At 37.1% G+C, this 58,416-nt stretch overlaps 3 protein-coding genes across 3 annotated transcripts; 2 read left to right on the forward strand and 1 right to left on the reverse strand.

The window, feature by feature from the left end:
• The first annotated feature begins 555 nt into the window (after positions 1-555).
• Positions 556-21,494, forward strand: LOC115410542 (integrin alpha-M-like). The gene is made up of 30 exons (XM_030122221.1): positions 556-690; positions 5,296-5,398; positions 5,514-5,608; positions 5,766-5,836; positions 6,684-6,798; positions 6,964-7,091; positions 7,272-7,423; positions 7,696-7,846; positions 8,410-8,560; positions 9,584-9,657; positions 10,326-10,440; positions 10,517-10,653; positions 10,753-10,899; positions 10,991-11,200; positions 13,474-13,607; positions 13,795-13,937; positions 14,050-14,204; positions 14,357-14,488; positions 14,948-15,021; positions 15,323-15,464; positions 15,550-15,648; positions 15,726-15,805; positions 15,894-15,980; positions 16,086-16,155; positions 16,248-16,346; positions 17,411-17,491; positions 17,579-17,689; positions 20,862-20,975; positions 21,078-21,188; positions 21,363-21,494. The coding sequence occupies exons 1-30, from the start codon at positions 654-656 to the stop codon at positions 21,462-21,464; spliced, it is 3,420 nt and encodes a 1,139-aa protein (XP_029978081.1). The 5' UTR covers positions 556-653; the 3' UTR covers positions 21,465-21,494.
• A 2,125-nt stretch (positions 21,495-23,619) lies between these two features.
• On the reverse strand, positions 23,620-28,137 carry LOC115410544 (serine protease 27-like). The gene is made up of 7 exons (XM_030122223.1): positions 27,896-28,137; positions 27,643-27,788; positions 27,290-27,557; positions 27,065-27,209; positions 26,729-26,979; positions 24,352-24,446; positions 23,620-24,220 (listed from the first exon to the last, which is right to left on the reverse strand). The coding sequence occupies exons 2-7, from the start codon at positions 27,685-27,687 to the stop codon at positions 23,960-23,962; spliced, it is 1,065 nt and encodes a 354-aa protein (XP_029978083.1). The 5' UTR covers positions 27,688-27,788; positions 27,896-28,137; the 3' UTR covers positions 23,620-23,959.
• An 863-nt stretch (positions 28,138-29,000) lies between these two features.
• Positions 29,001-51,547, forward strand: LOC115410539 (integrin alpha-M-like). Its single transcript, XM_030122216.1, has 30 exons — positions 29,001-29,112; positions 31,607-31,709; positions 31,823-31,917; positions 32,075-32,145; positions 33,192-33,306; positions 33,472-33,599; positions 33,780-33,931; positions 34,204-34,354; positions 36,318-36,468; positions 37,492-37,565; positions 38,229-38,343; positions 38,420-38,556; positions 38,656-38,802; positions 38,894-39,103; positions 41,379-41,512; positions 41,700-41,842; positions 41,955-42,109; positions 42,262-42,393; positions 45,171-45,244; positions 45,546-45,687; positions 45,773-45,871; positions 45,949-46,028; positions 46,116-46,202; positions 46,308-46,377; positions 46,470-46,568; positions 47,535-47,615; positions 47,703-47,813; positions 50,722-50,835; positions 50,938-51,066; positions 51,241-51,547. Exons 1-30 carry the CDS (start codon positions 29,076-29,078, stop codon positions 51,361-51,363), a joined length of 3,459 nt encoding a protein of 1,152 aa, XP_029978076.1. The 5' UTR covers positions 29,001-29,075; the 3' UTR covers positions 51,364-51,547.
• The last annotated feature ends 6,869 nt before the right edge of the window (positions 51,548-58,416 follow it).

Here is a 58,416-nt window from a genome sequence, read left to right on the forward strand (position 1 = left end):
TCTTTATTTTACGTACGACACCTGACAACACGATGGGGGTTTGGCAACATTTTCTTTTTTGACTTTATTTAGAATTTACACTTTGTACAAAATCAGGAAGTAATTGAGAAACAGTTGCAACAGTTATTGAGTTGGAGTATTTTGAAATGATCTACAACAAACTGTAAGGAATTAGTACAATATAGAACAATTTAAGTGTTAATAATGACACTGCAAATATAATATATTTAATTTCATTGCTTCTGCATTTACGCATATTATCATCCATTACCTGATTACACAAAAGCTCCCATAATAATAAAAATGTAAATAGCATTTTGTATTATTGTGTATTATAACCTATAATTTTACTTTTACTTGATTAAAAACTAGGCCATGAAGGTTTAGATCAAACCATATAAAGGTCTTGTCTTTGTGAAATCAAGTGACATAACAGAGAAAGAGCTAAGAGTTTGCCAATAGTGTAGCACCTCCTACACATAAGTTCCTCTTACTGCCTTCTTTGAGCAGTAAACTGGATGATGAATTCTGGTTTTGACGCCCCTTTGTGACAGCCTCACTCTCACAAACAGACAGTAACCTCCCATTCTTTCAGTAGAAATTTGTGAGTCAAGACACATATACTTTTATTTACAGCCCATGGGTCAAACATAATGGATGCAATACTTACTGCCACAATATTCTTATCAGGTAGGACATATTTACTGACTTTGACTTGTTTGTATGACGTTTGTTTTACATACATGCTTTTTTTTAAAATTAAAGCCATAATGCCTTATAGCTTATCAGGGTTCATACTGATAGAAGGAAAAACCTGAGGGTGATGTTCATGATGTTTACATGCTAAAAGTGATGATAAAATCTTGTGTTGTAGTTTTATTTCTCACAACTTCAGTCACTACCAGTTACTGACCTATAACAAACTGGAAGTAGAGTGATGTGTTTTTTTAAATCATGTTAAAAAGCTAATGTAATAATTAAATAATTGCATTTGAAGCTTATGCTGTTAAATTGTAACCATGAAAAAAACAAGCATCACAAAAAAAGGCATAATACTCAAAGTTTTTAATAAAATAAACAGTTGATATTTGGATGATTTTTGAAAAATAATATCCAAATGGGTGATATAAATACTTTATAATTGGACTGAATTACATTTCCATTAAATGTAATGTAAGATCAAAGTATTTTAAACAATCATTGGTGTAGACAAAATTAACTAATGGATGTATTTCTTCCTCTAAACAGTATTTCCAACATCCTTATAAGAAGTAGAGAACTTCCTCTAAAATACATATATGGCAACTTACATATTAACTGTGGTAACGTACATCAAGAAAAACACACATATTACATATAAGAATGTTTTTATTTTCTTCCTAAATTCTAAATTATGTCTTAAATGACCATCTATCCATGCATCAACATGTACCCGCCGTCTGGGCGCTGGAGTCTGTGTGAGCGCTCACTGAGGGATGTGATACAGTCTGGAAAATCACATGGCTGTAATACACATCAGAAACAGGGAAGCACATTGTTATTCAATAAAACACCAAAGATGCTGTGGCAGAAGTCCTTTTAATGTCACTGTGATTATCAATATGACTGTATTTCCTCAACCTTAGGGAGTAAACATACTGTACCCAAGCTACTCAGTTATCCACCTTTAGCAGCAGTGGGCTCATGTAAACTGTTTGATGTGAGATGTGTGCACTCTGACATGCTGCCCCACTTCCTGCTGTCACCTTAGTTATATTTTTAGTAGTGGTAGTTTGGTTCAGTTCATTATATTTATTGGCTTATTGTACAATCGTGAAGAATACTTCAAATGGGTAAAGTTTAATAGACAGAACCTATGATGAAGCATTTTCTGAAACCAGAGAGTGCAGTGGTAACAAGAAAAAGCAGAACCTGAGGCTACTTCTTCTATCTAGTGTTTCATTTTGAAGGGCATCTGGAAAACCTACACTGTAATTGACGTGTGTCTAAGATGTTAGATTAACCTCATCCTGGTTGTGAGTTCTATGAAAGGAAGAGCATATGAAAAACATGATGGTATCTTTTAAGCTGTGCATTTGTTCGACTCACTTTATAGAGCTTAGCCTGCTGAGGTCAAAAAAGATGGCTTGACTTATGCAATTTTCAAAGCTCTTTTTGCCATGTTTAAGTATGAAATGCTTACACCCATATAACCTAACATGTATAAAGATAATAATACCATACCAAAGATTTCTAATGGGAGAAAAACACATGTTCTTTACATTCAAGTCAGCTTCAGTGGAATAATGGATATGATTTTGAAGTGATTGTGATTTGTGATTTATTCTGAACATGCAATGAAATGTAACATATATATGAACAAGCAAAACATAAATGATAAAACAAACATCAACAATCAAGACAATCTTAGACAGAAGAACAGCACAAGTGTAGAGAGTTTAGAGTACAAGCATGTTACGCTTGAGGACTAAAATATCAATAGAGGAATTCAAGTTTCATTTTGTGTGTGAGACTGAATAAAAGAGAAGAGAGAGTGGTGAAAAAATAAAACATAGTCTGATGTTAAAAAAAACTACCAAAAACCCCCACAAGCAATAAATTGTGCAGATTCCAGGCTAGGCCTTCCACATGTCAAGTAATTATATATAATTAAAGCTGCAAGCAGCTTTGGGCGGGACCTCGCACCAGGCATTCCACCTCCCACTTGTTCCACCTCCCGTGACTGTCCACACCTCAGCTCCACCCACACCTGTCTGTCCCAACACCAGCCCCCACCCTTTTCTGTCTGTCCTCCTTACATCCCTTCAGAACACCAGCGATCCTTTGATGAAACCATTACCTTTTAATGAGGCTTTCACTTTGAAAAATCCGATCTCAATTTTTTTTTGCATATGACCATTGTGGAGAGTCTTGTGAACGTATGGATATATAACATGTGCGGAAAAAGTCCGAGGTGAAAAATAAGTTTCAGACTTTGCAAACTTCCAGACTTATATATATATAAAAAAAACTAAGACAGTTATCACAAAGTTATATTCAACTTTTTTTGAGAAGGGTTTACTCTATCTTTTGGTGCTATTCCAAAGACAATACGACAAATGGTTTTAGAGGAGATGTTTTGAAACATTTTATTTTGAAAGGCAGATTGTGAACTTCCTGTTGGAGTTAGACCATGGGTGTCAGCATATCATTTGTAGTGGATCATCAAACAAAATTTTGGTGGTAGTTCCATGTCTCTATGACATTCCTATTGGCCACTAGGCCCGTTTTTTTTTTTTTTTTTTTTTTTTTTTTACATAGGTGGCGCTAGAGAGCACATTTTGGCACCAATAGGTTTAATTTTTACATTTTATCACATTTTTCGCGAGATCTCACATGCATGCTAGATTTGGTGAGCTTTTGAGCATGTTTAGGGGGTCAAATTCCAGTTTAAAGTGACGTCGGAATACTAATGACAACATAATAAAAAATGAACGAAATACAATAGGACCTTGCCTTCAAGGCCTCCCATTTTGGCTTGGTCCTTAATAATAATGGATTAGATTTCTATAGTGCTTTTCAACACACCCAAAGCGCTTTACATTATTGATTCACTCTCACATTCTCCCTCTGGTGGTGGTAAACTACATTTGTAGCCACAGCTGACGGAAGCGTGCCTGCCAATTCGCACCGAACGGCCTCCCACAGACATTCACATGCAATGCTTTTGGTTGATGGATTTATCCTTTTTATTTATTTTATGAAATTATTCTTAAGTTGTTTTTTTGCACCCATTTTATGTACAGCATTTTTGCGATTTTTATCTGTGAAAAGCGCTTTATAAATAAACTTTACTTATGCATTCATACACCAGTGTGAGTGACACTGGAGGCAAGGTGGGGTGAAATGTCTTGCCCAAGGACACAATGGCACAAGACCAGGAAAGAGCAGGATTCGAACCACCAACCTTTTTGGATGACCCACTCTACCTCCTGAGCCATGGCCGCTATAGCTGATTTTATTTAGAATGCAACTTTCTGTATTTCTATACTAAATTGGGTGACCACAGTAAGGGAAGCAGAAGTTTCACACTTCTCAAAAATTTTTGACAGGGCGTTTTCATTTAAATACAGTGTATACCCTTCAATACTGCAAAAATGTGGTATATGGGGGAAAAAAAGAGATGAAAATGCTGTGCACTTTCCATCCTAGTCTACTGGTCTAATTCAGTTCAATATATAGAATAAACACTAAAGTTGTTTGTGATATGTTATTCTTCTGAACTGGAAAGAGGTGTCCTCTGGTTACTGTTCACTGGTTCATCAGGTTCAACATTTAACCTATAGTCAATCTAAAAAGGCCTCAGGGAACCACTAGAGGGAGCCATAGCTGTCCTCCTTGCATTGATGAGGCTTCTTGTCAGAAGTGATTCATACAAGGCTGTTAAATAGTGAACACATCCATGGCAGATACTCTTTAGATCGGTGCAAATGATCTACTACACAGCTACAACATCATGTGCATTTTACAAATACAAAAAAAAAAATTAGATTGGTCGTGAATGTATATAATAATTCCTTACCTGCTTTGTATATAGCTGTAAAGGTTTCATGTAACTGTACCCTATATGTTTATATTGTTTTAACATATTTGCAGAAAAGTTATTTAAATAGTGCATAAACAAGCACATAAATACACATAGTTCAATTGTTGAGAATGGCTGAGAGAAAGATGTTAATAATGTCCTGATGTCTATGTGATGAATATGTAGGTACATCATTGGGGGTGGGGATTGAGGGGGAATGTGGGTGAGGATGTTGCTGGTTGCTTGGGTCTCCTATCTATAAGAACTCTTGCTTCCTTGGGGGTTCCCTTTCATGTACACTACAAACAAAAAGTTAAGGATATGTCTTTTTTTGTCATTTTTGCCATTTATAAATAAAACTATCTGGTCATTAAAAAAATGTGTTTCAATTCAATTCACACATAAAAAAGTAAAAAGTGCTGTGCAAGAATCCCAACTGTAAAAAAAATAGCCCCTAAATTAAAAATATCCTTAACTTTTTGTTTGTAGTGTACATCTGTTGTAAACTGCTCATGTATAATATATTTTTCTTTCTCTGTGTATGATTAAAAAAATATCTGATTCTGAATCTGAATCTGAACAGAAAACAGCCAGAAAAGAGGAAATCATTCCATTTTGCACAAATGGATTATTTTCCAATAATGTGAAGGATACAATTAAATATATTTCACATTTCTTCACATAGAAGAAATGAATGGAATGAATGTGTTTGTCCCCTCTTTATTTCTTAGTTTTAAAAGCTGGACATGGTTTCAATGTTGAAACCGCGGCTTGGAGGACCCTGAGTAACTCTGCTGCAGGTTTTGGTGCAAAGGTGATACAAAGACGAAATGAGTAAGTGATAATAGCACTGAGCACCTCACAAGAAAAGAAGTTATGGTATTTTTTTTTTTGAGTAAGCTGTGTTGAAGAGGCATTTTGACATGTACATTTGGTTGTACTTCTTCAGCTTGCTGGTCAGTGCCCCCCTGGAGCAGTACTCACAATCAAGAGGAAAGATCTATAAATGCTCCACCAACTCCTGTAATGAAATTCGAATCTCAGGTAGGTTTCTATTTCAAACGTAAGACCACATACAGAAGCACGTCACAGATTGATAGTCCTAGATTATAATTTAAGAGTACTAGGATGATCATTTAATTGGAATGTGTTTCATTAGTTTTGGCTGTGATCTGACATGATGTAAATGTTTTTGATGCAGGGCCAAGTTTTGCGGTCAACATGTCCCTTGGTATGTCTATGGCAATGGATCCCAACACACAAAACACTATGGTGAGTTAGTTAAATGGGAAACATCAGACTATTTTTCTCCCTATTGGTAAAACTATTTTGTCGTTGTTCATACAAGTGATTTTGGGAGCAGGGAAATTATTTATTTATGTATTTGTTTATTTTGTCTCAAACTTTGAAGTAAAAAAAAAACAAAAAAAATAAAAATAAAAAAACAATAAAAGCAAGAAGTCAATTACATATGCACCCATCAATGGTCATTAATCACAGAAAAAGTAACAAAATACAATAAATTTAACATAAATCTACATCTGAATCAACTCATAAACACAGTTTGAGAAGGGACAGAAAGAAGCTATGGCTTATCTAGTCCTGCCCCTTCTTTACTTTCAGTGTCAGATTCATAACTAAATATATTTCCTTCATCAGCTATCTATCACATTAAAATAGATAACAATGAATAACTAGTCATAGCACTTTTGTATTGGTTGTATCACCACTGCTCAACCATTCTGCCAGAAATTAAAAATAAACAAATAGAGACTAAACTATGCAGGATATAAAACATAAACCCCAAACTTCATATAAACCCATCAAAAATATCTCCCATTACACGTACCAAAATATGAAAGTGGTCTGATTACTCAGTGTATTTGTATGAGTCGATTAACATTTGTTTGTATTCTCTTTTAAATAGCAGTGTATTCTTACATGACTTTAACGTTTCATTAACCTTATTCCATAACTTGATACCATATACAGAAATGCACATACTGTTCAGAGTTGTGTGGACCGCTGGCTAAATGAAGTTATGTTTACCCCTTTGATAATAGCCTCCATCTCTTATTTCCTATAATAAATAATCAGACGTGACTTTTATTCCTGTCAGGTGTGTGGTCCAACCATTCCAAAAGACTGCAAAAGCATCACTTTGTACAAAGGCACATGCATGCAAATAGACAGTAACAACAATGTTGGAAGTCCTGTGCCTTCAGCCATTGGTGGTAAGTAATACATGTAAAAATATAAAAATTACAGGCAAAACTTTTCACTTTATGTACTTTGCAGCGATAGAAATTGGATTAGTTGTTTTATTTCATCTTGTTGATCTGGAGGGATGAACCTGAGTGGAAATATTCAACTATGTGTCTGCCTTTTCTCTGTGACAGACTGTCCATCTCAAGCAGACATTGCTTTTCTGTTGGATGGCTCAGGCAGTATAAGGCCTCATCAGTTTACTAGTATGAAGCAGTTTCTTCTAAATCTGGTCGGCACGTTCGTGGGAAAAGATACAAGGGTAGGAATGTGATAACAAAGCAAAGACATCCATGAGTTTTCAGTCTTACCGACTGTTATTGTTCTGTTTATAACTTTACTCTTAAGGTAAAATAGTTCAATTACCAAAGTTCTCTGTTATTTTTGACAACCTCACATCTAACAATGTGTCATTATTTTTTTCTTTTTCCTGTTTGTACAGTTTGCAATTGCCCAGTTTTCTTATAAACCATGGTTTAAAGTCCATTATTACTTTAACGATTTTCGTGTCACTGGATCATGGCAATCACAAATTAATTCTATAACTCAACTGAAAGGTGCAACCTTCACAGCTGATGGCATCAGACGTGTTGTGTAAGTACCTATAAAATGTGCCGTCATTGTGATCATGGAATAAGCAGTGTGGTGTATTTGTGTGACTGTTATTGATAGTCAATCAAATAACAAAGTCAAATAACATTAGAGACAATATTTGAAAGAAGCTGAGTATGATAGTACAGAATGAAGTCACAGTGAGAAATAGAGATGGATTTTTTTGTTGTACTTTATTAGTCATACAACTGCATTTTTAATTTTAAACCTTTCACAACTTGTGTCTATGTTACCTTTGTGTTTCACTTCAACAGCGATGAAGTCTTTGTAGCAAATCGTGGTTCCCGGCCTAAAGTGAAGAAAGTGTTAATTGTGATTACTGACGGAGAATCAAATGACTCAGGGGACTTGAGAAGCGCTGCTAATTCAGCTGAGGCCAAACAAATTATTCGATTTGCTATTGGGGTAAGCTGTTTAGGTAATACAGTCATCAATCTCCAATACACGTACATATTCAAATAAACATTATTTGTGTTTTTAAAGACATAACTACTGCCCTTTTGCTTTGTATTCTGTGCACAGAACAGTATCTGCATGTAGACTTTATTTTCTACAGGTTTAATGAATGATGTGACAGAGCATCATTATTGTAAAAGGACATTGAATTTATTTGGATAAACACCTTGAGATGTCCTAACTCATTTTAAAGAGGGTTCTGACATACACCACACAAGAAAAAAACAATTGCTGCACTTAAACCAACCCTATACAACTTTATATCTGCTACTACACAATCACATGACTTGACAGTTTGAGTTAAAACTAGAGAATGCCTCTTGTTCGCTTTATTTATAATAAAACACACAACACACAAAGTATTGTGTTAAAAAGTTTTGATGAACCACTGACACAAACCATTTAAATGCTGTTCATCACTGTTAAATTTAACTGCATTTCCAACGGGAGCATAATGAGTGTAGTTGAACATAATGCTGAAAGTCTTGTATACATTTTGTATAAATCCATAGGTGGGGGATGCATTTAATAACCCTTCTGCGGAAAATGAACTGAATACGATTGCATCATCGCCAACAAATGACCATGTCTTCAGAGTGGATAGCTTTGATGCCCTTGACCAAATAAGGAAGACTTTGCAGGACAGAATCTTCTCTATCGAAGGTATGCAAAGCTTTAACTGTTAAGCTGACATAATATTCTATATATAAGTAAAATCTGAATATTCAATACATAGCTGAAATGAATACTTTATTTGTTGTTTCTTTACATGTCAGCATACACTGATCAATTATAACATTATGAAGACTGACAGGTGAAGTAGTATTAACTTTGATTATCTCCTGACAGTGGGACCTGTCAGTGGGTTGGATACATTAGGCATCAAGTGAACACTTAGACCTACAGCTTGATGTGTCGGAAACAGAAAAATGGGCAAGAGTAGAGATCTGAGAAATGTTGACAAAGGAGAAACTGTTTTGGTCAAATAACTGGGTTAGACCATCTCCAGATCTTGTTGTTCATTCCCAGTGTAAAATGATTAGTACCTTCCACAAATATCTAAAGAACAGCAACCAGATCTCAACCAATCGAGCATCTTTGGGAACAGAACATTATTTCCATCTGTCTAATATTGTATAGGTTCCCCTTTTTCCACAAAAACAGCTCTGACCTGAGGCCTAGACTCCACCAGACCTCTGAAGGTGTACTGTGGTATCTGGACCAAGATGTTAACAACAGATCCCTGAAGTCCTGGATCAGATTTATTTGTCCAACACCTCCCATAGATGATCAATGGTCCTGAAATAGGGATGTCCTTCCTTAGCCCATTTTCGGTCAGTACTAACCACTACAGACCAGGAACACCCAACAAGACCTGCAGTTGTGGAGATGCTCTGACCCAGTCCCCACTGTTACAATCTAGACCTGGTCAGAGTCACTCAGTTCATTGTTACTCACTTTGCTGCTTCCAACACATCAGCTTCTAGAGCTAAATGCTCACTTATGTCTAAAATATTTAACCCAGTGGAAATCCCCACTGTAATGATATAATTAATATTATTACCAATTCTCCTGTCCATAGTCATGATGTTATGGCTGATCAGGTTATTAATGTGATTAAAATTAACTTACACAGACATGTATTTTGCTGGATTCTGAAACATACATGTTTCTTTTCTGTCTCAGGATCTCAATCAGGTGGAGAGTCACTGAAAATGGAAATGGCTCAAGAGGGCTTCAATGTTGCTTACGTACCTGGGGTAAAAAAGCAGACCCACTTATACCTCTGTGTCCCCTTTTGTGGATAAAACACACACAGATAATTGTTATGTAAAAATCTTAACCAATAAAGACCCAATGCTGCTTTAGTGCTAGTTCTCAAATACATTTCTCTATATATATTTCACCTTTTACAAATGATTTATCACCATTTATTATAACATCATCCTCTGTATTTTGCATTTTTTCAGTGAAAATCATATATTTTCCTATATTTAATTTACTGATAATATAGATGTTCATTAAAGCGCTGATTAAAGTTGAGGGTTATTATATCAGAAACAGAGAAAAACTGAAGAACAAGTGATTTTCTCAGCAAATATATCATTAACTGATCATAAAACAAGTGTCTCCATTCACTGTCATTGATCCAACTCCATGGGTTTTACTGATGAATCAGTGTTGTAGAAGATGAGGGTGTTTCCACGTTCACCACAGAACCTCTGAGCATCCAAATGGGTCATATCTGATGACCATGAAAAGATGACAAACTGTGTTTCACACCAATTATTTACATGTATTGATAAGATTAGTGTTAGCAGTTATTAAACATTTTATATGATTTTGGTGATTTTATGTGTTAATATGAATGCATGGAGCTGCTTTTCGGTGCCAAATATATGTTCTTTTTTTTCTGTCTATATTTCAGGGATTTCAGATGACCACTATCGGTGCTAACGAATGGAAGGGAGGCTTTCAACAATACTCAAACACAAACCCTTACACTTATGGCCCTACGTCTATGGAGTCTGACAGTTACCTGGGTACAGATATAATTATTAAAGCAAACTGGTCTAATCTTTAGAAACCTTGACTTATGTGTTGATCCTTTAATTCTAGGTTACTCCATAGCAGTTGCCAAAACAAGACGTGGCACATTTACAGTCGTTGGGGCACCGAGATACCAACACAGAGGGGTTGTGATGGCAGTGTACGGACAAAACAATTACAGAAAGATTGATCCATTTCCATATCAGGTGTGCATTTACAATTATGATGGCTTGAATGATATTACTAAAGAGGACGTGAAGCGTATTGAATATAAACTGCTGTCATTTATTTTATTCTGGAAACAGTTTCAAAGTGGGGAATATTTCGGGGCAGAGGTGTGTGCAATGGATGTGAATGTTGACTCCTACTCTGACGTAATCCTGATATCTGCACCGATGCATGTGGAAAACGATAGAGAAGGAAGAGTTTACGTTTGCGACATATTCAATTTGGTAAATAACTGTACTATCTACTGCCGTTTAATTAAACTGTATGTTTTTATGATAATTTCAACATGGACTCTCTTCCTCCTATTTTCACCAGAATGTTGAGTGTCGTTTTGATTCTCCATTAGTCCTGAGAGGGGCACCTGACAAAGGGAGGTTTGGATCCTCTCTTGCTGTACTGCCTGATGTGAACAAAGATGGTTTCAATGATTTGGCAGTGGGTGCACCTCTGGAGAATGGGAGGCAGGGTAGCATCTATATTTTCCACGGTGAGGGGGGAGGAAAAATCAACCCTACATATTCACAGGTGAGCAAGACATGAACAAGTAACAATATTTGAAGGTTTATTGTATAATTAATTATCCTATAGTTTTAGATTATTGCCTTTAGTGTTTATACTTATTGTTTTAATAATTTTAATGCATGGACTATGTGTCAGTATCATTTTATTCTATTTATTGTCTTTTACTCCTATTCTGTTTTATGATTATGTATAGCACTTTGGGACAGTAGTGTCTGTTTTTAAGAGTGCTATATAAATAAACTTTGACCTTGGTAATATGGCTCCGGATGTCATTGAAGTAATTAATGGTGACCATGGGATATAATCCACCGTTGCCAATAATGTTGGAATTTTTTTTTTTTTTTTGTATATTTTCTCATGAAATGATTATGACACTGTGATTTATCCCTATAATGCCAAACGTATCATATTTGAGACATGAGTTTTTGAAGTCCTCGACATGATCAGTGATATTTTTTTGCATGCAATACATGGATAATCCACCAGGGGGAGGAATTCGTTCACCAGAGGCCTTTCCAGTGACACTACTGGATTGTCATTAATGAGGAAGGAGGCAGAACTTTGCCAATTTTGAAATCGAATTACCAATTTGTTAGACATGTTTGTGTTATATTATGTTTTTGTTTGTTCAAAAATAATAATATTTGAGTCTGGTAAAGGTTCATACTGCCTTACACATACAATTATTGTAAGTAATTTCTTTATCAGACAGGGGTAGTAGTTTGTTTACCTGCTTTACTAGTTTCAGCTACGTCCTGTGGCCTTCGTCAGACACACAAGAAGTAGCTGAAACTAGTAAAGCAGGTAAACAAACACCTACCCCTGTCTGATAAAGGAATTACCTACAATAATTATATTTGAGCATTGAGACCTGATGCATCACATATGATACAAAACTGAAACTCATACATGGAAAGTAATATTTAAAAAAAAATTTTGATTGTTCAGAACGACCAATAAAGGCTCCAGTTTCAAAGAACTGGAGTTTTCTGTCAATGATATAATGGTTCAGGCTTTACCGGGTTATTTTTGATAGATAAAGTGTAGTTGGGACTCAGTATGTAATCACACACCAAGTCAAAGGTGATTACTGATGTGTATAAATAAGGATAATAAAAGAGGAATGTGTCTGAAAACAAAATTATTTAAACTTTATGGACAACAATGTATTTATAATTTACACTGACCTGTTAAAACAAGTCATGCACAATATTTTGTTGGACCTTTAGCTTTGGTGATGGGACACATTTGGTGTGTTTATTCTATGTACAGCTCATGCAACATTTGAACATAACAATAACAGTTGTATGAATTTATTGGGTGAGATCTTGTATTGATGATGGGAGAGCTGGTCTACTGAATAATGTCTTCTCCAGCACATCCCAATGATTCTCACTGGGGTTCAGGTCTGGACTCTGGGATGTCCAATCCATCATTGAAAATGACAGCTCATGCTCCCTGAACCACTCGTTCACAATTTGATGTGTTATAATGTTGATTTTTTATTTATTTATTTTTTTTTTTTTTTTTACAATTCATGATGATTCAAGATTTTTTGTGGAAGATGATAGATGGTCTACATAGGCTCTAATTTGAGATTAGTTTTTAACTCAGAGAATTATTAGTTTCAGCAATATCCTCACTGTTTTCTTTGCTTGATACCTTCTATAATTTGACCCTTCTAAATCAAAGTCTTCATCTATATCTGGGATATGCCAACTGAGATGCGTGTTAAAGAAATGAGAAGCTTCTCATTGCATCAGTTGAGGTTAAAGAACTTGCAGCTGAACCATACTGATCACTATAGTTATTATCCAAGGGAAAGATCTAAACTGATTTTTAAGTCAAATCTAGTGATGGCTTTTTTTATTTATTTTTATTAGCCTACAATCGCATGAATACAGAATAATTTTTTTGTCGCCTCAGAGTTAGACATTTGTATCTACAGGAACAGGTCACATCAGTCCACCATGTTTCTGTGTGGACTCGGAATGGACTTCCTCCTCTTGTTTTTTTCTGTTTTAGTAGCATCTAGCATTAAGATGTATGTTTGGGTATGGACCAGTTTGTTTTATTCAGAGAATGGACAAAACAAACTGACTCTAACAAGGGACTTGCTCCTTTTTTTGCCTTTATGGTTGAGGGTTATATTGGGGTATTCCGTCGGTTGCAGTCTCCAGCTCTAACAATATGAACTTTAACAATATACCACATGGTTCATATGTATATCCTTTTGTATCTCCAGTTAAACTGATTAAAGTATTTGCTTTAAATAGAGAATCATGGCTTCAGACGTCAGCTCAGGACTGAACTATTTTGGCATGTCCATCAGTCCAACATCTTTTGACCTTAGTAACGACAACTTACCTGACTTGGCAGTGGGTTCAAAGGGCGCTGTTGTCTTACTCAGGTGAGTCCAAAATGTGCTTTGTTATTACTTTATGTAACTCTGAACCTTGTATTTGTTTGTTTCTTAAATAAGATTCACCACTAAAAACTTGAAGACAGTCACTGAGTCTTAGGAACTAATAAATTAAAGTGCTTAGTTTTATCTTAAATCACAAAACTAAAGCTGATCCATGTTTTTTTCTTTGCAGATCACAACCTATAGTAATGATAAGCACCACTGTGTCATTCAACCCAAAAGAAATTTCCACTCAAAACCTGAACTGTTCAAAACCGATGGATGGCACTGCCAGGGTCTGCTTTACTATGACCACAAAGTCTGGAATACGGACAGGTCAGTGTTTACCCCAACCTTAAACCACAAAGATGCTGTTCATCCAGTTTGATGTATTTGTCTGTGTTGCTTCTACACTCTTAAACTAAAAGTCAAAAACATCTCTTTGTAGCTCAAGCAAATATTAATTTTACTTTTACACTGGACGCCACCCGCAAGAGCCCAAACAACCGAGCGTACATCAGCGAGAAACAACAAGTGGAAGCTGTATCAGTTCAGCTAAACTTAAACCGGCAACAGTGCTCTGACATTAAGTTCTTTATTGAGGTGAGTCATTAAATTAGATACAGTCTTTGGTTTCAATGGTATCACTATATGTAGCATCAAAATATCCATACATCTAAAAAAATAAAATCAAAGGCCCTACACCTTCACTATGTTGATGGGTAATATTTGACAATGGTGCCTTTTTCTTACAGGGTTGTCCAGAAGATTCCCTCAATCCTCTTTCTAATGAGCTTCGATACATGTTTAAAGGTTTGCCTTCCAGTTCCAACGAAAATCTCAGGCCGAGTCTCCTCCAGCAGACTCCGCTAGTAGCCATTCATCAGGTAAGTGATTAAGTCACTTCAATCAATGGTAGCAAAAAAAAAAAAAACACACACATATATATATATATATATATATATATATATATATATATATATATATATATATATATATATATACATATATATATATATATATATATATATATATATATATATATATATATATATGTATATATATACCGTGCAGTCTATGAGAAATCGCCACTGATTTATTGTCATTTTCACATTGAACTGGTATCATAAATATGTTCATGAATGAAATAATGTGAATAGGTTATTTGTGACAGAAAAATGGAGCTACATCAGTATTGCCTTTTGAATTTTTTTTTTAACATAAAAGTGCAGCTACTGATAAGAGTAAAACTGTTAGATCTCATACACAGTCTATTCCTGTAAACTCATACTGTTTTGAAGGTTGATTCTGAATAAATGTGATCAAGCTCCTTCTTTGGTTCACAGTTGGGGTTTGAGATCAACTGTGGCACTGACAACAAGTGTGTAGACAACCTGAAAGTGGATTTCAACTTTACCAGGTGAGGCTGACTTACACAAATGAAGCCAAACTTAGGTGTGTGAACTCATTATGTATTTAGTGTTGTTTGATGCATGAAACCGTATGTCTTCATTCTGCAAGTACTGTTCCAACACCAAATCTATTACTGTATTCTTCCAATCCTCTGTGGTCCAGCAAAGAACTATTTCTGGGGGGGCTATATGTGTCAGTATTTTACTCTGAAACAGAAACAGAAGGTGAGGTGTTTTCTCTAGTTGCTGTATTAAAGTTAAATGCATCCAACACTTCCTTTTCTTCTGCTCTCATTGCGTCTTTTTCAGGTCCACAGAGGTCAGAGTGGGCATCGATGAACTGCTCAACCTCACCGTGTCCGTGGAGAACACAGAAGAAAACTCTTACAACAGCCGGGTCATCCTCACATACCCAGCAGAGCTCTCCTATAGAAAGTTCACTGCAGTCCAGGTAAAGCGTCAGCATCAGATCAGCATCGGTTCATCTTCTTATACAGCTGGTTTACAGTTGATGCTTCCTTCTCTTTTTCATACAGGGAAGAATTGAATGCAACTCTTTTGACAGTGAAGACGGCTTAACACGAGGAAGGACAGATTGTACAATTGACAAGCCTATTTTCAAAACCAATGCCAAGGTTATTATTATCATTATAAAGCAATAATCTCTCTGTCACGCCAAAGAAGAATCGGTCTCATTCCTGTGTCTTTTTAGGCTCTTTTTATTGTTTCCTATGGGATTGACACCCAGAGCCAACTCGATAGGAGGATTTTTTTCACTACAAATGCCACAAGGTATTGTAAATCTGCTAGTCTGATGTGTGTTTATATGTGTACAACAGTCTTTAAACATTTAGATATTTCTTTTTCTTTTTTTTTTCAGTGGGAATAAGGAACACTCAACAGCAAGTGAGCCATACAAAAGGAGATGGATTGGTGTGAAATACAGCATTTTTATGACAATTGAAAGGTTTGTGGTCTCCTATGAAAAATATAACTGCTGAGAATGTTCTAATAAAACAAATGTCATAACATTGCATTGCCTTGTGTTCATTAAAATCTTTTCTTCTTTTAGTACACTCAGCTACAGTAATTTCACCTATGGAAAGAATGATTTGGAGAAACCGGTCCAACAAAAAATCAAGGTAAAATATCCTCAATATTTTTCATTCAACTTGATTTAGACTTGACTTTAATGCTCAGTGAAGATCTTAACATTTAACTTTCTCCTTTTCAGGTCTCAAATGACATCAGAGCACTTAATTTCACTGTGGTGATCAGGGTTCCGGTAAAGCTTGGTGATAAGGATATCTGGACTGACTCAAACAACTTGAAGGTGATAGACTATGCACAAGTTCTTATGTATTTACTGATACCATAAATCAGGGGTGTCAAACTCATTTTAGTTCAGGGGCCATATTCAGCTAAATTTGATCTGAACTGGGTCGGACCAGTAAAATAATAACATAATAACCTATAAATAATGACAACTCCAAATTTTTGTCTTTGTTTTAGTGTAAAAAAAAAACCATTAAATTATGACAATACTTACTTTTATAAACTATGCAAAAAAAAAAAAAAAAAAACCCTGAAAAAACTGAAATTTAAATTTAAAAACATATGAAAATTTAGTGCAATTTTAACAATATTATTCCTCCACTTCTCATTTCTACATGTGCATTATGGATCAGATCTACAAAGACACAAAACACTGAGGAACAGGCAGAAAAACTGTTAAAACTGTGCTTAATTTTCTTTAGACATTTCAGGTTCTTTATATTTGTTCAGGTTCTTCACATTTTTGTGTTACAGGAGAGTTTGTAAATGTAAATATTTTCATAATTTAATGTTATTTTTTGCACTAAAACAAAGGGGGAAAAAATTAAGTTGTTAATTCTAGATTTTTTTTTTGGCTTAATTCAAGATTTTTTAACTTAATTGAAGATTTTTTTTGGCCTAATTCAAGAATTTTTTTTTTACTTAATTTAAGATTTTTAATTTTTTTTTGGCTTAATTGAAGATTTTTTTTTTACTTAATTGAAGATTTTTTTTTGGCTTAATTCAAGATTTTTTGCCAAATTTGAGATTTTTTTTTGGCTTAATTGAAGATTTTTTTTTACTTAATTGAAGATTTTTTTTTTTTTTTTTTTTTTTTTTTTTTTTTACTTATTTTGAGATTTTTTCCTTAATTCAAACAATTTATTTATTTTTGCTTAATTCAATTCAAGACTGTGGAATTTTTGCACTTGGCAAAAACATCCCAGGGGCCGAACTGGACCCTTTGGCCCCTGGGTCGCATGTTTGACACCCCTGCCATAAATGTTTCATACTTTGTGGTTTTATGCAACAGTTACTCTCATGGGCGTTTATTATATGAGGATGACATGTTCTTTTAACCAGATTGAAGACTGCGTAAGATACAGAGAAGAAGAACCTACTGTTACTGATTTTATTCCACAAATACAGAAAAATAAGTTAGTGGTAAGTATGGCACTATGCATAAAATGTGTATGTAAATGTAAACGTCTATTTCAAGCATCAAATGTGGCTTCTTCTAATCCCCTACAGGACTGTTCTGTGGCTCGGTGCTCAGTCTTCAGATGTACTCAGTTCATGGGACGACTGGTCAGTAAACAGTACGCAATCTCAGCCAACCTCAGCTCAGGCTGGATAGAGCAGGTAATTGAGTGTGATTCATATACAACATTGGGTACATTTTTACCTCCGCCAAGGAGGTTATCGTTCGTATCGGTGTTGGTTTGTCTCTCTGTTTGTCTGTCTGTCTGTGTGCAAGATAACTCAAAAAGTTATGGATGAATTTAGATGAAAATTTCAGGAAATGTTGATACTGGCACAAGGAACAAATGATTAAATTTTGATGGTGATTGGGGAGGGGGATCTGCCTTGGCGGAGGTCTGCGCTCTCCGAGTGCTTCTAGTTTTATTTATGTAGGGTGGAGTTATTTGTCTATAGATTATAATCAGTACCGCCACATCCAGCACAACCAGCACAGAACTGTAGTGATGAACTGCTGAGGACAAGAGCAGCCATGAAAAGAGTTATTTAGACACTTAACTACGGTGGCCAGCAAGGGCCAAACACATTGCAACGGCGCAATGCGTCTCAGTTAGAGAAAACAGCTGCAAGTACAGAAACGATGCAAATTCACAAAGTCAAACACAAGTCTAAATGAGGTACAAAAAGAGGAACGTGGCACAAATGAAAAAAAAAAAAGCGCTGCAAGAAACAAAAACAATTGCATAATCATCAAATGTTCTGCAAATGAAGACACGATGCAAACCAAGAAAACATCTGTATGGAAGTAAATCTGTCTCATCAGATTTTGAATTATAAAAGCCACTGAATTTCTAGCACTGAATGTTTTTGCACTGAAATTAAGTATCTGAATTTTTTCGGCATCACATGACCAACCTAAGGTAACTTGATTGGTTGGCTGTCAGTTCGACTTGAGACAGAATCATTGCTTATACTTGGTGTCCCAGATGTGTGATTGGAATTTTTTGTATCTAAATTTCTTGCTTCTGAATTTCTTGCGTCTGAATTTTTTGCTTCTGAATTTTTTTATTCTAAATATATGAACATAGTAAAATTGAGAGACAAAAAATTCAGATACTTAATTTCAGTGCAAAAAAAAAATTCAGATACTTAATTTCAGTATATAAAAAAAATTCAGATACTTAATTTCAGTACAAAAAAAAATTCAGATATTTAATTTCAGTGCGAAAAAAAATTCAGATACTTAATTTCAGTGCGAAAAAAATTCAGATACTTAATTTCAATGCAAAAAAATAAATAAATAAAAATCTGATACTTAATTTCAGTACAAATAAATAAATAAATAAATAAAAATCTGATACTTAATTTCAGTGCAAATAAAAATTCAGATACTTGATTTCAGTGCTAAAAAGATTCCGTGCTAGAAATTCAATGGCTTTTATAATTCAAAATCTGATGAGACAGATTTGCTTCCATACATCTGCAAATGAAAAACATTGCATAACCAGTCACTGCAACAGAAGTGCTCCAAACCTGCAGGGGGCAGCGTTTATAGACAACAGACTAGTGTCAAATACAATCAAATAAAAGTAACATGACCGCGCTATGCTGTAACTTCAGTTAGTTCCCACTGTAGTTTGAAAGACTGTCAGTCAGCTGTTCTCTGTCTCTCTCCATCCTGTGTCTCTGCATTGAGCTGTTCTGCTGACAGCGCCCCCTACATGTTTGGAGCACTTCTGTTGTAGTGACTGGTTATGCAGCGTTTTTCGTTTGCAGATGTTTACTTGGTTTGAATCGTTTTGTGCTTTCATATCGTTTCTCTATTTGCAGAGCATTTGATGATTGTGCATGTGTTTTTGTGTCTTGCGGCACATTTTTTCATTTGCACCACGTTCCTCTTGTTGTACCTCGTTTAGACTTGTGTTTGACTTTGTGAATTTGCATCATTTCTGTACGTGCAGCTGTTTTCTCTAACTGAGACGCATTGCGCCGTTGCAATGTGTTTGGCCCTTGTTGGCCACCGTACTCAACCCTTTCAGACCAAAAACAGCCCACAGCAAATAAAAGTACCAACTGATTTGAAATATTTAATTACTGTTGAACAACTAACCCAGGGGTAGGCAACCTGTGGCTCCATATGGCTTTGTCAAAGTATGGACATGACACAACCATAAAGTCAGTCTGATTTTATGCAGTCATAAAAATGTAGACTACACTCCAATGAATAAAAACAAATAGAAGTAGCAGTAGCAGTAAAAGTAGACCACTTTTTATTTATGAGACTGAAGGTATTCATCTGTATACTTCATTGCAAAAAAAAGCCTTTGCATACCAGTCAATTTTTGCTGCACGACACAATAAGGACAAATGTCACCATCTTCTTCAGTGTAGTTCTGTAATTTTATGTAGTTCTGTAAATGAACCGAAACTTTGATTTAATCTCAACATATTCCATACAAACTAATCCTGAAGAGCTTCTTAAACAGTCACCACTTTGAGGTAAAACTTATGAAGATATTTTTTTGCCCCCAACAAATTTGTTTCTATCCTAAACTGGCTCTTTATAACAAACATCAACCCATGAACTAACCCTATCAATACATTGAAATAATTCAGGTAAAATTCAGTTTCACAGCTTTCACCTCACTGTCACAGTGATAAAAATAGAATAAGAATAAATAGGTGGTATAAAGAATAAACTATAATAAAATGTAAAGTGTATATATAAATCTATTTACAATATCAGCGGTAGTGCAATCAGTAACACTTATGAGGTGTCATATATTAGCAGTAGAAAATAAAAAAAAAACATGACCCACATTTTGCCACAGTTTTCATAAGAACATTGAATCTGTTTTGTTGGACAGTGGACTCTAAACTCATAATTGTGTAACAAAGGGAGGCTTCACCTTGTGCAACTATGTGACACAAATGTTTGTCAGATTATTACTGTATCATGTTTTGTCTGTAATTGTCTCTCTACTTGTGACTGCCATCACACAGCCCATTTCTATCTGACCGACAAAGCTGATCTGTAGAGTAATACACTCCTTTACCCCAGGGAGGTACTTGATAAATATGACAAATTGACATTGAGTTTTTAGGTCGGCCTTTTAGCCAACAGTTTTGGCTCTGGACCCTGTATACAGCACCTCATTGCTTTGGTTCTTACTAAAACATTGCTGTGCTGACCATGACTTATGTTCATACACCTACATCAGAAACAACAAACTAACCCTTTAAGTGGCTCATCTGGGAGTGTTTCAAATGCTGCTGTTTCTTAAAATACCTACCATTAAAAATAACTCATCCACTGTTCTTTTTCCACAAACAGATTGGACTTAAATCTGCTAAATTCCTCTTGACCAGCACAGCCAGTCTGGAGTACGACCAAAACCAGTACATCTTCTATTCACCTGGGTCTAATAACAACGCTCCTGTTCGCAAGGTTCAGTATCACACATTGAATTGAAAAAATATACAGTATGTGTGTCCCTACAAAACCATAATGTACATTTGACCCATTATTATGTGTCATTTGATGTCTCAGATTGAGGTGGAGGTGGAGGTGTATCCTGAACCAGACTTCACCAAAGAGATCGTAGGAGGATCCCTTGGGGGCTTGGCCTTTCTAGCTTTACTCACTGCTGGCCTGTATAAGGTGAGATATTCTTTATATTACAGTATAAGGGGAACATTAGGCACTCATGACATTTTAATTTTTGTTAATACTTGTGTTTTTTCCCCTGTTATTTGTGGTTTCACTTTAGTACAGGATGTCACAGTATATATTTTGCTTCTTCTCTCTGTAAAACATTGTGTTTTGCTCTCATAGGCTGGATTTTTCAAGAGTAAATACCAGGAGATGATCAATAACGATGCAGCGGGAGCAGCACCGGAGGCTGATTTAGATGCACCACCAGCACCAGAATCATAAACTTCGGATAAAATCAGCTGATGTCCCAAACACACCGTTTATTTCCTGATTGAATACATTCACAGATCTAAAGATTTAGAACAGGGGTGTCAAACTCTTCTTAGTCCAGGGGCCACATTCAGCCTAATATGACATAAAGTGGGCCAGACCAGTAAAATAATATAAATAATAGGATAAGAACTTTTGAGTGAAAAAAGCAAATTCCATCATGAAAATGTTTACATCTACGAATTGTACTTGAACATAACATGAACAAATATGAACAACATGAAATTTTGTTTGTAAAATAAGTGCAATGTTAACAATATTACGCCTTTGTTTACCATTTATACATGTGAATCACAACTTACAGATCACAGTGGATCTACAAGCACACAAAACATAAAATAACAGGGAGAATATTATTAAAATTCCACATACTTCTCTTAAGACATTTTCAGGTATTCACATTTTTTGCAAAAGGCTAGTCTGTAAATGTAAACATTTTTGTGTAATTTTACTTTTTTTTTTTTTACACTAAAACAAAGAGAAATTTACAGTTTTCATTATTTAAAGGTTATTATGATGGTATTTTACTGGTCTGATCCACTTTAGACTGAAATGACCTAAAATGATTTTAACATCCTTGATTGTTAATATCTTCAATGTAATTTTTGCATTTCACAAATTCATCCCAGGGGCTGGATTGAAACAGATTTGGCCCCCGGGATGCATGTTTGACGCCTGTGATTTAGAAGAAATAGTTCAAATGTACCAGTTTTTCTTGTTAAGATTTTTTTTTTTTTTTTTTTTTTTTGCTGCAATAGAAACTGTATAGATACCTGCTTGATATGTGAATTCATGAGGAATCCTTTATAAACCACCCTCATGTTTGTAGGGTGACCGAGTGTCCCATTTTATATGGGGTTGGATAGCATTTTTATCATTTGTCTCATGTCCTACATATTAAGATAATGTCCAACATTTGACTATTGACAGATTATTGTCATTGTCTATCCACATGTTGCAAATGCTAAAAAAACAAACAAGGAAATGCAAATGTATGCTGTAATGTTATGCGCCTAGATAATCTATAAGTACAAATTTTTAGTAGATGCAGGATTTTTCCTATTTTTTCTATTTGTTCCAATTGGGTTTTTTCACATAGGAGCATAAAACTATCCTTTTGCGCTTATTAAGAATTTGGAGAGCTCTATCAAAATAAATTATATTTGTTAAGTCCTTCATATGATTAGCCTCATAGCATAATTGCCAGTCATATTTTTTTCAGGTCATTGCCAATGATGAAAAATGACACAAGTGTTAAGGGAGCAAAGTTACAAAGATATCACAATTCAACTAAAAATATGATTTTAAAAAAGGGGCAATTATGCTATGAGGCTAATGGCATACTAAAAAATGACATTTAAAAAGTATTTATTATAGTGAGATATTATATTAAAATCAAAAGACCATCTTACAGCTTTAATAATGTGTCCCACATTGTCCTACACACACAAGTTCTTTGTCCCACATTCGGCTTATTGGCATCCTGTCTCTACATCCAAGACATGCTTTTACCAAATAGACACTAGCTTGCATCACAGTAAGAAGTCACAGATGACATGACACTCACTCATGTATGTAAAATTTAAGGTACTGTATAAAAAAATACATATGCATGCTAATGAACTAAAGTCAGGCTAAAGAGTGAGTTCAGACACAGCCCCGGAGATCCAGACTGTATAAAGTAATGTAGAGCTTTAAAGAGACTATGAAATGATTGTACATTCATATAATTTACTTTTTGCAAGTAATAGCTTACTGGTATGAGTTGTAAAAGCATATGTTTCTGCCAAAGGTTTATTCATTTGTGACATTTGTTGTACATAAGTAAAAATATCAGTAGTACTATAGAGAATATTATTGTCTGAGTTGCTGTTTTATCACACACTGGAATGTAAAACTACTGAAAGCCTGACATGTTCACGGCTTCCTTATTTGCTTGAAATAATTTTGAACTAGGTGCATCTTTTTGTGATACTGTAAGTTCCTTTGTTTTTGGAAAAATAAACTGTACCCACTGAAGCATTCTGGATATGTACAAAAACACACTGATCATATGCTCTCATCAATATTTATATATGATTACAATACATGTCATATGTCCTGGCAGTTCTCACAATAACCCCAAACAAAACACATGACAGTTTTTCACAGAAGAGACAAAGAAAAGATATGGAATGGAGAATAAATAATACACAACTGTGCTTCATTTACCTGGATTTGTGAAATTCAACACATTCTGAAAAAGACATTTATGTATAACAAAATTCCCATCATAATTACATAAACAATCTTTTGCTGTTGTAAAAATAGAACCATATAAATTTCAAGTATGATTTGAGTATTGTAAGTGCATTTACAGATAGAAATTACACCTTGGAAAGACAATTCTTAGTTGAGAATTAGCTGAGGTGCAACAATGAGGTCAAACACGGTTGTAAAAGAAAGACTTAAAAGCATGACATCAGAAGAACAGAGGTAATGGGAAAAACAAAAGAGAGGAACATGGAAAAGCCTGCTGCATTTCCTGAATTCTTCTCTCCAGGATCCGGCATGTCGCCTACTGTCGTCTTTATCAATGAGCGGAACCTTGCTACTTGGGCAAAGACTTGGTGATCTGCATCCTCAGATTTCCTTTCATCCATAGTGACGACAGCCACCTGAAACCAGAATGAATCTGACATGCACAGCAGAGGGCCTCCTTTATCCCCCTGAAAACAGAATCAAACACAGAGGACTGATCAGTGAGGTTCTGATTCACAGCTACACAGTCTGAACATGTGTAACTATTGACCATGATGATGAGGCAAATTAGAAACAACAGTGGAGGGAACCGTTTTACCTGTTGGACATCCATGGAATGGGTACAAATGTGGTCTGAGGCGGTGGTGTCTCTGCAAGTGGCTACTTGAGTTTCAAGGTTTCGAAGACCTGCTCCTAAAAAAAATGTGTTACAGCATTAACTGTGGTGAATAAATATTTTCTGGGAGCTCACAGGTTGTGCGGACCTTATCTAATTTCTTTCATCCCCTTTTTTTGGGGGGTGTCCAGCACATCTTTTAGCTACTGGATGTGCGTGTCATCACCTCTTTTTATAGTGTTAAAAGGAAATCATCAATGAATATGTTTAAAGTATGAAAGTAACTGTTTTTTGCTATTGTGTAACTGTACTTGATTTTTTGAGTATCATAATGGATTTGGAACCGTAGGCAAATATAAAAGCTATTTAAGAAAAACACCAAAAGCAGATGCAAATCATATTTTCAGTCAATTTTTCACCCACCTTGCCACTGCAAATAAAAACTTTAACTTTATCAATATCAGAGGATAACTGTGTTCTGTTTGTTCTTCATTTTCATTTAATTTTTTTTGTTCTGTTTTATTTTTGTTTCATTGGTAGACTTATACTCTTTTTTTGAGAGTTTTTGTGGTGTACTTAACATAATTGATTAATATAAATGATTGATGAAGCAAGGTGATACATTTTTCATACTATTTCCCCCTTTTTTTTTTAGGTTTTTGCACATTCCCTTTTGATATGTGTTATGTGTTTTTACCTAAATGAATGAATTCTTCATTTACATATGTACTGATTTTGTTGCCCATGTGTAGGAAAATTCAGCATTTTTAGTGGTTCATGTACACTGTCATTTGCATATTGTCTTAGAAATGTATTTGCTGGTACAATATTGAGTCACATGATAGCAGTGGTGAGTAAGGAAGTGATTATACAACCAAAACTTCTGCATCTTGGTCATTTTTCCTTATTTACTCTAAGACTAAGCTTGACATGCATGAAGGACAGTGTGACCGTTTTGAGAAGTAGCAGGTACATATGCACATAATTTGTTTAAATGTGCATGTATAAGTATACCCATAATCTTCCCTGGTCTGTGCATGCTTCACCTGTTTTAACAGTTTTTTTTTAACTGTTTTTATCTGTCTTACTTGCTTTCTATTTCTTAACTTCCCTTTTCATTGTATTTATTGTACCCTGCTTGTAGCACTTTGAGGTTTTTAGATAAAAATGTAAAGTGCATTACAAATAAAATGTATTATTATCATTACTTTTACTGTCATTATTTAAGGAGATGGTGTATTGAAGTTGTTGTTGTTTCAGGCCTGTATTCAATCAGCTGCAGTACTGTGTCCCTGAGTCCATTAAAGTTATCCAGTTGTCATTAAAGCACTTAGCATGTGATAATAAGGAGCAGATTAAATGGATGAAGTTGGTAAGTGAAATTACAAGTTTTATTCAAAGAAGAAAAAATTGAAGCATGACGCAAGCTAATGTTAGCAGCTTTTATGAGACGTTTCACATCTATACACTACATGTTTCATTCTCTCAGCCCTTTATCTATGCTGTGCTGTTCAGAGGAAGGTAAATAGAAATCAGTGTCAAAGTCTGCACACATGCAAGCTATGAATGGAGCCTTAAAATCACCCTCTGCTGCAGGTGTTTGATGTAAATAAATGAATTTAGCCCTGACAGAACATACACGCTCCACAGATAACTGACTGTATGGACACAGAAATGAGTTTTATGGGGCCAGGATGTCAGACTTCATGTTAAGCATTGGTTATGCTGGTTAAACATGGCTTTTCCTTTGTTTTGTTTCTGTGTAAAATTGAAGCCAACTGGGTCATTTCTGTATACATATTTGTTTCCATGTATTTCTTCATACATAATTATTTTGATAGTATTTCTTTTGACTGTATTTCATTGTAATTTGAGCTTTATTTTGTTGTACTTTATTTATTTTGTTGTATTTTCATTCATTTTTTTGTGACAGTTCTTGCCAAGACAAGTTGAATTACATAAAATAAGTGGCTATATCCACTGTGAGAACAAAAATTGCAGCAAAAACTCCAGTAATTGTGTCCCATGTGTTAACTCACTTCCTGGCCTACAATTACATCATTTGGATTTTGTTTTAAAGAGCAATTTGTGTTTAAAAATCATTAGAGTATTAAGAAATAACAGTTGTGCCATTATGTGAAAGATAATGAAGCGCTCTATCAGCCAGACCCAAGTTGTCTGTCTTTTAATACCACTTTGTCCGACTAAAGGCAGTACTGAGCCAACACAGCCTTGAATCTGCTGTCAGCTGTGTTGTGTTACAACTTTAGTGATACTTAACGTCATCATTATTTTGGAGCGTAAGGTCCTTGCCACTTGCAACAAACACAAAAGCTTGATGAGATCACAGCTCCCTTACCTTCGCCCCAACCTGCCACCCAGCACTGAGTTCCAGTCTGGAAGGTTCTGACGCTGCTCATGTCCAAACACACAGGTTGGATAGAATCTGTATAGCTGACCGGTTTAGCCAACTGCAGAAGTGCAATGTTGGAACCTGCCATTTGGCTCAGAGTAATCTTCAAAACGCCCAAAGACATTTCAAACTTTTCTGATTGGTTCACACGTTGATGCCCAAGAAACACAGTCCAATCACCAACGTTTGGATTTGAGCTGATGGAAACATAAAGGACATTCAGTTAGCATATTCTCCCTGCGTAATGTTATAATGAAATAAAAAAATACTTTGTATACTTACCTAGAGAAGCACTGGGCAGCAGTGATAACAAAATTGTCAGCAATAAGGGTTCCTGCACAGGTATATACCCCGTTCTTATGTATGCTCACAATCCAGGGCCACGTTCCCCCATGACTGTTCACAGGAACACTGCCACACTCTGAGCCTGAATGAAGCATGAATAAATTATTAAACCATGGACAGTTCAAATAGTAGAATAAAAGAAACTGTTTACAAGACACTCACGTGCAGGATTTGATACACTTTGGACTGGAGGAGGAGGAGGCAGACCAGGACAGGTGTAGCTGCTGTCAGTGTCCAACCCACTGGAGCTGAACTGGACAAAGCCTGGCTGATCGGAGGTGATGTGGGAGCTGATCCAGGACTCGTACTGGGACACTCTGGAGTAGACTCCTGGCAGATTGGGCCGAGCGCAGCCAAAACCAAAACTAACAATACCAGACTGGACCCAAACGGAGCCCTGCTTACTAACCATTGGACCTCCTGAGTCACCCTGAGGACATGGACAGGACACGTCTGAGTGTTGTCGAAATCGTTGCTTTTACCAAATTGATGACATAATAGTAGAAGCAGCCTACCTGACAGGAGTCTTTTCCTCCTTCCAGAAGACCTGCACAGATCATGTTGTCTGTGACTGTGCCGACTCCATTCAGACAGTTACACTGTCTGTTTCCCAAAACGGGAACCTCCACCTCTTGTAGAGTTCCAGGGAAAGGTAACAATACTGAGAGAGAGACAGGAAGAGACAAGTCACACATCTAACTCCAGTTAAACCACACTTTGACAACGTCTTTGTTAAAAACAGGTTTTGAGTTGTACAGTTGGACTCACCTCCCTCCTGGACTGTACCCCAGCCAGTGACCCAGCTATCAGTACCGCTGTTGAACACACTGTCACTGGCTGCCAGACACACAGGTCTGATGTAGTCTGTGAAGGTGACTGGTGAGGACAGTCTGAGCAGAGCAATGTCATTGTTGTTGGTGTTACTGTCATAGTTTGGATGTAAGATGATTGTTGTGACAGTTCTGGAAACTTCATTGGGATTTGTGCCTTGTAGGTTCTAGTGACGTGCAGTGGGGTTCATGGCTGGGGAGGCACTGACTCTTTCAGAGCCAGATCTACAAATATATGGTGGCCTGAGAAACTGGAATAGAGAGAGTGAGCAAAAGGAATGGCCTGGGTATATGGGCTGTGCATCAAGTCAGCATAAGTAGACTGGCAGGAACTCAACAGGAAACCCTCAAAAAGAGCCATTTCAAACTAAAAATAAAAAAAGTTTATGGTCTTACCTTTATTTGTACATGAAATCCATGCGCCGATCCTGGTGAATTAAAGTGTATAAAAAAGAACGAAGAAGATTATAAGCGCATGAATCTGTGGACTCACAGGCGCCATTTATCATGAGGCAGGGGTACTGTTTGCCTCCCCTAGTGACTTTTTCACTGCGGTTTTATGATTAATCTGCGAGTCTAAACACATTACAGCAATACATTCCATACGTTATGCAGATTATGGAAGGATAGAGCATATAATCAGAGTGTTTGAAAGCATTTTAACTGCGATATACAGAGGGACAGCGACACAATATTTTCATCGGTACCAGCAGAGTTCATGAGGGGAGGAGACAGTTCTCCTGGAGGCCCAGCCCAGCACTGCCTCACAGCACATCTTCTCCCTGTATTTGAACGGAGCATGCGGGAATTCTGCTATTCTAACTGACAAAACAAACAAACAAACAAACAAACAAAAAAACAATATTGGATTCGAAAGGAAAATGAGTTTTTAGGGCATATCAGCTGACAAGGATCAACATTTATTATATTTTATAGTCAAGTTTTTTTTTCAAGATTGACAAGGGAGGCTCTGCCTCCTCTGACTGCACGTCACTGGTTTTGACGCCCCTTTGTGACAGCCTCACTCTCACAAACAGACAGTAACCTCCCGTTCTTTCAGTAGAAATTTGTGAGTAAAGACACATATACTTTTATTTACTGCCCATGGGTCAAACATAATGGACGCGATACTTACTGCCACAATATTCTTATCAGGTAGGACATATTTACTGACTTTGACTTGTTTGTATGACGTTTGTTTTACATACATGCTTTTTTTAATTAAAGCCATAATGCCTTACAGCTTATCAGGGTTCGTACTGATAGAAGGAAAAACCTGAGGGTGATGTTCATGATGTTTACATGCTAAAAGTGATGATAAAATCTTGTGTTGTAGTTTTATTTCTCACAACTTCAGTCACTACCAGTTACTGACCTATAACAAACTGGAAGTAGAGTGATGTGTTCTTTTAAATCATGTTAAAAAGCTAATGTAATAATTAAATAATTGCATTTGAAGCTTATGCTGTTAAATAGTAACTATGAAAAAAACAAGCATCACAAAAAAAGGCATAATACTCAAAGTTTTTAATAAAATAAACGGTTGATATTTGGATGATTTTTGAAAAATAATATCCAAATGGGTGATATAAATACTTTATAATTGGACTGAATTAGATTTCCATTAAATGTAATGTAAGATCAAAGTATTTTAAACAATCATTGGCGTAGACAAAATTAACTAATGGATGTATTTCTTCCTCTAAACAGTATTTCCAACATCCTTATAAGAAGTAGAGAACTTCCTCTAAAATACATATATGGCAGCTTATATATTAACTGTGGTAACGTACATCAAGAAAAACACACATAATACATATAAGAATTTTTTTTAACTTCCTAAATTCCAAATTATGTCTTAAATGATCATCTATCCATGCATCAACATGTACCCGCTGTCTGGGCGCTGGAGTCTGTGAGCGCTCACTGAGGGTGTAGAAAATAAAATAAGGTAAATAATGTAAAGAGATACTGTTTGGACAAGGCCCTGCATGACTTTTTTCATGGAAGAAGGCCCTGCTGATGATTTTGCAGGTTCAAGCTTTTGTAAACAACTGTGAAAGGAAGATTCTCTGCTGGTTGTGATATGAAGTTCCGTGACCGGCTGCTGACCCTGCAGACCATGTTGACCATGTTAGACCAGGTTGGTGCTGGCTTAATAACTTCTGGGCAGTACGCTCAGACCATCTAGTGACTCATCCAGCACAGCTGCATTACTTAATTAAAAAAGAAACAAAACAAGTGATAAGAAGACCAAAATGACCTAGTGTGTGTATGCAGCAAGTAGGGTAAACGGCACAGATGTGCCTGACCAAAGATGGTCTTAATGGGGGGAGCTTCCGGGGGTAATAGAAACCGTGGGATGGTTTCTGCCAGTGGAAAAACACCCCGAACCTTCTAGAAGGATGGGAAAAAGGGTATAAAAGCTTGTGAATTCAGAACGACGTCGGCTCTTCTCCGGAGAACCGTCCCGTGTGTTTACTTTGTGTGCTTCATGAATAAACACATGTAAGGCTCTGAAGACTGACTGGCTCGGCTCATCTTTGATGCAGAAGTGTCTGTATCAGATCACCACTTAGGTACAGAGTATAGTTAAGTTAAGTTTTCTTCTGAATTGGAAAGAGGTGTCCTCTGGTTACTGTTCACAGGTTCATCTGGTTCAACATTTAACCTATAGTCAATCTAAAAAGGCCTCAGGGAACCACTAGAGGGAGCCATAGCTGTCCTTCTTGCATTGATGAGGCTTTTTGTCAGAAGTGATTCATAAAAGGCTGTTAAATAGTGAACACATCCATGGCAGATACTCTTTAGATTGATGCAAATGATCTACTACACAGCTACAACATCATGTGCATTTTACAAATACAAAAAAAAATTAGATTGGTCGTGAATGTATATAATAATTCCTTACCTGCTTTGTATATAGCTGTAAAGGTTTCATGTAACTGTACCCTATATGTTTATATTGTTTTAACATATTTGCAGAAAAGTTATTTGAATGGTGTATAAACAAGCACATAAATACACATAGTTTAATTGTTGAGAATGGCTGAGAGAAAGATGTTAATAATGTTCAGATGTCTATGTGATGAATATATAGGTACATCATTGGGGGTGGGGGTTGGGGGGGGTGAGGATGTTGTTGGTTGCTTGGGTCTCCTATCTATAAGAACTCTTGCTTCCTTGGGGGTTCCCTTTCATGTACACTACAAACAAAAAGTTAAGGATATGTCTTTTTTTTTGTCTTTTTTTTGTCATTTTTGCCATTTGTAAATAAAACTATCTGGTCATTAAAAAAATGTGTTTCAATTCAATTCACACATAAAAAAGTAAAAAGTGCTGTGCAAGAATCCCAACTGTAAAAAAAAAAAAAGCCCCTAAATTAAAAATATCCTTAACTTTTTGTTTGTAGTGTACATCTGTTGTAAACTGCTCATGTATAATATATTTTTCTTTCTCTGTGCATTATTTAAAAAAATATGTGAATCTGAATCTGAACAGAAAACAGCCAGAAAAGAGGAAATCATTCCGTTTTGCACAAATGGATTATTTTCCAATAATGTGAAGGATACAATTAAATATATTTCACATTTCTTCACATAGAAGAAATGAATGGAATGAATGTGTTTGTCCCCTCTTTATTTCTTAGTTTTAAAAGCTGGACATGGTTTCAATGTTGAAACCACGGCTTGGAGGACCCTGAGTAACTCTGCTGCAGGTTTTGGTGCAAAGGTGATACAAAGACGAAATGAGTAAGTAATAATAGCACTGAGCACCTCACAAGAAAGGAAGTTTGTGGTATTTTTTTTGAATAAGCTGTGTTGAAGAGGCATTTTGACATGTACATTTGGTTGTACTTCTTCAGCTTGCTGGTCAGTGCCCCCCTGGAGCAGTACTCACAATCAAGAGGAAAGATCTATAAATGCTCCACCAACTCCTGTAATGAAATTCAAATCTCAGGTAGGTTTCTATTTCAAACGTAAGACCACATACAGAAGCACGTCACAGATTGATAGTCCTAGATTATAATTTAAGAGTACTAGGATGATCATTTAATAGGAATGTGTTTCATTAGTTTTAGCTGTGATCTGACATGATGTAAATGTTTTTGATGCAGTGCCAAGTTTTGCGGTCAACATGTCCCTTGGTATGTCTATGGCAATGGATCCCAACACACAAAACACTATGGTGAGTTAGTCAAATGGAAAACATCAGACTATTTTTCTCCCTATTGGTAAAACTATTTTGTCATTGTTCATATAAGTGATTTTGGGAGGAGGGAAATTATTTATTTATGTATTTGTTTATTTTGTCTCAAACTTTGAAGTAAAAAAACCCCCCAAAAAACAATAAAAGCAAGAAGTCAATTACATATGCACCCATCAATGGTCATTAATCACAGAAAAAATAACAAAATACCATAAATTTAACATAAATCTACATCTGAATCAACTCATAAACACAGTTTGAGAAGGGACAGAAAGAAGCTATGGCTTATCTAGTCCTGCCCCTTCTTTACTTTCAGTGTCAGTTTCATAACCAAATATATTTCCTTCATCAGCTATCTATCACATTTAAACAGATAACAATGAATAACTAGTCATAGCACTTTTGTATTGGTTGTATCACCATTGCACAACCATTCTGCCAGAAATTAAAAAAATAAACAAATAGAAACTAAACTATGCAGGATATAAAACATACGAGGGCTGTTCAATAAGTTCATGGCCTCACCCAGAAATACTGGTTGTTATAATACAGGATGTTACATTCTTTCGTGATGGGATAGTGATGCTTGAACATCGATGGACCAAGTGCATTGCTGTAAATGGAGATTATGTTGAAAAATAAAATATAAATTATCAGTCTGTGTTTTTCTGTTCTGGGTGAGGCCATGAACTTATTGAACAACCCTCGTAAACCCCAAACTTCATATAAACCCATCAAAAATATCTCCCATTACATGTACCAAAATATGAAAGTGGTCTGATTACTCAGTGTATTTGTATGAGTCGATTAACATTTGTTTGTATTCTAAATAGCAGTGTATTCTTACATGACTTTAACGTGTCATTAACCTTATTCCATAACTTGATACCGTATACAGAAATGCACATACTGTTCAGAGTTGTGTGGACCGCTGGCTAAATGAAGTTATGTTTACCCCTTTGATTATAGCCTCCATCTCTCATTTCATATAATAAATAATCAGACGTGACTTTTATTCCTGTCAGGTGTGTGGTCCAACCATTCCAAAAGACTGCAAAAGCATCACTTTGTACAAAGGCACATGCATACAAATAGACAGTAACAACAATGTTGGAAGTCCTGTGCCTTCAGCCATTGGTGGTAAGTAATACATGTAAAAATATAAAAATTACAGGCAAAACTTTTCACTTTATGTACTTTGCAGCGATAGAAATTGGATTAGTTGTTTTATTGCATCTTGTTGATCTGGAGGGATGAACCTGAGTGGAAATATTCAACTATGTGTCTGCCTTTTCTCTGTGACAGACTGTCCATCTCAAACAGACATTGCTTTTCTGTTGGATGGCTCAGGCAGTATAAGGCCTCATCAGTTTACTAGTATGAAGCAGTTTCTTCTAAATCTGGTTGGCTCGTTCGTGGGAAAAGATACAAGGGTAGGAATGTGATAACAATGCAAAGACATCCATGAGTTTTCAGTCTTACCGACTGTTATTGTTCTGTTTATAACTTTACTCTTAAGGTAAAATAGTTCAATTACCAAAGTTCTCTGTTATTTTTGACAACCTCACATCTAACAATGTGTCATTATTTTTTTCTTTTTCCTGTTTGTACAGTTTGCAATTGCCCAGTTTTCTTATAAACCATGGTTTAAAGTCCATTATTACTTTAACGATTTTCGTGTCACTGGATCATGGCAATCACAAATTAATTCTATAACCCAACTGACTGGTGCAACCTACACAGCTGATGGCATCAGACGTGTTGTGTAAGTACCTATAAAATGTGCCGTCATTGTGATCATGGAATAAGCAGTGTGGTGTATTTGTGTGACTGTTATTGATAGTCAATCAAATAACAAAGTCAAATAACATTAGAGACAATATTTGAAAGAAGCTGAGTATGATAGTACAGAATGAAGTCACAGTGAGAAATAGGGATGGATTTTTTTGTTGTACTTTATTAGTCATACAACTGCATTTTTAATTTTAAATCTTTCACAACTCGTGTCTATGTTACCTTTGTGTTTCACTTCAACAGCAATGAAGTCTTTGTAGCAAATCGTGGTTCTCGGCCTAAAGCGAAGAAAGTGTTAATTGTGATTACTGACGGAGAATCAAATGACTCAGGAGACTTGAGAAGCGCTGCTAATTCAGCTGAGGCCAAACAAATTATTCGATTTGCTATTGGGGTAAGCTGTTTAGGTAATACAGTCATCAATCTCCAATACACGTACATATTCAAATAAACATTATTTGTGTTTTTTAAAGACATAACTATTGCTCTTTTGCTTTGTATTCTGTGCACAGAACAGTATCTGCATGTAGACTTTATTTTCTACAGGTTTAATGAATGATGTGACAGAGCATCATTATTGTAAAAGGACATTGAATTTATTTGGATAAACACCTTGAGATGTCCTAACCAATGTTATTATCGTTAACGAAAACGAACGAAATGACGAAAACTAAAATTGAAAAAACATTTTCGTTAACTGAAATTAATAAAAACTCTAATTAAAAGAAAAAAACGATAACTAACTGAAACTGTATCGTGAGCTTACAAAACTAACTAAAACGTATAAAAATTATGGATACAATTCCCTTCGTTTTCGTCTTTGTCGATGTCGGATTGATATGAAATTAATTTATTTGGCTCCAGCAGTTTTAGCTGGTGACACCATACGACACTTCACAGTCCTTCATGTCTGGTCACTGGTGGTTTCCAGTCGTCTTCTGGTCCCCCCTCTACCTGGAACATACAGACTAAAGCTGGGACACAGCAGCACCGTCCTGTCTGGGGTTTACTGTAGTGATACATGGGTCGGGTTTTTTTTTTTGGCGTACCGTGTGTGTGCGCGTGAGTGACAGAGACAGAGCAGAGCTAAAGGACAGAGTCAGTGTTGAACTAGCATCCAGGTTAAAACTGGAGAGTTTATCACCATGAAAAGGCCTTCCAAGCCCTGAACTGCACAGTTTAGAAGAGGAGAAAAGAGGAGGATGAAAACTAATCCAATTACAGAGGTATGGAACCTGTTAGAATGTTAAAAAACGTTTGATGTTACTAGCTACAGCTAGCTAAACTGAACTGAAGCAAAGTTGGCTAATAATGGAACTGGAGATGATTAAGAGATGAGAGATCTGCTAAGGTGTGGTTTACTGATGAGGAACTGGGTTATATATGTTTATAAGTGGTTTATATATGTTTCTATCTGCTTTAACTGCTGGTTAGCTGGTTTATATATGTTTCTATCTGCTTTAACTGCTGGTTAGCTGGTTTATATATGTTTCTATCTGCTTTAACTGCTGGTTAGCTAGTTATATATGTTTCTATCTGCTTTAACTGCTGGTTAGCTAGTTATATATGTTTCTATCTGGTTTAACTGCTGGCTGCTTTGTGCATCTCCTCTCATGCTTTGCACATCTTCGCATTGTTTCACGTAAGTGACGTTGTGTATGGATTGCACCCCCCCTCAACCTGCTATAGGGAATTTATACATTGTACGGTACATTGTGTCTCTGCTCAGTCCATGAGCCGCCCTAACCCGACCCCCAAATAAAGTGTCCAGGGTAACCCATATCCGCGCCTCACTAATTTCTTTGAATAGGATGATGAGGAAGATAAAATATATGAAATAACTAAAACTAATACTAAAACTAAACTAAACTAAAACTAAGCATTCAGAAAAAAACGATAACTAATAAAAACTAACAAACCTGCTCTAAAAACTAATTAAAACTAACTGAATAAGAGAAAAAAAAGTCAAACTAATTAAAACTAAACTATAATTAAAAATCCAAAACTATTATAACCTTGGTCCTAACTCATTTTAAAGAGGGTTTTGACATACACCACACAAGAAAAAAACAATTGCTGCACTTAAACCAACCCTATACAACTTTATATCTGCTACTACACAATCACATGACTTGACAGTTTGAGTTAAAACTAGAGAATGCCTCTTGTTCGCTTTATTTATAATAAAACACACAACATGCAAAGTATTATGTTAAAAAGTTTTGATGAACCACTGACACAAACCATTTAAATGCTGTTCATCACTGTTAAATTTAACTGCATTTCCAACGGGAGCATAATGAGTGTAGTTGAGCATAATGCTGAAAGTCTTGTATACATTTTGTATAAATCCATAGGTGGGGGATGCATTTAATAGGCCTTCTGCAGCAAATGAACTGAATACGATTGCATCATCACCAACAAATGACCATGTCTTCAGAGTGGATAGCTTTGATGCCCTTGACCAAATAAGGAAGACTTTGCAGGACAGAATCTTCTCTATCGAAGGTATGCAAAGCTTTAACTGTTAAGCTGATATAATATTCTATATATAAGTAAAATCTGAATATTCAATACATAGCTGAAATGAATACTTTATTTGTTGTTTCTTTACATGTCAGCATACACTGATCAATTATAACATTATGAAGACTGACAGGTGAAGTAGTATTAACTTTGATTATCTCCTGACAGTGGGACCTGTCAGTGGGTTGGATACATTAGGCATCAAGTGAACACTTAGACCTACAGCTTGATGTGTCGGAAACAGAAAAATGGGCAAGAGTAGAGATCTGAGAAATGTTGACAAAGGAGAAACTGTTTTGGTCAAATAACTGGGTTAGACCATCTCCAGATCTTGTTGTTCATTCCCAGTGTAAAATGATTAGTACTTTCCACAAATATCTAAAGAACAGCAACCGGATCTCAACCAATCGAGCATCTTTGGGAGCAGAACATTATTTCCATCTGTCTAATATTGTATAGGTTCCCCTTTTTCCTCAAAAATAGCTCTGACCCGAGGCCTAGACTCCACCAGACCTCTGAAGGTGTACTGTGGTGTCTGGACCAAGATATTAACAACAGATCCCTGAAGTCCTGGATCAGATTTATTTGTCCAACACCTCCCATAGATGATCAATGGTCCTGAAATAGGGATGTCCTTCCTTAGCCCATTTTTGGTCAGTACTAACCACTACAGACCAGGAACACCCAACAAGACCTGCAGTTGTGGAGATGCTCTGACCCAGTCCCCACTGTTACAATCTAGACCTGGTCAGAGTCACTCAGTTCATTGTTACTCACTTTGCTGCTTCCAACACATCAGCTTCTAGAGCTAAATGCTCACTTATGTCTAAAATATTTAACCCAGTGGAAATCCCCACTGTAATGATATAATTAATATTATTACCAATTCTCCTGTCCATAGTCATGATGTTATGGCTGATCAGGTTATTAATGTGATTAAAATTAACTTACACAGACATGTATTTTGCTGGATTCTGAAACATACATGTTTCTTTTCTGTCTCAGGATCTCAATCAGGTGGAGAGTCACTGAAAATGGAAATGGCTCAAGAGGGCTTCAATGTTGCTTACGTACCTGGGGTAAAAAAGCAGACCCACTTATACCTCTGTGTCCCCTTTTGTGGATAAAACACACACAGATAATTGTTATGTAAAAATCTTAACCAATAAAGACCCAATGCTGCTTTAGTGCTAGTTCTCAAATACATTCCTCTCTCTATATTTCACCTTTTTCAAATGATTCATCACCATTTATTATAACATCATCCTCTGTATTTTGCATTTTTTCAGTGAAAATCATATATTTTCCTATATTTAATTCACTGATAATATAGATGTTCATTAAAGCGCTGATTAAATTTGAGGGTTATTATATCAGAAACAGAGAAAAACTGAAGAACAAGTGATTTTCTCAGCAAATATATCATTAACTGATCATAAAACAAGTGTCTCCATTCACTGTCATTGATCCAACTCCATGGGTTTTACTGGTGAATTAATGTTGTAGAAGATGATGGTGTTTCCACGTTCAGAACCTCTGAACGTCCAAATGGGTCATATCTGATGACCATGAAAAGATGACAAACTGTATTTAACACCAGTTACTTACATGGATTGATGAGATTACTGTTAGTAGTTATTACACATTTTATAGGATTTTGGTGATTTTATGTGTTAATATTAATGCATGGAGCTGCTTTTCGGTGCCAAATATATGTTCTTTTTTTTCTGTCTATATTTCAGGGATTTCAGATGACCACTATCGGTGCTAACGAATGGAAAGGAGGCTTTCAGCAATACTCAAACACAAACCCTTACACTTACGGCCCTACGTCTATGGAGTCTGACAGTTACCTGGGTACAGATATAATTATTAAAGCAAACTGGTCTAATCTTTAGAAACCTTGACTCATGTGTTGATCCTTTAATTCTAGGTTACTCCATAGCAGTTGCCAAAACAAGACGTGGCACATTTACAGTCGTTGGGGCACCGAGATACCAACACAGAGGGGTTGTGATGGCAGTGTACGGACAAAACAATTACAGAAAGATTGATCCATTTCCATATCAGGTGTGCATTTACAATTATGATGGCTTGAATGATATTACTAAAGAGGACATGAAGCGTATTGAATATAAACTGCTGTCATTTATTTTATTCTGGAAACAGTTTCAAAGTGGTGAATATTTCGGGGCAGAGGTGTGTGCAATGGATGTGAATGTTGACTCCTACTCTGACGTAATCCTGATATCTGCACCGATGCATGTGGAAAACGATAGAGAAGGAAGAGTTTACGTTTGCGACATATTCAATTTGGTAAATAACTGTACTATCTACTGCCGTTTAATTAAACTGTACGTTTTTATGATAATTTCAACATGGACTCTCTTCCTCCTATTTTCACCAGAACGTTGAGTGTCGTTTTGATTCTCCATTAGTCCTGAGAGGGGCACCTGACAAAGGGAGGTTTGGATCCTCTCTTGCTGTACTGCCTGATGTGAACAAAGATGGTTTCAATGATTTGGCAGTGGGTGCACCTCTGGAGAATGGGAGGCAGGGTAGCATCTATATTTTCCACGGTGAGGGGGGAGGAAAAATCAACCCTACATATTCACAGGTGAGCAAGACATGAACAAGTAACAATATTTGAAGGTTTATTGTATAATTAATTATCCTATAGTTTTAAATTATTGCCTTTAGTGTTTATACTTATTGGTTTAATATTTTTAATGCATGGACTATGTGTCAGTATCGTTTTATTCTATTTATTGTCTTTTACTCCTATTCTGTTTTATGATTATGTATAGCACTTTGGGACAGTAGTGTCTGTTTTTAAGAGTGCTATATGAATAAACTTTGACCTTGGTAATATGGCTCCGGATGTCATTGAAGTAATTAATGGTGACCATGGGATATAATCCACTGTTGCCAATAAAGTTGGAATTTTTTTTTTTTTTTTTTTACATTTTCTCATGAAATGATTATGACACTGTGATTTATCCCTATAATGCCAAACGTATCATATTTGAGACATGAGTTTTTGAAGTCCTCGACATGATCAGTGATATTTTTTTGCATGCAATACATGGATAATCCACCAGGGGGAGGAATTCGTTCACCAGAGGCCTTTCCAGTGACACTACTAGATTGTCATTAATGAGGAAGGAGGCAGAACTTTGCCAATTTTGAAATCGAATTACCAATTTGTTAGACATGTTTGTGTTATATTATGTTTTTGTTTGTTCAAAAATAATAATATTTGAGTCTGGTAAAGGTTCGTACTGCCTTACACATACAATTATTGTAAGTAATTTCTTTATCAGACAGGGGTAGTAGTTTGTTTACCTGCTTTACTAGTTTCAGCTACTTCCTGTAGCCTTTGTCAGACACACAAGAAGTAGCTGAAACTAGTAAAGCAGGTAAACAAACACCTACCCCTGTCTGATAAAGGAATTACCTACAATAATTATATTTGAGCATTGAGACCCGATGCATCACATATGATACAAAACTGAAACTCATACATGGAAATTAATATTTTAAAAACATTTTTTGATTGTTCAGAAGGACCAATATAGGCTCCAGTTTCAAAGAACTGGAGTTTTCTGTCAATGATATAATGGTTCAGGCTTTACCGGGTTATTTTTGATAGATAAAGTGTAGTTGGGACTCAGTATGTAATCACACACCAAGTCAAAGGTGATTACTGATGTGTATAAATAAGGATAATAAAAGAGGAATGTGTCTGAAAACAAAATTATTTAAACTTTATGGACAACAATGTATTTATAATTTACACTGACCTGTTAAAACAAGTCATGCACAATATTTTGTTGGACCTTTAGCTTTGACGATGGGACACATTTGGTGTGTTTATTCTATGTACAGCTCATGCAACATTTGAACATAACAATAACAGTTGTATGAATTTATTGGGTGAGATCTTGTATTGATGATGGGAGAGCTGGTCTACTGAATAATGTCTTCTCCAGCACATCCCAATGATTCTCACTGGGGTTCAGGTCTGGACTCTGGGATGTCCAATCCATCATTGAAAATGACAGCTCATGTTCCCTGAACCACTCGTTCACAATTTGATGTGTTATAATGTTGATTTTTTTTTTTTTTTTTTTTTTTTTTACAATTCATGATGATTCAAGATTTTTTGTGGAAGATGATAGATGGTTCACTACTGTCTACATAGGTTCTAATTGTAGATTAGTTTTTAACTCAGAATTATTAGTTTCAGCAATATCCTCACTGTTTTCTTTGCTTGATACCTTCTATAATTTGACCCTTCTAAATCAAAGTCTTCATCTATATCTGGGATATGCCGACTGAGATGCGTGTTAAAGAAATGAGAAGCTTCTCATTGCATCAGTTGAGGTTAAAGAACTTGCAGCTGAACCATACTGATCACTATAGTTATTATCTAACGGAAAGATCTAAACTGATTTTTAAGTCAAATCAAGTGATGGCTTTTCTTATTTATTTTTATTAGCCTAAAATCACATGAATACAGAATCATTTTTTTGTCGCCTCAGAGTTAGACATTTGTATCTACAGGAACAGGTCACATCAGTCCACCATGTTTCTGTGTGGACTCGGAATGGACTTCCTCCTCTTGTTTTTTCTGTTTTAGTAGTATCTAGCATTAAGATGTATGTTTGGGTATGGACCAGTTTGTTTTATTCAGAGAATGGACAAAACAAACTGACTCTAACAAGGGACTTCCTCCTTTTTTGCCTCTATGGTTGAGGGTTATATTGGGGTATTCCGTCGGTTGCAGTCTCCAGCTCTAACAATATGAACTTTAACAATATACCACATGGTTCATATGTATATCCTTTTGTATCTCCAGTTAAATTGATTAAAATATTTGCTTTAAATAGAGAATCATGGCTTCAGACGTCGGCTCAGGACTGAACTATTTTGGCATGTCCATCAGTCCAACATCTTTTGACCTTAGTAACGACAACTTACCTGACTTGGCAGTGGGTTCAAAGGGCGCTGTTGTCTTACTCAGGTAAGTCCAAAATGTGCTTTGTTATTACTTTATGTAACTCTGAACCTTGTATTTGTTTGTTTCTTAAATAAGATTCACTACTAAAAACTTGAAGACAGTCACTGGGTCTTAGGAACTAATAAATTAAAGTGCTTAGTTTTATCTTAAATCACAAAACTAAAGCTGATCCATGTTTTTTTCTTTGCAGATCACAACCTATAGTAATGATAAGCACCACTGTGTCATTCAACCCAAAAGAAATTTCCACTCAAAACCTAAACTGTTCAAAACCAATGGATGGCACTGCCAGGGTCTGCTTTACTATGACCACCAAGTCTGAAATACAGACAGGTCAGTGATTACCCCAACCTTAAACCACAAAGATGCTGTTCATCCAGTTTGATGTATTTGTCTGTGTTGCTTCTACACTCTTAAACTAAAAGTCAAAAACATCTCTTTGTAGCTCAAGCAAATATTAATTTTACTTTCACAATGGACGCCACCCACAAGAGCCCAAACAACCGAGCGTACATCAGCGAGAAACAACAAGTGGAAGCTAGAACAGTTCAGCTAAACTTAGACCAGCAACAGTGCTCTGACATTAAGTTCTTTATTGAGGTGAGTCATTAAATTAGATACAGTCTTTGGTTTCAATGGTATCACTATATGTAGCATCAAAATATCCATACATCTAAAAAAATAAAATCAAAGGCCCTACACCTTCACTATGTTGATGGGTAATATTTGACAATGGTGCCTTTTTCTTACAGGGTTGTCCAGAAGATTCCCTCAATCCTCTTTCTAATGAGCTTCGATACATGTTTAAAGGTTTGCCTTCCAGTTCCAACGAAAATCTCAGGCCGAGTCTCCTCCAGCAGACTCCGCTAGTAGCCATTCATCAGGTAAGTGATTAAGTCACTTCAATCAATGGTAGCAAAAAAAAAAAAAATCTATCTATCTATCTATCTATCTATCTATCTATCTATCTATCTATCTATCTATCTATCTATCTATCTATCTATCTATCTATCTATCTATCTATCTATCTATATCTATTTTCTTTTTTTTTTTTACCAGTTACTTTTACCAGTGAACTGGCTTAATATATGTATTTCTTGTCTCAGGATTTATTTATTTCATTCTCTTTGCTCTTCCTTTTATCTGATTTTAAACTAGTTTTTTACATACATTATTTTATACTATACTCATATGATGTGTGTGTGTGTATATATGTATATGTCTGTTTACTATCCTGTCTTTTACCTGGTTAATTGTGCTGCTGCTTATCTTGGCTCTTCTCAATGAGTCTATCCTTTCTAAATAAAGGTTTAATTAAAAGACAAAATTGTTGCCATGTTGCAACAAATGTCACCACTTACTAGATGTATTACAGTTTGGAGAAAAATATTTTAACACATTTATTAGTAAAAGTGGTTAGTGGGACATGAACTGTTTAGGCAGTGGTTCCCAACCTTTTTTGGCTCGTGACCCCATTTTAACAACAGAAATTTCTGGCAACATTCAAAATAAGTCTTTTTTTTTTGCTAAAAATAATTTGTTTTTGATCATGTAATAGTTTGTTTAATGATATGCGTATCCAAAATCCTGATTTGTTCTGGAGCACTGATGATGACAAGATGAAATGGTTGTTTAGTTTTAATGTATATAAATTAGCATTATTTGTTTGTAAAGCCTGGAAAAAGTGGCAGATGTGTTTGTTTAAATAGGTCAGTATTTTGTTTTGTTCATATCTATTGTGCCTATTGTCTGGTGTTTGATTTTTGGTTTGTATTTTTGGTGTCTTATAAGCCCACGTAAGGGCTGGGCATGTTCTTTATGCAAGACACAATAATAAAAACATTCATTCATTCATTCATTCATTCAGTTTGCTATGCTATGTTGCAAATAAACGTTAATTTTATGTGGCATTTAGGCTATATAATGTATATTTTTTTGGACGGAGGCAGAAAAACCAGGTGTAGATTACTGCACAAAGTGAGAATTTTATTTTCCTTGGTCAGGATATGTACAGTCAGTCCAGCTTGGATTTACAGGGCTGACAATTAATACTGAACAAACAAGAACTTAAACTATGAATTATGAATTATGAAAGAGCTGCAGCATCTGAAACTGACCACAATGAACATTTGAAAGATAAACAGTACCACAGTGCTTCAGTTTCAGCTTCAGAGTTTGTCATGTCCTTTATGTGTTGGGATTGTCTCTGTCAACTCACCATATATTTTTTATTAGTAAGTTTTTTATTTTTATCAATTACTAGAAATTTCAGGCGACCCCATTTGAATTCTAAGCGACCCCACGTGGGGTCCCAACCCCAAGGTTGAAAAACACTGTGTTAAGGACTGACTGATACTGACTACCAGGAATCCATTCATTCATTCATCTTCTGAACTATATATTCCTTAAGAGGGTTGCAGGTGAACTGGAACCTGTCCAAGCTACACTTGGGTGAGGTTGGGGTTCACCCTGGACATGTTAACAACATTTATTGCAGTGGCGGCTGCTCGTCTTTCAGAGAGGGGAAGCTCATTGTCGGCTTACATCAAAAAAAAATTGTCAAGTTATTTAAACATAAATTCGACCCTCCGTTCCTTTTTACGAAAATGGTCAGTGACCTCATCGTACCAAGTAGGCGTCTTCTCCAGGGACTTGATAGCTAGTTCACTCCGACCTAGCCAACAGTATGATTGATTTAACTATCTACAAAACGATATTAAACTCGAACAAGAAATGATTAGATAATTTAACTGAAACACAAAAACATTGAAATTATGTTAAATTGAAACAAGGAAGTACAATGAGGGTGTTTTATTTACGGTGCAAGAAATGAACAAGTAATTCCGTAATGGGTTCTCTCTCAATTTCACAGCAGAATGCACAAAGGTATTAAGCTGAACTCTGTCAGTGAAAGAGTAGATCTCAAACTAGCTGTCAGTCAGATGGGATTCAGCCTTTTGACTGATCCTCCAATCAGCATGTGGAAGCCTGGCGTCCAGCCCAGCCGAGCTCCGCCCACAGCTCCATTCACCCCCAGTGACGCTCGGCGTCCGGGGGCAGGACAACATCATAGCATTTATCCAATTACTGTCCAGTTTTGAGGCAATGAAAAAAACTGTTCCACTCAGTCCCATTGAAGTGCATGGACGCTGAGCATCTACGGACAAATGCACTGAGCAGAGATCGTATGAGAAAACAGAGACACGGGAATGTATGAGAAGTGAACAACATCAAGTCCGTTGGTTTGCGATAAAGCTGATTCTGAACGAACTCATTTTTGAGATGAACGTGTTCTAACACATTTGTAGTTGATGAACTGTCAACACAACCGTACATATTTGACCATTTCATTTTCGTAATTTTAGGGGAAGCTGAGCTTCCCTTGCAGTCTATGAGAAATCGCCACTGATTTATTGTCATTTTCACATTGAACTGGTATCATAAATATGTTCATGAATGAAATAATGTGAATAGGTTATTTGTGACAGAAAAATGGAGCTACATCAGTATTGCCTTTTGAATTTTTTTTTTTAACATAAAAGTGCAGCTACTGATAAGAGTAAAACTGTTAGATCTCATACACAGTCTATTCATGTAAACTCATACTGTTTTGAAGGTTGTTTCTGAATAAATGTGATCAAGCTCCTTCTTTGGTTCACAGTTGGGGTTTGAGATCAACTGTGGCACTGACAACAAGTGTGTAGACAACCTGAAAGTGGATTTCAATTTTACCAGGTGAGGCTGACTTACACAAATGAAGCCAAACTTAGGTGTGTGAACTCATTGTGTATTTAGTGTTGTTTGATGCATGAAACCGTATGTCTTCATTCTGCAAGTACTGTTCCAACACCAAATCTATTACTGTATTCTTCCAATCCTCTGTGGTCCAGCAAAGAACTATTTTTGGGGGGGCTATATGTGTCAGTATTTTACTCTGAAACAGAAACAGAAGGTGAGGTGTTTTCTCTAGTTGCTGTTTTAAAGTTAAATGCATCCAACACTTCCTTTTCTTCTGCTCTCATTGTGTCTTTTTCAGGTCCACAGAGGTCAGAGTGGGCATCGATGAACTGCTCAATCTCACTGTGTCCGTGGAGAACACAGAAGAAAACTCTTACAACAGCCGGGTCATCCTCACATACCCAGCAGAGCTCTCCTATAGAAAGTTCACTGCAGTCCAGGTAAAGCGTCAGCATCAGATCAGCATCGGTTCATCTTCTTATACAGCTGGTTTACAGTTGATGCTTCCTTCTCTTTTTCATACAGGGAAGAATTGAATGCAACTCTTTTGACAGTGAAGACGGCTTAACACGAGGAAGGACAGATTGTACAATTGACGAGCCTATTTTCAAAACCAATGCCAAGGTTATTATTATCATTATAAAGCAATAATCTCTCTGTCACGCCAAAGAAGAATCGGTCTCATTCCTGTGTCTTTTTAGGCTCTTTTTATTGTTTCCTATGGGATTGACACCCAGAGCCAACTCGATAGGAGGATTTTTTTCACTACAAATGCCACAAGGTATTGTAAATCTGCTAGTCTGATGTGTGTTTATATGTGTACAACAGTCTTTAAACATTTAGATATTTCTTTTTCTTTTTTTTTCAGTGGGAATAAGGAACACTCAACAGCAAGTGAGCCATACAAAAGCAGATGGATTGGTGTGAAATACAGCATTTTTATGACAATTGAAAGGTTTGTGGTCTCCTATGAAAAATATAACTGCTGAGAATGTTCTAATAAAACAAATGTCATAACATTGCATTGCCTTGTGTTCATTAAAATCTTTTCTTCTTTTAGTACACTCAGCTACAGTAATTTCACCTATGGAAAGAATGATTTGGAGAAACCGGTCCAACAAAAAATCAAGGTAAAATATCCTCAATATTTTTCATTCAACTTGATTTAGACTTGACTTTAATGCTCAGTGAAGATCTTAACATTTAACTTTCTCCTTTTCAGGTCTCAAATGACATCAGAGCGCTTAATTTCACTGTGGTGATCAGGGTTCCGGTAAAGCTTGGTGATAAGGATATCTGGACCGACTCAAACAACTTGAAGGTGATAGACTATGCACAAGTTCTTATGTATTTACTGATACCATAAATCAGGGGTGTCAAACTCATTTTAGTTCAGGGGCCATATTCAGCTAAATTTGATCTGAAGTTGGTCGGACCAGTAAAATAATAACATAATAACCTATAAATAATGAGAAATCCAAATTTTTGTCTTTGTTTTAGTGTAAAAAAACCAATAAATTATGACAATACTTACTTGTATAAACTATCCAAAAAAACAAAAAACAAAAACCTGTAAAAAATGAAATTTAAATTAAAAAACATGAGACAATTTAGTGCAATTTTAACAATATTATTCCTCCACTTCTCATTTCTACATGTGCATTATGGATCAGATCTACAAAGACACAAAACACTGAGGAACAGGCAGAAAAACTGTTAAAACTGTGCTTAATTTTCTTTAGACATTTCAGGTTCTTTATATTTGTTCAGGTTCTTCACATTTTTGTGTTACAGGAGAGTTTGTAAATGTAAATATTTTCATAATTTAATGTTATTTTTTGCACTAAAACAAAGGGGAAAAAAATTAAGTTGTTAATTGTATATTTTTTTTGGCCTAATTCAAGATTTTTTTTTTTTTTATTACTTAATTTAAGATTTTTTTTTTCTGCTTAATTGAAGATTTTTTTTACTTAATTGAAGATTTTTTTTTTTAGCTTAACTGAAGATTTTTTTTTACTTAATTGAAGATTTTTTTTTTTTTTTTTTACTTTGAGATTTTTTCCTTAATTCAAACAATTTTTTTTTTTTTTTGCTTAATTCAATTCAAGACTGTGGAATTTTTGCACTTGGGAAAAACATCCCAGGGGCCGAACTGGACCCTTTGGCATTTGGCCCCCAGGTCGCATGTTTGACACCCCTGCCATAAATGCTTCATACTTTGTGGTTTTATGCAACAGTTACTCTCATGGGCGTTTATTATATGAGGATGACATGTTCTTTTAACCAGATTGAAGACTGCGTAAGATACAAAAATGAAGAACCTACTGTTACTGATTTTATTCCACAAATACAGAAAAATAAGTTAGTGGTAAGTATGGCACTATGCATAAAATGTATATGTAAATGTAAACGTCTGTTTCAAGCATCAAATGTGGCTTCTTCTAATCCCCTACAGGACTGTTCTGTGGCTCGGTGCTCAGTCTTCAGATGTACTCAGTTCATGGGACGACTGGTCAGTAAACAGTACGCAATCTCAGCCAACCTCAGCTCAGGCTGGATAGAGCAGGTAATTGAGTGTGATTCATATACAACATTGGGTACATTTTTACCTCCGCCAAGGAGGTTATGTTTTTGCCGGCGTCCGTCCGTCCGTCCGATAACTCAAAAAGTTATGGACGAATTTGGATGAAAATTTCAGGAAATGTTGATACTGGCACAAGGAACAAATGATTAAATTTTGATGGTGATCGGGGAGGGGGATCTGCCTTGGCGGAGGTCTGCGCTCTCCGAGTGCTTCTAGTTTAATTTATGTAGGGTGGAGTTATTTGTCTATAGATTATAATCGGTACCGCCACATACAGCACAACCAGCATAACCAGCACAGAACTGTAGTGATGAACTGCTGAGGACAAGAGCGGCCATGAAAAGAGTTATTTAGACACTTAACTACGGTGGCCGACAAGGGCCAAACACATTCCAATGGCCCAATGCGTCTCAGTTAGAGAAAACAGCTGCAAGTACAGAAACGATGCAAATTCACAAACTCAAACACAAGTCTAAATGAGGTACAAAAAGAGGAATGTGGCACAAATGAAAAAAAAAAGCGCTGCAAGAAACAAAAACAAATGCATAGTCATCAAATGTTCTGCAAATGAAGACACGATGCAAACCAAGAAAACATCTGCAAATGAAAAACATTGCATAACCAGTCACTGCAACAGAAGTGCTCCAAACCTGCAGGGGGCAGCGTTTATAGACAACAGACTAGTGTCAAATATAATCAAATAAAAGTAACATGACCGCGCTATGCTGTAACTTCAGTTAGTTCCCACTGTAGTTTGAAAGACTGTCAGTCAGCTGTTCTCTGTCTCTCTCCATCCTGTGTCTCTGCATTGAGCCGTTCTGCTGACAGCGCCCCCTACAGGTTTGGAGCATTTCTGTTGTAGTGACTGGTTATGCAGTGTGTAACGTGAGGGTTCATTGGTGGTTAATAGTTCATTCCTGATAAAATGAGACTGCAGGATGGAGATGGATTTCTTCATACAACAGTGCTTTACTGTGCATGTGTCATGACAGCTACAACACTTCCTGAAAACAACAACTCACATGACCGAACCGGTCAATCAGGAACTAACAGTACCTAGACCGGTAAATGCAAATGATTTAGAAAAGGCACATTCAACACATTACTTTAGCTGCTTATATACGACAAATGAAAATAATTAAATGTGTATATGCGTAAATAATAATTCTGCAACATAAATGTAAATAGTTATTTGTGCAAACACTGTCAATATATATTTTTTTTTTAACAAATACCTGAGTTAACTTATTTCCTGTAATTTACTCCATTGTTAAACCTTACATTCCTTCAACATAAATTATTTTAACTTCTGAGCCTTACACAGTGTTTTTCGTTTGCAGATGTTTTCTTGGTTTGAATCGTTTTGTGCTTTCATATCGTTTCTTTATTTGCAGAGCATTTGATGATTATGCATGTGTTTTTGTGTCTTGCGGCACATTTTTTTCATTTGCACCACGTTCCTCTTGTTGTACCTCGTTTAGACTTGTGTTTGACTTTGTGAATTTGCATCATTTCTGTACGTGCAGCTGTTTTCTCTAACTGAGACGCATTGCGCCGTTGCAATGTGTTTGGCCCTTGCTGGCCACCATACTCAACCCTTTCAGACCAAAAACAGCCCACAGCAAATAAAAGTACCAACTGATTTGAAATATTTAATTACTGTTGAACAACTAACCCAGGGGTAGGCAACCTGTGGCTCCATATGGCTGTCAAAGTATGGACATGACACAACCATAAAGTCAGTCTGATTTTATGCAGTTATAAAAATGTAGACTACACTCCAATGAATAAAAACAAATAGAAGTAGCAGTAGCAGTAAAAGTAGACCACTTTTTATTTATGAGACTGAAGGTATTCATCTGTATACTTCATTGCAAAAAAAGCCTTTGCATACCAGTCAATTTTTGCTGCACGACACAATAAGGCCAAATGTCACCATTTTCTTTAGTGCAGTTCTGTAATTTTATGTAGTTCTGTAAATGCACCGAAACTTTGATTTAATCTCAACATATTCCATACAAACTAATCCTGAAGAGCTTCTTAAACAGTCACCACTTTGAGCTAAAACTTATGAAGATATTTTTTTGCTCCAGACAAATTTGTTTCTATCCTAAAATGGCTCTTTATATAGCAAACATTGTCAACCCATGAACTAACCCTATCAATACATTGAAATAATTCAGGTAAAATTCAGTTTCACAGCTTTCAACTCAGTGTCACAGTGGTAAAAATAGAATAAGAATAAATAGGTGGTATAAAGAATAAACTATAATAAAATATAAAGTGTATATATACACATCTATTTACAATATCAGCGGTAGTGCAATCAGTAATGCTTATGAGGTGTCATATATTAGCAGTAGAAAATTTAAAAAAACATGACCTACACCCACATTTTTCATAAGAACATTGAATCTGTTTTGTTGGACAGTGGACTCTAAACTCATAATTGTGTAACAAAGGGAGGCTTCACCTTGTGCAACTATGTGACACAAATGTTTGTCAGATTATTACTGTATCATGTTTTGTCTGTAATTGTCTCTCTACTTGTGACTGCCATCACACAGCCCATTTCTATCTGACCGACAAAGCTGATCTGTAGAGTAATACACTCCTTTACCCCAGGGAGGTACTTGATAAATATGACAAATTGACATTGAGTTTTTAGGTCGGCCTTTTAGCCAACAGTTTTGGCTCTGGACCCTATATACAGCACCTCATTGCTTTGGTTCTTTAAAAAACATTGCTGTGCTGACCATGACTTACACCTACATCAGAAACCACAAACTAACCCTTGAAGTGGCTCATCTGGGAGTGTTTCAAATGCTGCTGTTTCTTAAAATACCTACCATTAAAAATAACTCATCCACTGTTCTTTTTCCACAAACAGATTGGACTTAAATCTGCTAAATTCCTCTTGACCAGCACAGCCAGTCTGGAGTACGACCAAAACCAGTACATCTTCTATTCACCTGGGTCTAATAACAACGCTCCTGTTCGCAAGGTTCAGTATCACACATTGAATTGAAAAAATATACAGTATGTGTGTCCCTACAAAACCATAATGTACATTTGACCCATTATTATGTGCCATTTGATGTCTCAGATTGAGGTGGAGGTGGAGGTGGAGGTGGAGGTGGAGGTGTATTCTAAACGAGACTTCACCAAAGAGATCGTTGGAGGATCCCTTGGGGGCTTGGCCTTTCTAGCTTTACTCACTGCTGGCCTGTATAAGGTGAGATATTCTTTATATTACAGTATAAGGGGAACATTAGGCACTTTTGACATTTTAATTTTTGTTAATACTTGTGTTTTTTCCCCTGTTATTTGTGGTTTCACTTTAGTACAGGATGTCACAGTATATATTTTGCTTCTTCTCTCTGTAAAACATTGTGTTTTGCTCTCATAGGCTGGATTTTTCAAGAGTAAATACCAGGACATGATCAAAAACTATGCAGCGGGAGCAGCACCGGAGGCTGATTTAGATGCACCACCAGCACCAGAATCACAAACTTCGGATAAAATCAGTTGATGTCCCAAACACACCGTCCATTTCCTGACTGAATACATTCACAGATCTAAAGATTTAGAACGGGGGGGGTCAAACTCTTCTTAGTCCAGGGGCCACATTCAGCCTAATATGACATAAAGTGGGCCAGACCAGTAAAATAATATAAATAATAGGATAAGAACTTTTGAGTGAAAAAAGCAAATTCCATCATGAAAATGTTTACATCTACGAATTGTACTTGAACATAACATGAACAAATATGAACAACCTGAAATTTTGTTCGTAAAATAAGTGTAATGCTAACAATATTACGCCTTTGTTTGCCATTTATACATGTGAATCACAACCAGGGCCAGACTGAGACTCATTTTCAGCCCTGGAGTTTCATACCTCAGACCGGCCCACTTTAGATCACGACCAATTATTATTATTATTAAAATCATGTAATTATAACCTTACATGTTAGGTGTACACACTGTTCTGCAAAGCCTGAGACAAACAGAGCAGTAGAGAGACTGATTTTTTTCACAGTAAGTCAGCCACTTGCGGTTTGTTCCAGCTTTGCTATTAAAAAACTTTTGGTATAGTAACATTAGGTGTTTGACGAGGATGATAAGAAAAAAATGTCTGTACATCCTGTGACTGAGGGCGAGCAAAGTAATCAAAGCTAACAACAGACTCATCTTCATCTGTCTCATTTGTGCCTAGTGGTTCAGGGTTGTGCTGCTGAGCTGCTCCTCTGTCATCAGTAGACTCTGCTCTCCCTTTCACACTTCCTCCAGTTTCCCTAGACTCGCCTGCACCTGGATCACAATAAAAAATAATATCTACAGACATTTGGACTTACTGAACCAATTCAGATATTTACATTGGCAAAATATGCAGGCTTATTTATTACTTTATGCAATTGCCTTTCAGTTGTGGGCTTTGTGTATTTACTGTCTCACTTTTAATAATAAAAAATAAAAATAGGTCAGGACTATGGTTTGGGTATAGAAAGTGGTTTTACTGGAACTAATGCTTGTTCACACAGTCTGTTCCAACAGCTCACCTTTTCCTTCCATCCTGACAGGAGCAATCCCCTCATCACTATTGGCTCCTGGCTCTGCTTCTGACACTAAAGCACAGTTTAAAAATGCTCATAATTCTCAGCACAAATCTTTTATTTTGCAAAGCCTTGGTGTCAGTTTCATTCATGTAGTGCTGAATCATGGAGCATCTCAGAGCACCTTTCATATTGAACAGACCTACACCATACTCTTCATTGGAGCCTATTTATTCTAATAATCTTCCCTCTATGAGCAGTCCTACCTGCCCACTCTGGACTTGTGGACTCATGGCTGGTGTCTGCTGCTGGATCTGCTTTCCTGACTCTGAGGAGCTACAAGACAAAGTTTCCCAGTTATGTGGCGTCGCATCATACTTGTAGCCAATTTAGATTTGTGCTGCGTGTGTGTGTTTGTATGTGTGAAAGTGGGCGTGTATTTGTGGTGAGGCACTTGGTTGCTAGGGTCACCTGCACACCTGTGGGCATAGGTAGTAATTAGCCAGGCAGAGGTGATATAAGGGAGACACAAGTGATCAGAGAAGATTTTTGAGCCATGGGAAGCCACACAGTTTTTTAACCGTGCCTGTGTATGTGACCGTGAATGGGTGTTATTAGTAATTGTTTTTGTCCTTTTGTATATGAGCTCATTTTAAGTCATTCAGCCCCTTTTGTAATTGTTTTTAAGATTTGCAAGAAAATAAAATATTAAACGCACATCCATGGCAGACCTTGTTTTTACACACCATCACGAGTTGGAAATGGCTTCAAAATCCCCAAGTGGCATTTTTTTGTAGCTAGATTGCCACTATAATACTATTATTTAAACTGCATAACGTTGTTACACGCAGTGGCGGCTGCTCGTCCTTCAGACGGGGGAAGCTCATTGTCGGCTTACATCAAAAAAAAAAATTGTCAAGTTTTTTAAACATACATTCGTCCCTCTGTTCCTTTTTAAGAAAATGCTCAGTGACCTTATCGTACCAGTAGGCATCTTTTCCAAGGGCTGGACCAGTGTCCTGTCAATGCTCAGCAGAGCTGGGCTGCTTAGATTGCCTTGGCCCATTGTGTTGTGGGTGTAAGACTTCAGCCTTTTTAAACTAGAGATGCTCCTTTCACTCCGACCTAGCCGACAGTTTGATTGATTTAACTATCTACAAAACGATATTAAACTCGAACAAGAAATGATTAAATTATGGAAATGAAACAAGAAAACGCTGAAATTACGTTAAACTGAAACAAGGAAGTACAATGAGTGGGTTTTATTTATAGTGCAAGAAATGAACGAGTAATTTCGTAGTGGTTTCTCTGATTTCACAGCAGAATGTGTGACAGTATTAAACTGAACTGTGTCAGTGAAGGAGTCGATCTCAAACTAGCTGTCAATCAAACGGGATTCAGCCTTTCGACTGATCCTCCAATCAGCACGTGGGATTCTGGCGTCCCGCCCAGCCGAGCTCCGCCCACAGCTCCATTCACCCCCAGAGACTTCCGGCGTCTGGGGACGGGACAACATCGTGGCATTTATCCAATTACCGTCCAGTTTTGAGGCAATGAAAAAAACTGTTCCACTCAGTCCCATTGAAACCCAGAGACACCCGCAGTCTACGGACAAATGCACTGAGCAGAGATGGATGAAAAAACAGCGCAACGGGAATGTATGAGAAGTGAACAACATCGCATTTGTTGATTTGTGATAAAGCTGATTTGAACGAACTCATCTTTAAGATGAACGTGTTCTAACACATTTGTAGTCAATAAAATGTCAACACAACCGAACATATTTAACCATTTAATTTTCGTAATTTTAGGGGAAGCCGGGCCTCCCTTGCAGTCTATGAGAAATCGCCACTGGTTCCACGCCACAATGCCACACAATTCACTGACTCGATAATTAACTAGCTTTAAAGGTGGTTTACCCGGTTCATCGTCCTCATTAGTTGTTTCCAACCGGGAGGTCGTTTTTGTGGAAAAAGTTGCCGATTTTGTCACATTTGGCTGCATTTGCTTCCAGAGCTTTCCTCTTTTTCCATTCTTGCCTTCTTTGTGCCACCCTTGCTCTTTCTATTATCCATGTTTCAAACAGTAAACACAGCTGACCATCCACAGCCTACAGAGCACAGATGGTATATGCTCCACAGCTACAGTATACAGGGGTTGGACAAAATAATGGAAACACCTTCTATGATGCCACAATGTTAAGTGTTTCCATTATTTTGTTACTAACAAATATTTTATATTATATTATATATTATATATATTATTATATATTATTATTTATATTTTAGTTACTAACCGTATGCAAGGACATGTTACGTCAGGTCACGGTGCGTCTGCAAACAAGAGGAAGAAAAAAAACAACAACAACAGTTTACTAGTAGAGGGGGTGGCGGCCCAGGAACAGCAGCAGCAGCTTACGTGATCAACCCAGTGCTATGACTGAACACCCCACCCCCCGCAGAAAAAAAAAAAAAAAAAAAAAAAAAAAAAAAAAAAAAAAATATATATATATATATATATATATATATATATATATATATATATATATGTGTGTGTGTAACCGAGCATCTTGCGTGTTGAGCCCTGACGGCGTGATGTGCAAAAAAAAAAAAGATGACAGGCTTAACTTGGGAGGCACTTTATTTCTCCACACACCGTCCTTAACACCGCAGCCCTAACAACTCAGTGCTTCCACCCACACCACACTTCCTACCTTCACAATAAAAGCACTCCTCACCACATCCTGTCAATTTACATGAACAAATCCTCCCACAAATGGGCAGAACAGAAAGATCGCTTACATACCCTCCCCCCCCACAATAACAAACGTCCTCGTTTGGTCACAAACTGAATCAACATACATCAACAGTAATAACCACCATTGTGCACACATACCAATACAGGTGCATATAAAACAGCGAGGACAAAACATTCCACAGAACAGTAACTCCCGTAAGTGAACAGGCAGCCTCACAGCCCTACCCACCCGAGACACAGTCCGCGGCAGGCCATCCAGTTGTGACCTCATGTCAACCACATCCGGAGAGTTCACTGAAGGCCAACCCCCTTCCTGAGATGAAGGCGGACCCAGGGGAGGACCAGGGCGGGTATCCGAGGGCTGTCTGGGAAGAAGTCCAAGTGTGTATGGTTTAAGCCTGTCATAGTGAACAACCTGCTCCGGTCCACTATCAACCAAGGGGTCCCTAATGCGATAAGTGAGGCCTGAGACACCCTCACAGTCCAGTACACCAGTCACTTCAAAGGGCCCCCTCCAGTGAGGAGCCAGTTTCATCCGATCTTCTGTGGGGTTGTGCAACCACACCAAGTCCCCTCTTGAATATGGGACATGGCGGACATTGGAATCATGGAACAGTTTCTGATTCTCATGAGCAACAACAGCTCTCTGCCTAGCGTTGACAAAGGCCATGTCCAGCCTGTCAACCAGCACAAAAACAAAGTCAGAATGAGAAAAGTGTAAGTCAGGATCAGTTTGAACAGGCAACAACACATTAACAGGAACCCTAGCTTCCCGACCGTGCGTGAGAAAGAAGGGAGTATACCCAGTGCTTGCATGAACAGATGTGTTGTAAGCAAAGGCTATATGACTCAAATAGTCATCCCATTCACCCCCAACTGACAAAAGAGATTTAGCTAGCTGGTCAATGAGAGTACGATTAAATCGTTCTACCATACCATCAGATTTGGGGTTGTATGGTGCAGTGCGGGTTTTCTTTATGTTCAGTAGCCCACACAGCCTCTGTACAATCTCTGCTTCAAACTGTCTGCCCTGATCACTATGAATAGATTCAGGAATGCCATGCAACAACACATAATCATCAAACAGACACTGAGCAATGGACTGGGCCGTCTGATTCGGCAGAGCATACAGATTTACAAACTTAGAGAAGTAGTCTTCCACAACAAACACATATCTGTTACCCCTGAAAGTTACTGGGAGCTCCAAAATGTCCATAGCAACCCTCTGAAAGGGGCGAACAGTCTACAACCCCCCCATAGGAGCCCTATGTTTTGGTGCAGGGGATTTACAGGTCTGACATGAAACACACCGTTCGCACCAATCACGAATGTCTTTGAGCATGGAGGGCCAATAACACAGTTCTCTAGCCCGCTCCCACACTCTTTCAGCTGAGAAATGTGCAGAAACAGGACCACCATGCAAATGATACAGTATCTCAGGGACAAGTGCCATAGGTACAACCACCTGTTGCTGAGCCTCCCCAACAAGAGGGGAGTGAACTGTCCGGTAAAGAAGTCCATCCACAAGGGAAAACCTGGGGAATTCCGACCACAGTTTCCGTAGCCTCCGAGAGCAGCCTTTCAACTGCCCCCTAGGTGGACGAGAACTCCCAGATTTAATCCAGTCCAGGACAACACTAATATCAGGGTCCTGCTGCTGCTGTGTGGCCAAAGCTTCATTGTCATTGAAAAGTACATACCACTGCTGTTCCCTAGAGTCTGGGTCCGCATGCTGAGGAGCCACACGCTGTGAAGAAATGTTACTTGGGGGAACATTGGGCACTGGAGGAGAGTCTACTGCATTAACCAGGGCAGTAGTACTGTCAGTAACATCCCTATTGAGGCGCCTCGAGAGAGCATCAGCATTGGTGTGGCGATGACCCTCCTTATGCTGCATAACCCAGTGGTAAGGGTCCAGTTCTAATATCCACCTGGCTCTCTTCCCCGATGGATCCTTATCTATCTCCATTCCCCTTAAACCTAGGAGAGGCTTATGATCAGTTATTATAGTAAATGAAGATGATCCAATGTAATGCCTGAACTGATGCACAGCCCACACTACAGCCCATAGCTCCTTATCAAATGTAGACCAACGTTTTTGGGTGTTAGTAAGTGACTGACTAGCATAAACCACTACTCTCTCCAGCCCCCCTTTATCCTGAGCTAACACTGCCCCTACAGCTTCCATTGAAGCATCTGTGTATACTTTAAAGGGGACAGTATAGTCTGACATGGCAACTAGTGGAGCAGAAGACAGGGCAGATTTTAGGTAGCTAAAAGCAGAATCACAGTCACTAGTCCATTCAAACGGAACATCCTTGCATGTGAGGTGATGTAGCGGGGCAGCACAATGGGCAAAATCTCTTACAAATCGCCTGTAATAAGAGCATAGACCCAGGAAGGCTCTCACCTCTGTTGGCGACTGTGGTGTGGGCCAGGTCTTCACCTTGTCCGTGTTTCGGGGATCAGGCTGCAGGCCCTGGCGGGAAGCAACGTGACCCAAGAACGCCACATTATCTCGAGCCAGGTGACATTTCCTTGGGTTAAGCTTTAGACCTGCTGCCTGGATACGGGAAAACACTTCACGCAGACTGGCCATGTGGTCATCAAATGTAGGGCTAAAGATCAACACATCGTCCAAGTACACCATACACACCTGCCATGGAAGCCCACGAAGGACCAGCTCCATCATGCGTTGAAACGTTGCAGGTGAGTTGGTGAGACCCATGGGCATGGACCTCCACTGATACAGGCCCCTACCTGTGGTGAAAGCCGTCTTTGGTCTGTCTTCCTCGGCCACTTCAATCTGCCAGTAGCCGTTTGAAAAATCCAGCGTACTGAACCAGCAAGACCCAGACAATGCATCCAGCGTGTCATCCACGTGGGGCAAGGGATGGCAATCCCTTACAGTGACACTATTCAAACGTCTGTAGTCAATACAAAACCTCCATTCACCATTCTTTTTCTTCACCAGAACCACTGGCGAGGCCCAGGGGCTGCAGCTCTCCTCTATTACCCCATCAGCCAACAGGGCTGCCACCTGGCGATCAATTTCTTCCCTTTTGTCTGGAGAGGTCCGGTAGGCACGCTGTCGCAGGGGTGGGTGGTCACCGGTATTAATGTAATGCTTGATAAGGGTGCATTTACCAGTCACAGATTCAGTCAAGCTAAATATGTCACCATATTCTGCTAAGAGGGCGTTTAACTGTCTTATTTGCACTGAGCTAGCGGGGGAGTCGGCCAGAGACACAGGGGGCACCTCAGATGCAACG

The sequence above is a fragment of the Sphaeramia orbicularis genome, chromosome 19, assembly GCF_902148855.1.
Source record: "Sphaeramia orbicularis chromosome 19, fSphaOr1.1, whole genome shotgun sequence".
Lineage (NCBI taxonomy): Eukaryota > Metazoa > Chordata > Actinopteri > Kurtiformes > Apogonidae > Sphaeramia > Sphaeramia orbicularis.

Excerpts from the sequence above, each read along its gene's own strand:
- LOC115410544 (XM_030122223.1), bottom strand. The coding sequence starts at position 27,687 with ATGATCTGTGCAGGTCTTCTGGAAGGAGGAAAAGACTCCTGTCAG. Across the intron at positions 27,558-27,642 it reads GAGGAAAAGACTCCTGTCAG|GGTGACTCAGGAGGTCCAAT; the intron begins GTAGGCTGCTTC and ends CCATGTCCTCAG. Across the intron at positions 27,210-27,289 it reads AAGTGTATCAAATCCTGCAC|GCTCAGAGTGTGGCAGTGTT; the intron begins GTGAGTGTCTTG and ends TGCTTCATTCAG.
- LOC115410542 (XM_030122221.1), top strand. The coding sequence starts at position 654 with ATGGATGCAATACTTACTGCCACAATATTCTTATCAG. Across the intron at positions 14,205-14,356 it reads ACATTAAGTTCTTTATTGAG|GGTTGTCCAGAAGATTCCCT; the intron begins GTGAGTCATTAA and ends TTTTTCTTACAG. Across the intron at positions 15,981-16,085 it reads ATTTTTATGACAATTGAAAG|TACACTCAGCTACAGTAATT; the intron begins GTTTGTGGTCTC and ends TTCTTCTTTTAG.
- LOC115410539 (XM_030122216.1), top strand. The coding sequence starts at position 29,076 with ATGGACGCGATACTTACTGCCACAATATTCTTATCAG. Across the intron at positions 36,469-37,491 it reads CAGAATCTTCTCTATCGAAG|GATCTCAATCAGGTGGAGAG; the intron begins GTATGCAAAGCT and ends TTTCTGTCTCAG. Across the intron at positions 46,203-46,307 it reads ATTTTTATGACAATTGAAAG|TACACTCAGCTACAGTAATT; the intron begins GTTTGTGGTCTC and ends TTCTTCTTTTAG.